Source organism: Pinus tabuliformis, chromosome 9 (genome assembly GCF_031772625.1).
Source record: "Pinus tabuliformis cultivar Carrire ecotype Pingquan chromosome 9, CPIR1, whole genome shotgun sequence".
In the NCBI taxonomy this organism is placed as follows: domain Eukaryota; kingdom Viridiplantae; phylum Streptophyta; class Pinopsida; order Pinales; family Pinaceae; genus Pinus; species Pinus tabuliformis.
In genome coordinates, this window is record NC_142307.1 from 156,969,291 (window position 1) to 157,041,379 (window position 72,089).

At 36.9% G+C, this 72,089-nt stretch overlaps 1 protein-coding gene across 1 annotated transcript; it reads right to left on the bottom strand.

Annotated features, from left to right (window-relative positions):
- Window positions 1–29,128: 29,128 nt before the first annotated feature.
- On the bottom strand, window positions 29,129–30,267 carry LOC149147599 (ABC transporter G family member 37-like). Its single transcript, XM_089441887.1, has 3 exons — window positions 29,995–30,267; window positions 29,637–29,770; window positions 29,129–29,291 (listed from the first exon to the last, which is right to left on the bottom strand). Exons 1-3 carry the CDS (start codon window positions 30,265–30,267, stop codon window positions 29,129–29,131), a joined length of 570 nt encoding a protein of 189 aa, XP_089298013.1.
- Between the last annotated feature and the right edge of the window lie 41,822 nt (window positions 30,268–72,089).

Consider the following 72,089-nt stretch of genomic DNA (forward strand, 5'->3'; position numbering starts at 1 on the left):
TTGATATTGATGTGCAGTTAAAGGAAGCACCTTTGAAATGGATTGGTAAGAAATGGTTAGAATTCTTATCCAATTAAAGTTGCATGTCTTTGATTGAATGCATTTCTTTGTTAAGGGAATGCAAGCTGCAGGATGGAAAAGCTGAGTATGAGACTCACTCTATTGCAGCGAAAGTTATATTCCTATTAGCTTTGAAAGTACATGTACATGTGATCGAGGATCTTGTACTTATGATTGTACTTAAGAGAAAGTTGAAGGATAAACTGCATGCATTAGAATGATATGCATGAGCACAGGGATCATGATGATTTCCTTGTTTTTTTAAAACATGTTTGTGTGATTAACTTGAAGGGTTGATTACTTTGTTTTTAACCATGCATGTAATGTAATATTGACTTGGAAAAAGTTAATTTTATCTCCAAGATTGTAAAGGGGAGAGATGATGAAGTATTTCTTCTTTGTAAGAGCCTTCTCATTTGGGAGGCAGCTCTTCTTCTGGAGCGGAGGTGCCATGGATGGGCATCGTGACAGTGGCAAACCCACATATGCAGGAGAATATTTCAGCTCCTATATCAACAAGTTTCATTGCTGGTTTCTGTAAACTTTCAGCTTGTCTGGCGAACAAGCTTGGTCGGGATTCGACAAGAGTTTGGCTTATGCAGCGAAAAGTTGCCATGACGACAGTTGATAAGGCAGGACATTTTGGCATCAGTATGCTCTTTTGGCTGAAAGGGAAGAGGATATTTCTGTTCCTCAAGTGCTGTATAGTTCAGTTCAAAGATTCAGTGAGCTTTTGGGGACCAAAAGCCTTCTCATTTGGGAGATGTGATCAGGAGCTCAGGACCAAGTGTCGTAAAATGGTCAAAAATGAAAGTGCTCAGACCTGATTGGAACCTGAACGACTGGAAAGTGCTTGTCCTCCCGATTCCGGCGCCGCAAACGGTTCGAAAAACGGTCGCCGTATGAGGAAGATATGGCCAAAACAAAATTTGCCCAATAACCCTTAGTTTTTGGGATTTTTTTAAAAAATTAAAAAAAGAATATTCCACGGAATATTCCTTTTGGCCAGCGAATCAGAGACTGCCACGTGGCAGGCCCAGAGGGTGCCACGTGGCCCTGGGTGATGTCAGCAGAGGCATGGTTGGAGCGCATGTTTAAAAAGTCTTGCAAGTTCCGTGGTTTGAACTCAAGACCTCTTCCCTACAAATGCAACACCTTACCAAGGAACCAAATGGGTTGGACTTGTTACATTGGCCTGGGCAAGTTCATTTGAATGGTAAAATTAGTTTGGCGAGACAACAAAGGGGGCCAGCCCCATACCCATATGACTAGAGCGCGTGAACCAGGAGCTTAAGCTAACCGCCAGCCCAAACGGTTAGCACGCAATCCGAGGAAGACATTTAATTTGACTGCAGTTACAGTTGGCAGATCAGTTTGCGGTGGCGCCAAATTTGGCGGCCGCTCCACATTTGGCGGGCTTATCTGGCCGTAACTAAAGTTAACTAGAGTTTTTTTAGGGAAAACTGGCAGTTGGGAGTAAATGGCCATAACTTTGGCTAGGAAAGTCCGTTTTGGACGAATTTTTTTTTGATTTTGGGTCTCTTCGACCTTCTGAAGCCATTGGCACAGGTTTCACAACCATCTGAGGTCACTTTCAGGTGTTTTTTCTTCATGGAAGTTCCAGGAGCCACTAGGGCCAAATCAGTTTGGGAGCTGCATTGGGAATTGTGTAGCCATTGGAAGTGGAACGAAGGTCATTCCTGAAGTTTTCCATCCTTTTGAATCCATTTCTACAGCTCGTTTTGCCTTATGAGGCATTCTTCTCACTGTTTAGCTTCAGGGAAGCTTTCAGGGCCACCAGGGTCATTTCAGTGTTGGAGCTGTTTGGGGGCTATGTTCATCAGTTTTTGGTGATTCAAAAGCCTATGTCTGCTATTTTCGACCTTCTGAGTCTAATGGCAGAGGTTTCAGAACCAATTTAGGTCATCTTCACCTCGAAATTCTCCATTCAAGTGTAAATAGCCATCAGGGCCAATTGGGGAAAGTACTGTATGAAGGTACAATTTTCACTGTTTAGTGTTGGGAAAGAGCATGTTTAGCTAATTCCTATCTTCTGATTCTGTATTTACAGTCAGATCTGTCCTTTGAGACACCCATATTCTTGTATTATCCTTTGTAGCAATTTTAATACAAGAGGACAAGCCTAGTTGGAGAGGCTTGGTCCAGCAGATGTAGCCCAGGAGGGGGTGAACTGCTTTATCATTTTGATGTCTTTATTTGCTGAAGATGATATGGTAAAAAAATCTGATATAAAGTTTTAAACAGCAAATATACATAACTTGCATACACACATAATCACCTATTCAGCTACAGAAAGTTATTTGTCTTTTTCCGCAAGATATAAAACTTCAAGTATGTGTATGTCAAAGAATTCTAAGTGTTTACTTTTTTATTTCTTTAGGCAGAGCCTGTAAAGGGCCAGGTAGCCTCTGGAACTCATCCTCTTTTTAGAGGTGACATGTCCGGTGAATGCCCCTACAGTTTATCTCTGTATAAGAAATAATAAGTCTATACATTTTTAGAGGTCATTTGGAGTGTATAGCTCATAGTTGAAATTATTGGAAATGGATACCTTGCACCCTTAAACAAGTACATTCCATTTTCAGATCATTGTGGAAGTGTAATTTACACCGTATTTCAATCATACGATTTTCTCCTAACATTCATACATGTGGGAAAAATCCGTTATCACCAGAAAATGATCACCTAACCACTTCTAATTAGGTGGATCAAAATACACTATGTAGATTTAATTTTACCATAATAAAATCACTTTCACTATGGAAAATAATTTCATAAACCACTTTTATTAAAATTATTTTCTAATTTAAATAAATAAATAAAAAGCCATGAGAATAATTAGATAAATCATTATTTATTTAATTTTCTCTAGAAATGATTATTAAATCATTATTTAATAATTATTCCTTGTCACATTTGACTAAATCCCTTAGGAATATTTAAATAAATCATTATTTATTTGAATTTCCTTATTAGAATAATTATTAAATCACTATTTAATAATTATTTTGATTTCACAACTTTCTTGTTTCTCGCGAAATAATTAATAAATTATTTTATTTGTTAATTATTTCTAAATAAAGGTATTTAACCATTTTAAATTCCTTTTCCCTCTCCAATAAATATAATAGAGTATTTCAAGTAGTTAGATCTAGATTTGGTTAATAATATTTTATTTTCTCCATTTTCGAGATTAACTCCATACTTTGTTATATAAAGGAGGGTCTTTTCATTCATTCTTCAACATTATCATCATTTTTCTTGAGTTCCCATTTTTTAGTTCTTCAATTTCGTTTGGGCTTTTCACATTGAGAGAGAAGATCAATTTTCTGAAGCGTCAAGGATATCAAAGGACCAATCCCATAGAGGGGGACTTATAGACCAATCTGTAAATCTCCTTCACCAGGTGTTATCAATAAAAGATTAATTCATTTAAAATTGTCTTTCTAATTGGGTTATTATACTAGATTCTTTATATTGTTGCTTTATATTTTGGGTTATATCTTCTTTTACTGTAGGTTTTCTAATTTTTTTTCAGATCTAAGACGACAAAAACCATCAACTTGTTCTTAGGGTCATGTTGTGTTAAAACACAACCCCCCATTTTTTACTTGTTCACTTCAAATAATGGGGACCCTTTCTATAAAAAATTTGGCTAAACACCTTTTAGGATTTTCATTAAGTTGATTATCCTATGATTTTATTATTTTTCATTTTCTTTAGATTCTTGTTTTTTGATTGCTTTGTCAAAATCGATTTTTTATAAGCTTTCCATTGATGCTTGTTTTACCTCATTTGGTCAACTGGTTTGTAAATGGCACTCCTTTGAAGTCTAATCATTTATGTCGCCTGGGTTAAAAATGCATAAAATGTACAATATTCCATTTTTGTAATTAAATTAGTTCAATAATGCATTTATTTTAAATATTAACCCCTAGTTAGTTATCACTAACATTTTTCATTTTTTACTTATACAGCCAAATCATGAAGCATTGGGATTTTAGTAATTTACTCCAATTTTCAAATAAATTACTAATCTCGAAAACCCAGAATGTCAAAGTGGTTGTAGTTTAATTTTTATTTTTATCAAAGTGGTTGTAGTTTAGATAAGCAAAATACGCTTTAGATAATTTTATAACTAAACTAATCTTCATTAAAATAAAACCAAAATAAAACAATATATAAAATAAAACAAAAAAATAAATAATAAAAAATATATAACATGATCGCGTCCATCGCAAAATCGCACTTCGCAAATTCATAAAGAATCAAGTTTTCAAAACCCCGACGGAGTCCCTTCATGCGATGCGATGTAAGCTCATTACCAAACAAGACCAAAGTCCTTCCCCCCATGTATGTTTTGGAATTTAAGTCACAACACCCTCCACCTCACCTCATCCTACCTCATGCTCACCTCACCCTCCACTCACTTCCCTCCTCCATCATAAACTCACGTGGATGAATAAATAAGGAAGGATTGATTCTAATGGTTTGTATGGTATGAACTTAAGATTGATTCTAATGATTTGTTAAAATATTATATTTACATTATTATATTATTATATTATAATTTTGATATAATTTAAATTATAATATAAATATAATATGAGAATATTTTTAATTAGTTTGTTTTTTTTTTATAATTAATCTGTAAATAATTTAGATTAATATCAGATTAGCATTAATTAAACTTAATTGTAATTTAATTAATTTTTAATTAAATGAGCATTAATTAAAATTAATTATTAGTTAGTTAATAATTAATTTAGAGTTAATTATTAAATAATCAAAATCTAATTTAGGACTAGAATTTAATTAACAAATTCTGATTTTTTGGCCTAGGCAACAGAATTTCCAGAATTCTGACAGTTTTGACTCATCAACTTTGGAGACTCATAGATTGAGTTTTACTTGGCCAAATGAGGCCCAAGATGGCTCATTGGAAAGATAAAATCAAGGAGAATTTTTGAGGAGGTTTCACTAACATATTTGGTCAATTATTGGGTTGAAAATCAGGCAAAAGATCAAACTCCGAATTTTTAAAACAAAATCAATTTTCTGAGTTTTATTTTCTTCATTTTTATTTGTGCAAGCTTCTTCTAACTACAGATTCATTCGTCAATAATATCCTCGGCCGATGAAAATCATCATATCCATCAAGAGAAAGCTCAGATTTCCTTTTCAAATTAATTAATTGCATTTAATTGGATTTGTTTTAATGCCAGAAATGGCATTTCGATTTTATTGTTGCATCTTAATTTATTTTGATTTCTTTTTGCATGAAAACAGTAGAAGAGATATGAAGAAAAGGATCTCAATCAATGAGAATACTCCAAAGATTAAAGATGAGAATTTTGAATAAATAAAATTGATTGGACAGATTTTTCTTCAACAAACTTTCCTCTCAAAAATACCTTTGGAAATATTATAAATGGCAGATTGCAAAATGTAATTAGGGGTTTCTCTCCTCTGCAATTTTGGAATTCTAAAAGAACTTTTGTAATAAGAATTTAGAGTTGTAGGTGGGAGGAGTGGAATCTCAGATCTATAGATTATTGAGGTTTTTCTTTTACATTCTGAGTTATGTATAATGAACAAAGTTTGCACTATTGTAGCTTTGGTTTTAAAAGTAGAAGCTCAAGCATTATAAAGGACTATTAGAGACCGGAGTTGGAGAAATGGATTCAATAAATAGGTATTTCGAATACTATTGTTTTAAATGCTGATTTCATTTTATGATGATAGAATTGTGTCAATTTACTTACATATTTGTGCACTTTTGTTGGTATGGGTAATTTGTCCCTATTTTATTTTATTATTTATCTCTGCTCTTATGGGCTGAATTCTGATTTCTGAGTAACTATTTACTCATAAATCTGTTTTTTAATATTGGTTTAATAACTAGTGATATGTTGTAAACTTCTTCCGCATATTATTGTTTAATAATTCAAGTTACTAATTAAATGATCAAAATCATTATGAGAACTTCTTCCTGAGTGTTGTTGATTGATTATTTCAGTTAAGAGGTCTCAATAGAATGTGTGCGGAATTCATAATGTCAGTTAATTGAACTACTTAATTAGCTTGATATTCATTATAAGCTAGACATATTTAAACCCCAATACTTTAAATATCTTACTCTTGGTTGGGTTAGATCTATATCTGCCTAATTGAGATAGGATTAAGATAGTTCTGTTTTCTTGCATCTTAGAATAAGTTTGCATTTAGATTAATTTCTACATTCGTTTAGTCCTCTTCCCAAAGAGGTAAACTTTAGTAGTGGATTGGCTGAGCCCTAAGTCATCTTAAGGATCACTTTCTTCCCTGATCAGCAAGAGGGTTGATCTGATGTCTCTTCTGCATTGGCGAATGAAAGTCATATTTTAAAGTCATTAGAGATTGAGAGAAAGTAACTGGACCTAGTTGAACCAGTTGAAACCACCACTCCAAACGGAAAAGAAGTTGCTTTAAGGTTCAGACTGGGTGGTCATCGCTTATGTTGTTGCAGTGATTTTCAAGGCTTCAGCAGGTCACTTGTAACCTAGTGACTTAAGTGAAGTATTCTTTGTACACCTTCTAGGAATTTTCATACTAAAAATATCATAGTGAAGCAAGGGTGCTCCTTATCCCCCATATTTTTTAACATATACATTAGTAAGTTAGAAGCATGTCTAGGAAAGGCAAGTTGTGTTGGCTCCACACTTATTGGTATAGTCATATCTCTTCTCCCATATTTATTGGTATATTCATATCTCTTCTCCCACATTTAGTGGTATAGTAATATATTTTCTACTTTATGCTAGCACTATTATTATTTTGGAAACAATTCATTATAAGATGGGTGTGACTATTAATACTAAGAAAAAAAAATCCATGATGATTAAATTTAGAAATATTACTTATGACACTTTAAGATATGGTAACAACAACTTGGAGGAAGTTTCCTTATACAAATATCTTGGAATCGATGCCCATCACAAGCTCAATGGAATTATAACATTGAGAAAAGGATGATTGGAGGATGGAAAGCTTATTATGTTCTTGAAAACAATTGTAAGTCAATAATCTTTTAGATATCGAATAAAAAAAAAAAACTCTTTAGTCTCTTGTCATTCCTATTATTTTATATGGATGTGAGGTTTGTGGTTGTATTAGCTATGCTTAGGTTTCTGTTGTACAAGCACAAAATCAGTAACGTAGACGATCATAGACTTCCTAAGCTAGCTTTAAATTCTAGCCAAAACCACCTAAGGCTCAATCGAGGGTGGCATAAAGACACAAGGGCCTGGTTAAACTATTGGGAGATCAACGAAAATGATGCATTCCAAAACATAAATAACATTAAAGATATTGTTACTTCTAAGTTCAAAGAAAACATGTGGTGTGAGAAAGCTTTAGCGGCTAAAAGAAAATTAAGTTATTATAAGAAGGTCATCAACCCCACCCTAGAAGATCAAAAGTATCTCTCTATTTTAACTAGCTCAAAGAAGAAAATTAATATAGCAAAGATTAGAACGAATTCTCATGAGCTCCATAGTGAAACAGGTCGTTGGGCAGTTCCTAAAATTCCATGGATGGAAAGGATCTGCCATATATGTGAGAATAGGAACATCGAGGATGAAAACCACTTACTCTTAGAGTGCCCCACGTATAACCACATTAGATCTCAGTTTCACAATCTTTGTTACAATACTGACCTTCCTAGCCTTTTACAATGTCAAAATTATAGTGAGCTCGGGAGGCTTCTCTCCAAGCTTTTTGATCTTAGGAATAAATTCTTAAATCAAAATAAATAATTTGTTTCTTTAGGTCCGATAGACCATTGTTTGGTCTCAGCGGACGTTAACCATCATCATCATCATTATCTCTAGAGAGCCATAGAGGAAGATAGAAAAAACCAAAAGCAATATATAACTTACAATCTCAATATTAAAGGAAATACCCCCTATCTTATCCACTTAATTGAAGCAAGCCTTTCCTCCATTGCAAGCATTGTTATGACTAGATACATCTTATGTATAAGAAGAATTTAAACACCATGGAAGACACGAGCTTTACTAGAATTGCTTCTAACTCTAGCCAAAATCACTACCTTTGGCTCAAGTAGGGATGGTATAAAGATACTCAATATTGGCTAGACTTTCAGGAGATAAAAGAAGAGATCAATTTTGTAGAGTAAGGATAATATTAAAAATGTGAAATTACATCAAAATTAAAGGAAAATTTGTGGTGTGATAAAGAGTTAGAACAAAAATGAAGCTAAATATTATAAGGAGGTGATTAACGAAAAATTTGAAAAAAAAATCTTTGTATCTTAACTAGTTAAATAAGAACAACTTCTCAGGAGCTTCCTAATGAAATTAGACATTCATCAATTCCCAAAACACCATGGATTGAAAGAGTATTTCACCTTTGCAATAGTAAGAGAGTTGAAATTGAAAAACACTTTCTCTTAGAGTGTTTAGTTCATACTCACAATAAATCTAATTTTTAAATCATTTTTTATACTACCAACCTTTTGGACACCTTAAGTCAACAAAACTAATATGATCTTGGAGGAATTATATTAATGCTTTTAAAAAATAGAAATAAAATGCTAAAAAAATGGGGTATCATCATCATCATGATATTAATTCCCCTAAAGTTGCTTCTATCTTCAACCCTTGAGGTTTAAACCTGAGACCTAGTGAGGACTAAACTTATGCTAATCAACTATTATACACTTCATGGGTTTGAGGGAGGTGTATAATTGTTTCACTACTCAATATAGAGTTGGTAGGTAGCATTTAAAAATATATTGATATTAGAACTCATTATGAAGGGGATGCCTAATTTGTTTAGTGTTCAGCATAAAGTTGACATATGGTACTAAAAAAAATACTAATAACAAAAAATATCTCACTTATAAATAAAATATTTTAAATTCCATATTAACATGATTTTATATCAACTTTATATATAGAGAAATAAGATAATTGAACATAAAAAAGTTTTAAGTATGAAAGAGGTATAATTTCTTCACTATTTAAAAACATGTTAATTCCATTCTTGAATGAAATATTTAAATAATAATAACATCATGTGTGTGTCTGTAGAGAAGAGAGCGAGCAAAAACATTTTAATGTTGATTATAAATAAATATTAATGTTCACTATATAAATTGTTATATAGAAAGAGTAAAAGATATTCAATATCAAATTTCGATAATTTTATATCAACTTGTTATATATAGAAAGAGTAAAATATATTTGAAAGTAAAAAATTACAATTCTTAATATAGAATTGATTCCTAACATTTAAAATATATTAATAACAAAAAAAAATTCAGTATAAACTATAAATAACATATTCCAATATGCATGTTAAATAATTTTTGAAATGTGTACATTGTGTATTTAAAAATATATTAACTAGCATTTGCACCAGATGTTGCTAAGGAAACGTCGTAAGGCATAAATGAGGAATAATCTTGACATGTAAATGATCATTTAAAGTAAGAATTACTAAAGAAAATTGCATGCAGAAGTGGAAGATAAAGCTAAATTATGTACATTATCGGAAGTTTATAGATAATATAATGCTTGTAATAAAGATTGGCTCTTGATATTCTAAGATGTGGAAAACATGATGGTGGTCTTTCTACATTTGAGATTGCATCACAACTTTATGAATGATTCTTTATACATAGATTGGACACTTCATCTATATCCCATGAGTTCATTCTGTATATGGTGAGTTCTAGGAAGAGTAGTCCATTAAAATTGACCAATATAGTCCAATCAATACTCATAATACATAAGTCCCGGATGCGGGTGCATAGGGGATATGGTAATGGCACGCGCCATCACGTGGGCAGGTGGCATGCCTACGGTGTCCGATGGTACCACGAGCAGCAGGGTATTAACCCGCTTGAATGCAGACGGCCGACGGCATTAATGCCTGTCTACTCGGCTCGAGGAAGAAAGATGGTTTTCGATGTAGAGAAAAGTTTAAAACAGAGGAAGCTGGATCGGCAGAAGAATATGTGTGCACATTGCAGTAAGACCCTGCTCCACTCAGACAGAAATGGGAGTGAGAATCTAAGGGGTATTCCGCCGGTTTATGAGCTTGGTAAGCACACCACCTGCAACGGTGTGGAGCTGAGGGCGCTGGTGTTGGTTCTTGCAGCTGTAGGAGCTCAGAGTGCTTGTGTTGGTTTCCAGAGAGGAAGGAGTGTTGTAATGCCGAGGGAAAGGCCGCGAATGGGTAGCCAAAGAGGGGGAATTAGAGGCAGGGCCCTCCCGCAGCAGAACGATTATAATTCACCCTCTTCCTCCATTGAAGTAACGTCGCTGCCTCAGAGATTTCAGGGCAGCGATGAGGAGGAGGGAGGGCATAATGGCAAAAGCCCAAATTCTGAAGAAGGGCAGATGGAGCTCCCAATGCTCAGGTATCAGCTCCCCTGCCCTCAAGTTAATTCCACTTTGGTTGTTTCTATAATGATAGAGCCTGGCGTCACTCAGAACATGGAGGCCGAGCCTCGGCCGGATGGGCAGCGCTCCAGCAGAGAAGAATCTCCAATTGCGTGCCTTCCGGTTGGAGCTGGAACAGGTTGGTTGGCACCTGGACGTGAACATGGGCCGGATCTTGAGCACCCAGCAACCAATTTCGACCCGGACGCTGGCCCTTCTACGCATGATGGTTATTCACTTGCTGGTCCGAGCAGGCCAGCCCAAGAGGGAAGCCCAGACGCGGTCATCCAGCTTTCTGACTCCGAGGACACGCTCCGTTTCGGGTGCCGAATTGAAGAGGTGCCCCAGACTACTGAAGATGATTGAACTCGCCCCGGTAATCTCTGCTATTTTTGTTGGGATTTCGTTGTATAACTCGGCTAAGTGGCGGCATTATCTCTGTCAATGTGTCGGCTGTAATGTTCAGGTGTCAATTGTAATTGTTCAGGTGTCGATTGTCTTTGTCCAGCTGTTTGTTTGTCTCTGTCCGGGTCAGTCCAAGGCCCTAGTGTCTGTTCAGTTAATACATGTTATGTAATTGTGTCGGCAATGGTCAAGCAACAACTCCAATTTTGGACTTTTCAATTTTGGAACTGATAGCAGGGCAAGGCAAGGGCTGACAGGCAAAATTTCTTAGCCTTGCCCAGTGTACTCTATTTTGTATCTTTCTTTTGTACGATAATAGAATTAGTCATATTCAGAAAAAAAAAAAAAAAAAAAAATACTCATAATACATAATACTCATAAAAAAAGAAGAAGAGTAGTCCATTAAAATTAACCAATATAGGCCAATCAATACTCATAATACATAATACTCATGAAAAAACATATATTCCTCTTTGAATAACGTCGTTGAAAAATATAATCATTAAATTAAAGGATATATTCATCTATTATGTATATTTATTTACGATGTGGCTTTTGGAAAATATAATTTTATTTAGATTAAGTTAAATCCAACATCAATGTTATATGGAAAAACCATGTATTCACTCAAAAATGTTGCGGCCATAACTAAAAGGTGATTAACATTTATGATTATTTACTATTTCCATTTCTTTCTTTAAAAATGCAAGCAACATAATAAATCCAAACTTGTTAGTGCAATGAGTGCACTTAATAAATCTAGTTCCACAACATTTAAATTTTAAGAGAAACCATTGTAAACAATTTTGGTTGTTGAACACTCTTTTCCATTAATCATTCATATAACCAGAAAATCATAAGTTGGCAACAACGTACATTATGGTGATACAAAATAATTGGGGAGAACAACAGAGGGTGAATAAGAATAACAGGCCCTGCATAGCAGTGGCAGTAAGCTTAAGTAGTTTGTCAGTCTCCATTAACAAGATAAATGGAGTACTATTGTTGCTATCTCCATTCCTTTGAATCCAAAGCCACAACCCAGTACAGTACAGTAGACAAAAATAACCCTAAGGTAGACACACAGAGGCATAAATTACAATTACAATGCAGTTCCCTTAATAAACTCGTTTGTTTCCTGTAAATAATTGTACGCATGTAAGCTTTCAAGCAGTTTCAGGTATGGTATATGTGCAAAGTACAAATTTTGTGAGCCTCCCTCAGGCTTGAAAACTCCATCCTCCATTGTTACTCATTTCCTTCTATGTCAGAGAATAAACCCCATGCTCAAAACATATTCTATACAATCTCAGATTGTTCCCCTCTTAAATTCAAAGAATTTATATTGTTCCCCTCTTAAATTTAGAGAATTTCCATTCAAATTTTAAGTTTTTGTGAGGAGGAGGAGGAAGATGTGATTTTGGAGCAGTTGGTGCATGGGGAGGACATTGATAACACTTTGCAAACGCTACCCTACTATCAACACCCAAATCACCACAAATATGTTCATAGGGTGGTTTTTCCACAACATTCTAAAAATCAGCCATCAAGATCCAAAAAAATTTATTAGTTTAAAACCCTCTCAAGGTACAATCAATAATTTATTGAGTTATGTTAATGTGAAAATAAAGGAAGGATAGTGAGTGAGTAAGATGTCTACTTTAAAACATTTTTATTATAGATTTTGAGAATATTCTAAAATTTGATAGATAATTGGTCTAATTAAGCGAAGTCTTTCAGTAGATAGTGAGTGATTAAGATGTCTACTTTAAAAAAAAATTATTATAGATTTTGAGAATATTCTAAAATCCGATAGATAATTGATCTAATTAAGCAAGTCGAAATCACATAAGAGAAACAGAGAAATTTTTGGATGACGCGTTTTGAACCAACAAATGTCGTCAAGTGTGGTGGACTAAAAATACCAATTTGCTTGCTCTGCCATTGAAGATTAAGTTCCCTTGATCCACCAAAAGCCCTCCTTGAGAATATCCTTAAAGCATTCAGTGGTGTCATAAGCCAACAAAATCTAGGTTCGACCACAGCAAGCTATTTCAGAGTTCTACCGAGGGCAGGCATGGCTTTCGCATTGTAGAGCAGGTCGACATCAAAAAACGCCTTCATTGTGGCTCATTCTTGTATCTAGCTTCATCAGTATTTCTTGCAGCACCTATTTGCCATCAGGGTGCAGTGGTTGTTAATCCTGTTAATCTCAAAATAAGTGGTGCGTCGGGCCCGAGAACAAGGGCCTGAATCAAAGTTGACCATGCAAGTGATGCATAAGATTCAAGTTTATCAGATAGATGCTACAGTGCCCTTCAAAGGCTTCAACAATGGTCTGCTTTGTGGTAAAATGAGGGCGATAAGGGAAAATCTAGTAGAAAATCTTGTTAGGAATCGTAACCGAACTAATAACTAATCATTTTCAATCTGATGGCAACACTCCTTTAATCGTCTAACACTAAAATCAATGGCTTAACACTAAAATCAATTGCTCATGATGGTACAGTGGCCAGTGAGGTGCCCATAGGAAACGCCTTACGACGTAACTAGTAATTGAACCAAATGTTGCAAAGGAACACGGTAAGGCTTCTAATACTAAAACCCCTTAAAAAGCTTCTGACTAAAACACTAAAACCCTTTAGACTTCTAATATTAAAACCCCTTAATTCTCACTAAAATATTAAAACCCCTTATTAGGTGAGGTTTCAAAGAATACCCTTAAAAAGCTTCTGACTAAAACAATAAAACCCTTTAGACTTCTAATATTAAAACCCCTTAATTCTCACTAAAATATTAAAACCCCTTATTAGGTGAGGTTTTAAAGAATATTGAGTGTGCTAGAATTAAGTAGGGCTTTAAGGTTTAGTTGGAGTGAGCTTTCAAAGAATATTTTATGTTTCTCCTTTAAAATTATTGAGCATTTTTTTCTCCTCCAATGCTAATTGTTTTCTAATAAAGCATTTTTTTCTAAAGCATAATGAATCTCACTATTTCACTAGTAATTTTAATTTCATATATATATAATAGTACAAATATAACTACAAATAAGAAAATAGATGATTTAATGTTAATAATCTTAGTTTAAATTATTTGAAAATCGATTTAATGTTAGTTTAAATTATTGATTTTAAGAGACGATTTAATGTTACTTTAAATTTAACATTTAAATAATGAGAGTATTTAAAGTTAGTTTAAATTTAACATTTAAAAATAAAGAAAAATGCAATTAGATTCTAGAGCATAATGAATCTGAATATTTAGAACATAATAAATCTGAATATTTTACTAATAAATTTAATTTCATACAAAATATATATAAATCATTAAAATAGTAAAAATATAACTAAAAATAAGAAATTCTTTTTATTTTTTAGAAACAAAATAAGAAAATTTGTTTTAATAACTTTAATTTCATTAAAAATATATATAAATCTTTAAAATAGTGCAAATATAACTAAAAATAAAATAAAAATTGTTTTTTAGAAATTAAATAAGAAATTCTTAAATATATATAAAACATTAAAATAGTGCCAATATAATTAAAAATAAGAAATTCTTTTTTTTTATTTTTTAGAAACAAAATAAGAAATTCTTTTGTTTTAGTAATTTTAATTTCATAAAAAATATATAAATCATTAAAATAGTGAAAATATAACTAAAAATAATATTTTTATTTTTTAGAAACTAAATAAGAAATTCTTTTGTTTTTTGGAAAAGATTTAATGTTAGTTTAAATTTAACATTTAAAAAAAAAAAAAAGCAATTTGATTTTTGTATTTTTAAATTTATTATTATTCCAGAAAACTATTTTGGGATACATCTTCACAATCTGCCCAGATACACCCTGTAAAATAAAATTGCCCGATAGCATACTAAACTTCACTGAATTATATGTCTCGAAAATATTCCAAAATTGAAATAACCTCTTGAAAAATTAATTAAAACCAAATTCTAAGTCTGAGTTCATACTTCAACAAATACACATTATACCAGTGGCTGATGCCTATAATACGCCTTTCATCTTTATTTGTGTAGCCGAGATTCAATCTCACAACCTCCTATTGAGGCAGCAGCTGATGACTGTAATACGCCTTTCATCTTTATTTGTGTAGCCGAGATTCGATCTCACGACCTCCTATCGAGGCATGGCCGCAGCATCAGCATACGAATTTGAATAGTAGTCAGCCAATGCATGCATAACTTGAACCTGCATTTTAAGTGTGACGATGTACTCCGAAGCTTCTTTTAGAAAAACAGTCGTTTGCGAATTCATGGCACGAGCCTCCTGAGAATCTACATACGAGAAGCGATAGTGCCTCCTACTTCTTCATCACAATTACCAGGTGATCCTATGCCTGTGATCACCCAAAGGTCGAGGTTTTGTCTAGTCATCTGTCTGCCAGAATTATTGGAAGCAACGTTCAGCTTGTAGAGTCTGGCTTTGGCAGACAACGATCTCTTTTTTCCCAGGGAATTCCATCTGGGCTTAACCAGTTGCAATCGGTGGTGCACTTTGTTATGCCTGAAAATATATTTACAAATGATTTTCCTGCTACATGCACTTCGACCCCTTTGACGTCATGGCCAATGACAGATCCCCCAAAGATTTCATGGTTCGACTTCAAGCGGTGAGGTTCATCCGGCATTCGACTTTCCGATGGCGTAGCAAATGTTTCCATTGGAAAGCGACTCTCCATGCCCCTTCTTACCCACGTCCAGAAGGCTGTTCCATATTATGAGTAGCTCGGAAACTACGAAACTTTAACAACAAAACATTACGGAATCAAACTTTCTATGAAACATCGAATTGAAATCCCTCATGTATTCTTTGGTCCTTTCCCATCCACGATGCAGTGCTAGAAGACCAACCCAGTGCAGTGAGCAAGGTCTGTCCCACCCTACGCTGTTATGGGATCTGTCTAGCCGGATTTTGATTTAAGCTAACAGGGGCGCGCACCCTAGAATTAATCAGTTGTGGAATACATTTGAGCCCATAACAAATGAAGTTCGGATATGTTGTAACCTTGCCAATAAGGTTTTGCAATTCAAATCAACGGTAAAATCAATCGTTTAACAAAAGATCCAAGGGCACAGACAGAAGACACGTAAGCAGCAAAGGAGTTGGTTTCATATACTTGCCAAAATGGTTTGCAATTCAAATCAATGGCCGAGTATAAGCTAATCGTCTAAAAAAAGATCCAAAGGCGCAGACAAAGAACACGTAAGCAATGAAGGAGTTGGTTTCATAGAGAAACGCCTTACGTCATGATAACCAACACACATTATATTAAATAGTTTAGACTTCTGTGATCCATACTTTGATTGTGAGAATAATTTCGGCAAAATCACATAGAGAATCATTTGTCGATGTGTTTTGAACCAACTAGTGTGGTTCATCATCAGGACAAGTTGAGGAACAAATCCGAGTGATCAGTTAAATAGTGCATGCAGGTCCTCCAACGACTATATTTGACCGGGCAACGATTAAAAAGACTCTTAAAGGCTAGATTAGATCAGGGCCTAGGGGAAAGGGTCAAGGTTAGTTAAAATAATCAAATAATATTACAATTTTTCATCTTATATTGTGAAAAATATAGATAATAAACAAAAATATTTCAACAACTATGTCAAATAAAATATTTTGATGTTAATTTTTTAGAAAATATATATATATATATATATATATATATTGAAAATGAAAAACTTCTTATGGTTAAACATTTATTGATATGTAATTATTGTAATTTATATAATTATTTACATATTTAATAAACTGGTGGATCCTAAATACAAGTTTGGTCACTTACTCTTTATATATATATATATATATATATAGATATGATATTGTAACACAACTTATTTATAAATTTATAATCTACATGATAAAACTGGGTCAATATCCATTATTAAGAATCTTGTTACATAATTTTTTTTAATGTATATATATTTAACTCATCTATTAATTCTTTTTGTAATAATTAATAACTAGCATTTGCACCACATGTTGCAAAGGAAACGCCATAAGGCAATGGCATAAGAAACAATAGCATAGAAGAAAGAAGTCAAAATTTTATGCAATTTTGTTTCTTTATTGGTGTTTCTTTTTAATCATATGTTATGTTTGAGGGTCAAAGTGAAGGATTTATGAAAATGCTCTTCATTAAGATTTTGGAACCTTTATAAGTAAATGATTTAAATCAAATATTTCATAACAAAGTAATCTCATATCACCTTAATTCACAATGCAATGGATAATAGTTTTTGTTCATTAGAAATTGGTCTAATTTTATGAGGAAAACTTAATAGAAAGACTTTAGTAGTAAGGGGAACATTAATGAACTCCCTCATCATTTGTTATATGATGTTGTTAATTTAGTTAGTTGTTGCTTGTTATCCTTACTTCACTCATGTAAAATGTCCAAACTATAAAAGAATGGTATTATTTGTTGTCTCTTTGGACCATATTATTTTATCTAACTCAATCATTTCCAAAGCCTCAACTAGGTGCCCATCATTCTCTTTCCATAGTGACTCAAATGCATTTCATAAATTTGGTTTAATAAATGTTAGTGGAAAACCAATATATTTCACTTTGTAGAAAGGAGTGTACATTGGTTGGGGTAAAATTGTATTTCTCTTACCATGTGATGATGGCATATAAATCTTGAAAATTTATCCCCACTTATGAAATTCTCCATTCTAATTGTTGTTTGACCATGATGATATTTGCATCATAATCCTTTTCGTGAGAATATCATTTAGGAATTCAATGATAAGTGGAACAATTAGTTCCTCACAATTGTGAAATCCCTATTCTAATTTTTATTTGACCATGATGATATTGGCATCATAATTCTTGTTCATGAAAATATCATTTAAGAATTCAATGATAAGTGGCACAATTGGTTCCTCAAACAAAACACTAAAATAAGAAAACATCATTGTTTGATTGAACTCTAAAGATAAACATTATAAATAACTTGTCATTAACTTTCCAAATGAGTAGAAACATCTTTGAACAAAACACTAATCATTCTTATAAAATTTCTTCAAATCTTATATTTTAGATTCAATAAAGCCTATCCTTAAAGTAAATATGATCACCCTAAAACTTTCTCCAATTAAGTATATTGTATCCTAGCATTGTTAAAAAACAACTTTATTTAATCTTATCAAAATGTTATTCAAAATCTATCAAAATTCTTGACGAAATCTATCAATACTAAAGCAACATTGTAATCAAAATCCTTCACCTAATACATTTCCCCTTAACTAGGAATCAGAGTTCCTAAAAGAATAATCTCATAAAAACAAAGCCACTTTGACAAAAAATAATTACCGAGGGTTACACACTTGAAATTTGTAAACATTAACTAACCCATCATATGGCTTGGGAATATATTTATTAAAACCTTTAGTCAAAATGCCACCAAATGTAGCATCTTCCTAGAATTTCAATATATCCTCTTTGATAGAATATTAAAATGTTATAAGACGACATGAAGCAACGTAATGGCTATGCAATTCACAGTAATTTATGAGCTGTCTTTTGAACAAATTTATAAGATTTGTAATAGGGGTTGCATTGACTATAGTGCTGCTAACAATTTGCATAATGCAGTGTTGTTAGATGGTATGCCAATGGTGACACATCATGTGATCATATCACACTGACATAGACAATATTTCGAGCTTAGTTATTTAAGGTTGTGTGTAGAAGATTTCAAGAGAAGCTATGAATGACAAGTTCTACATGCCCTAACATAATTCACCCAAAAGATACAAAATTTATCTGAGGTTGATTATCTTAGGCAATGTGATTGTTATATGATAAGGCATGCATTGGGCTTAAGATTTTAAAATATCTCATAATCTTTTCCAATATACTATAAATCAAGGCCTTGGAACACTAGCATAGGGAATAATAAACATGTGTGGAAGCCAGGACATTCATATAAATTTGATGTCTAACTACCGGGAACATATGCTTCATAACCTATTTTGTCACATTTTGTTCCTTTCATTGAAATAGAACTTGCCACAACTCTTTTGTTGGGGCCTAAAAAGAAAGGGATACCTAGAAATTTAAAGATACACCTAAATTGAATCTACAACCAACTTACATTAATTAATTTATAATCTCATTAACATTGTTTATATGACATAGTTTTGGTCCATGGAATCTTCAGACCCTAGGGATATATGAAAGATATCTAGGAATTTCATCACATTTTTTAAACACTCAGTGTCCTTTTTCTTGTGAGGAAGTCTCCTCTTTCTTGCGAGGAAGGGGGATCATCTGCAAAGTGACCATGACTTAGGTATTCGACATTTGACCCAAGAAATAGATATTTGTTCACCTCACCTAGTGATATTTCCAATCTAACAAGTATCCAAAAGCCTTTCTCGAGAAAGGTTGAGACCTAGAAAATTGGAACAAAACAACCCAATTTTAAATAAAATAGTTCATTAGGTAAGAATAAACTTTGGGAGTCATTAACTTCCAAATGAGTAGAAACATCTTTGAACAAAACACTAATCATTCTTATAAACTTTATTGAAATCTTAAATCTTATAATGTAGATTCAATAAAATCTATCGTTAAAGTAAATATGATCACCCTAAAATTTTCTCCAATTAAGTATATTGTATCCTAGAATTGTTAAAAAAAAAACTTTATTTAATCTTATCAAAACGTTATTCAAATTTATCAAAATTCTTGACCAAATCTATCAATACTAAAGAAACATTGTAATCAAAATTCTTCACCTAATACATGTGCTCTTAACTAGGAATCAGAGTTCCTAAAAGAATAATCTCATAAAAACAAAGCCACTTTGACAAAAAATAATCACCGATGGTTACACACTTGAAATTTGTGAGAAACATTAACTAATCCATCAAATATAGTCTCTTCATAAAATTCTAGTAGACATTTATAATTAGAACAATTTTTTTTTGATAAACCCCCTAAGTTTCCTGTACGATGCTGGAAGTGGACACTTCTGTAGATATAACTGGAATTCTCATTCGGAAGAGTTGTAGATGCATACTTCTATAGGATCTTGTAGCAATTAAGAATATGGCTTGGGATGAAATGGATGATAGGTAGAAGCATTGGTATGGATAAAATGTAGATGGTAATTTATGAATATGGTGAATGGAGATTTAGGGAGTGAGTGTAAAAGTGGAAGAATGTATGTGGAAGAAGGATGTAAGAATGATAAAGTCAACCTTGAGCACTCGATTTGCTTCAATATTTTTTTTGGACCAAAGCATTGAGTACATATTATAGGAATGACCTAATTGCATTTCACTTTGACAAATTCCTCAATGCAGCATATTGTATCGTAGCCTCCCCATTGATACCTTACCCTTACATCATATTGATGAATGCTCCTAACCAACAAGTTCAGTACAGGAAATTGCCTTTCTTTGAAACCAAAATTTCCCTGCTAACCTATTCCCTCTTCCAGAGAAAGAGAGTCAAACAAGGTCTTCAAATGAAAAGGCTATCATTTGGAAGAATTTGAATCTACAGAAGTGCCAGAAATCGAAATGTTTGCATCAGTTGACCAAATTGACAATGGGTAAATTGTTTTTTTGTAGTACACATCTAAGCTCACATGATCGAATAAAAAATGTGAATGCAAATACCATATTTACACAACATCTTCTTTCATTGTGAGTGTCTCTTTGAAGTATTTTTAACGTGTTGTTAGATCTGAAAAGGAAAATGTGATAAATTAGAAAGTTTTACCAATGGTGAACATTTGACAATGCAAAATTTTGGAAAGGAAAGCTGCAATTATTAGTGAGGCACTCAATGATGACATCTACACCTCATTGCATAGGAAATTGTTGCTTCATTTACTTCTTTCATAATGATATAGAATACAGGGCTCTCTCTGGAACCAACCATTAACACCAATAGAAAGTTTCAGGGTTGAAGGCTAGGTTCAATTCATGGTTTGACCCTATTTAACGTTCAACATTTCTTGTATAAATTCACATGTTGTTTTACCAAAATCATCGAAAGTGGGAACTATTGAACACGATAAGGCCTCATCAAAGAAAAATGAAAAATATTTCCCATGGTATGTCAGATTTTCTTATTTTATCATTATATATTTTTGCATTTTGCTAGAATATATCATTTAAACAATGCTTTATGGGTTATCCTGGATTATTTCATTGTAATTCTTAGTGCTTTTTCTTGAACTTATTTGAAATATCCTATCATTAACACCTTTATTTATTAATATGATCGAAAATTTGAACCAGAGTATTGGAGACAATATAGAGTTCTGGTTAAGTTATGTTTCATTTCTATAAAAGATCTTGTTGTCATTTGCAGGTTTTTATGTTTTATTTCCAATGGCTATTGTGAAGATAAGATATAGGGTTTCTACGGTTAGTAGCTAATCCCAATCTTAGGCACTATGCAATTCTACCGTTTATGAAGATGGCTTTAGGGGGAAGTATTTTCAATCCTATCATAATGATGATGTAGATTTCAGGGAAACATCAGAGTTGTTGGATGGTTACAACATTGGAGAGAAAGGCACAAAATTGTGTTATGTTAGGGAGTAGAATTTTAATATTCCTTATGATTTTTCTCTTTCAGCAGCATTCTTTTCTTGTCTTTCAGACTCAAGCTCTAGAATACGCTCCTTAATTATGGTCTTCCATTTTATAATTGCAAGTTCCCCTAAGTTTAATGCTTCATATAATTGTTCAGCAAATTTTGTTTCTACTCTCCATGTTTGTCTGTTGGGATGGAACATGTCATTCATTTTGCTTGGAGATTCCCCACTTCTATTGATTTTTTCATATGCAATCATCTTCAAGCATTTAAATGAAGTCCCTAAATTCACCTTTTCCATTTCACCTACCATCCTTTCTTGACATCCAGGTTTAGGTTCCAAAATATCCACCTTAAAGTTTTCTGTAGAGGCTACAGTGGAAATGTTTGGCAATGTGACTGTTAACTCCCCCACATAAAGAATGTCTGGACTGCTTCTAAATATTGTCCTTGAATATGCCTTTGGCATTTTACCTACCACCATCGCATGACTTACAAATTCAGGTTCAAAATTTTCTAGAGAGGCTTCAGGAGAAGCATTTGGCAACACAGATTGTATTGTCATTAATTCCTACTTGTAAATAATGTCTAGCATGGCCATTAATTTATTTGATGTTATCTCCAAACTTGTGTTTTCTGCTTCAGCAGACTTTCTTGCTTGTATTTGAGATTCAAGCATAGAAGTAGCCCTCTTATGACATGCCCTTTTTCTCTTGATTGCATCACCGTTCATGTTTATAGCTTCATTTCATTGTTCAGGAATCTTCCTTGGTTGTATTTGTGATTCAAACTTCGAAATAGCCCACTTACAACATGCCCTTCTCTCTTGATTGAATCACCTTTCATGTTTATAGCTTCATCTGATTGCTCAGGAATCTTTGTTCACTTTTAATCTCCTGTTACGAAACTAAACATTATATCCAGATATTCCATTGAAGAGAACCTAGGTATGTCAAACTACTCGCAGATTACCAATTCAATTGAACAATTTATAGATACACATGTCAGTGGCATGTTAACATAATAGTTTATGTTCTCAAAAGCCATCGACAATGGCCTGAAAGGAAGGATCATTCCTTTCTTCTATTGTGTCGAGACATGAGTGACACTGAATTCTCTACTAGGTGTAGAATTGTCTTCAGAGGTTAGATTATCTCTCCTCTTTAACAAGTAAACATGACTGAAAAAATTATTAAATCTATGAATGAATAGTGCCTCTTTTTATCATATACTTTCAAAGATTTGGATGTGAATAGGTTATATACTTTTATAGATTGCAATCTTTATAGTTCAATCTTTTCATATTTTCTTTCAAGAAAAACTAAAAACAGTGCTTTTGAGCCTAATTCGAGATCAGCACAAAGGTTTTCTAATGTCTCTCACTCAGTTGTCTGAGAGAATGTGTTACAGAGAAGTTATGTAGTTCATTCAAGTTTCTCACTTCATTGTCTATTGAAGGAACGACCTAATTGCATTTCACTTTGACAAATTCCTCAATGTGGCATATTGTATTGTAACCTCCCCATTCATACCTTACCCTTACATATTGATGAACACTCCTAAACAACTTGTTCGGTACAGGAAATTGCCTTTCTTTGAAACCAAAATTGCCCTGCTAACCTGCTCGCTCTTCCAGAGAAAGAGAATCAAACAAGGTCTTCAAATGAAAAGGCTATCATTTAGAAGAATGTGAATCTGCAGAAGTGCCAGAAATCAAAATGTTTGAATCAGTTGACCAAATTGACAATGGGTAAATTGTTTTTTTGTATTACAGATCTAAGCTATGCGATCAAATAAAAAATGTGAATGCAAATACCATATAATGCTTTGATATATTACCCATATAATGCTTTGATTTCTCAATATGCTAAGTCACTATGTTGACTCAAATATATAATAGACAATAAACTAATCAATGATAGAGAAAATAAAATGTCAAAGTGAGGCAGGACCAGTTTTGCAAATAAGTCTGCTATGCCTATCAAGAGAGTGTCCAACGTCTTTGTTCCAAGGTCCCAAAAGACGGTCCCAAACAGTAGGGCAATGACTGTAGTGAAGAAAAATCGCACAACATTATAGTGTGGATTCCTCCAATATGACCAATGTTGCTTCCAAAGGAATGCCACGCACTGAACCTTGAAGGACCATGCATATTGTGTTGGAAAACTCAGATCCTGCGAGCCAGGAGCAGGGGTGTTTAGCTCTTGAATAAGGGCTTGATTCCATCTGAAAACAGAACAACATAATTGTCAAATAGGGCTTTAAAAAAATTACAATTTCTTGGGAGAAATTATTGCTTCCAAAGGCATGCCACGCACTAAACCTTGAAGGATCGTGCATATTGTGTTGGAAAACTCGGATTCTACGAGCCAAGAGCAGGGGTGCTTAGCTCTTGAATAAGGGCTTGATTCCATCTAAAACAAAACAACATAACTGTCAAATAGGGCTTTAAAAAAATTACAGTTTCTTGGGAGAAAATATGTAACTAAATATAGGGTAACAAAATTAGAGATGCACAATAAAAAAAGCTCAAAGTTCTAAAACAAATTCCTACAATTATGTTAGACATACTCATAGAGTGCTGCTTTTCTGTAGATCTCAGCAAACTCTACACCAAGTTTTTCCTCAACAGCTATGGAACTCACTTCCGGCGCCCATGTCGTTGGATTGTATCCTTTGCTAATTTGTGGTATTTCTGGAACGGCCTAGACAAACAACCAAGAATCGGACAAAATTGAACAAAATAAGTTTTATGATTATAAAAAGAGCTGTAGTTTAGAAAACCAATAAAACTGAAAATTTAGCAATTATTCCCTGACTTGTTCGAGCCCTTTGCAACCCTTCATTTGTTGTTAAGCCAAGCACAGAAACATAAAGTAGGCCTTTTGTCATTCATTTCCCCTGGAGATTCCCCACTTCTATTGATTTTTTCATATGCAATCATCTTCAAGCATTTAAATGAAGTCCCTAAATCCACCTTTTCCATTTCACCTACCATCCTTTCTTGACATCCAGGTTTAGTTTCCAAAATATCCACCTTAAAGTTTTCTGTAGAGGCTACAGTGGAAATGTTTGGCAATGTGACCGTTAACTCCCCCACATAAAGAATGTCTGGACTGCTTCTACATATTGTCCTTGAATCTGCCTTTGGCATTTTACCTACCACCATCGCATGACTTCCAAATTCAGGTTCAAAATTTTCTAGAGAGGCTTCAGAAGAAGCATTTGGCAACACAGATTGTATTGTCATTAATTCCTGCTTGTAAATAATGTCTATAATGGCCATTAATTTATTCGATGTCATCTCCAAACTTTTGTTTTCTGCTTCAGCAGACTTGCTTGCTTGTATTTGAGATTCAAGCTTAGAAGTAGCCCTCTTATGACACGCCCTTTTTCTCTTGATTGCATCATCGTTCATGTTTATAGCTTCATTTCATTGTTCATGAATCTTCCTTGGTTGTATTTGTGATTCAAACTTCGAAATAGCCCTCTTACGGCGTGCCCCTTCTCTCTTGATTGCATCACCTTTCATGTTTATAGCTTCATCTGATTTCTCAGGAATCTTTGTTTCTACTCTCCATGTTTGTGCGTTGTAATTTGGGGTCGCATTCCTTTCCCTTGCAAATTGATCATTGTAGATGATTTCATCATTTGCAAGCATCTTGATGTAGTTAAACGAAGTTCTTGAATTTAGCTTTTTGATTTCAACTGGTGTCCTTGATTTCCTTTCAGATTCAAGTTCCAAAATATCCTCATCAAAGGTAAGGCAAGGTATGGGTTGACACCAAGACATGGAAGGATATAAGAAAATATATTTTCATTATGGGATATACCTTACCCTAACGTGACCTTCCACAACGGGGAAGCAATATTGATGAACGATCCTAACCAACCTGTTATGTACAGGAAATTGCCTTTCTTTGAAACCAACATTTCCCTACTAACTTTCTCCCTCTTCAAGAGAAAGAGAGTCAAACAAGGTCTTCAAATGAAAAGGCTATCATTTGGAAGAATTTGAATCTGCGAAAGTGCTAAGACATCCATTAGGGTAGTTTTTCCAGCACCACTAACTCCCATCAAGGCTCTAAGTACCCCTGGTCTAAAGGATCCACTTACATTGGAAAGGAGTTGTAGCCTGTCTTGACCCAACCCTTCACTTTTCATCTCCTGTTACGAAACTAAACATTATTTCCAGATATTCCATTGAAGAGAACCTAGGTATGTCAAACTACTCGCAGATTACCAATTCAATTGAATGATTTATAGATACACATATCGGTGGCATGTTAACATAATAGTTTATGTTCTCAAAAGCCATCGACAATGACCTGAAAGGAAGGATCATTCCTTTCTTCTATTGTGTCGAGACATGAGTGACACTGAATTCTCTACCAGGTGTAGAATTTTCTTCAGAGGTTATATTTTCTCTCCCATATAATGCTTTGATATATTACCCATATAATGCTTTGATTTCTAAATATGCTAAGTCACTCTGTTGACTCAAATATGTAATAGACAATAAACTAATCAATGATAGAGAAAATAAAATGTCAAAGTGAGGCGGGACCAGTTTTGCAAATAAGTCTGCTATGCCTGTCAAGAGAGTGTCCAACCTCTTTGTTCCAAGGTCCCAAAAGATGGTCCCAAACAGTAGGGCAACGACTGTAGTGAAGAAAAATCGCACAACATTATAGTGTGGATTCCTCCAATATGACCAATGTTGCTTCCAAAGGCATGCCACGCACTGAACCTTGAAGGACCGTGCATGCTGTATTAGAAAACTCAGATCCTGCGAGCTAGGAGTAGAGGTGCTTAGCTCTTGAATAAGGGCTTGATTCCATCTGAAAACAGAACAAAATAATTGTCAAATAGGGCTTTAAAAAAATTATAGTTTCTTGGGAGAAATTATTGCTTCCAAAGGCATGCCACGCACTGAACCTTGAAGGACCGTGCATATTGTGTTGGAAAACTCAGATTCTACGAGCCAAGAGCAGGGGTGCTTAGCTCTTGAATAAGGGCTTGATTCCATCTAAAAACAGAACAACATAACTGTCAAATAGGGCTTTAAAAAAATTATAGTTTCTTGAGAGAAAATATGTAACTAAAGATAGGGTAACAAAATTAGAGATGCACAATAAAAAAAGCTCAAAGTTGTGACACAAATTCCTACAATTATGTTATACATACTCATAGAGTGCTACTTTTCTGTAGATCTCAGCAAAATCTACACCAAGTTTTTCCTCAACAGCTATGGAACTCACTTCTGGCGCCCATGTCGCTGGATTGTATCCTTCGCTAATCTATGGTATTTTTGGAATGACCTGGCCAAACAACCAAGAATCAAAAAAATTGAGCGAAATAAGTTTTATGATTATAAAAAGAGCTGTAGTTTAGCAAACCAATAAAACTGAAAATTTAGCAATTATTCCCTGACTTGTTCCAGCCCTTTGCAACCCTTCATTCGTTGTTAAGCCAAGCAAAGAAACATAGAGTAGGCCTTTTGTCATTCATTTCCCCTGGAGATTCCCCACTTCTATTGATTTTTTCATAAGCAATCATCTTCAAGAATTTAAATGAAGTCCCTAAATCCACCTTTTCCATTTCACCTACCATCCTTTCTTGACATCCAGGTTTAGTTTCCAAAATATCCACCTTAAAGTTTTCTGTAGAGGCTACAGTGGAAATGTTTGGCAATGTGACCGTTAATTCCCCCACATAAAGAATGTCTGGACTGCTTCTACATATTGTCCTTGAATCTTCCTTTGGCATTTTACCTACCACCATCGCATGAATTCCAAATTCAAGTTCAAAATTTTCTAGAGAGGCTTCAGAAGAAGCATTTGGCAACACAGATTGTATTGTCATTAATTCCTGCTTGTAAATAATGTCTAAAATGGCCATTAATTTATACGATGTCATCTCCAAACTTGTGTTTTCTGCTTCAGCAGACTTGCTTGCTTGTATTTGAGATTCAAGCTTAGAATTAGACCTCTTATGACATGCCCTTTTTCTCTTGATTGCATAACCGTTCATGTTTATAGGTTCATTTCATTGTTCAGGAATCTTCCTTGGATGTATTTGTGATTCAAACTTCGAAATAGCCCTCTTACGGTGTGCCCTTTCTCTCTTGATTGCATCACCTTTCATGTTTATAGCTTCATCTGATTTCTCAGGAATCTTTGTTTCTACTCTCCATGTTTGTGCGTTTTAATTTGGGGTCGCATTCCTTCCCCTTGCAAATTGATCACTGCAGATGATTTCATCATTTGCAAGCATCTTGATGAAGTTAAACAAAGTTCTTGAATTTAGCTTTGTGATTTCAACTGGTGTCCTTGATTTCCTTTCAGATTCAAGTTACAAAATATCCTCATTAAAGGTAAGGCAAGGTATGGGTTGACACCAAGACATGGAAGGATATAAGAACATATATTTTCATTATGGGATATACCTTATCCTTACCTTACCGTGACGTGACATTCCACAACGGGGAAGCAATATTGATGAACGATCCTAACCAACCTGTTCAGTACAGGAAATTGCCTTTCTTTGAAACCAACGTTTCCCTACTATCTTGCTCCCTCTTCAAGAGAAAGAGAGTCAAATAAGGTCTTCAAATGAAAAGGCTATCATTTGGAAGAATTTGAATCTGCGAAAGTGCTAAGACATCCATTAGGGTAGTTTTTCCAGCACCACTAACTCCCATCAAGGCTCTAAGTGCCCCTGGTCTAAAGGATCCACTTACATTGGAAAGGAGTTGTAGCCTGTCTTGACCCAACCCTTCACTTTTCATCTCCTGTTACAAAACTAAACATTATTTCCAGATATTCCATTGAAGAGAACCTAGGTATGTCAAACTACTCGCAGATTACCAATTCAATTGAATGATTTATAGATACACATATCGGTGGCATGTTAACATAATAGTTTATGTTCTCAGAAGCCATCGACAATGACCTGAAAGGAAGGATCATTCCTTTCTTCTATTGTGTCGAGACATAAGTGACACTGAATTCTCTACTGGGTGTAGAATTGTCTTCAGAGGTTAGATTATCTCTCCTCTCTAACAATTAAACATGACTGAAAAAACTATTAAATCTATGAAAGAATAGTGCCTGTTTTTCTCATATACTTTCAAAGATTTGGATGTGAATAGGTTATATACTTTTATAGATTGCAATCTTTGTATTTCAATCTTTTCATCTTTTCTTTCAAGAAAAACCAAAAACAATGCTTTTGAGCCTAATTCGAGATCAGCACAAAGGTTTTCTAATGTCTCTCACTCAGTTGTCTGAGGGAATGTGTTACAAAGAAGTTATGTAGTTCATTCAAGTTTCTCACTTCGTTGTCTATTGAAGGAACGACCTAATTGCATTTCACTTTGACAAATTACTCAATGTGGCATATTGTATTGTAACCTCCCCATTCATACCTTACCCTTACATATTGATGAACACTTCTAAACAACCTATTCGGTACAGGAAATTGCCTCTCTTTGAAACCAAAATTGCCCTGCTATGCCTGTCAAGAGAGTGTCCAACCTCTTTGTTCCAAGGTCCCAAAAGATGGTCCCAAACAGTAGGGCAATGACTGTAGTGAAGAAAAATCACACAACATTATAGTGTGGATTCCTCCAATATGACCAATGTTGCTTCCAAAGGCATGCCATGCACTGAACCTTGAAAGACTGTGCATACTGTGTTGGAAAACTCAGATCCTGCGAGCTAGGAGCAGGGGTGCTTAGCTCTTGAATAAGGGCTTGATTCCATCTGAAAACAGAACAACATAATTGTCAAATAGGGCTTTAAAAAAATTACAGTTTCTTGGGAGAAATTATTGCTTCCAAAGGCATGCCCGCACTGAACATTGAAGGACTATGCATATTGTGTTGGAAAACTCAGATTCTACGAGCCAAGAGCAGGGATGCTTAGCTCTTGAATAAGGGCTTGATTCCATTTGAAAACAGAACAAAATAACTGTCAAATAGGGCTTTAAAAAAATTACAGTTTCCTGGGAGAAATTATGTAACTAAAGATAGGGTAACAAAATTAGAGATGCACAATAAAAAAAGCTCAAAGTTCTGAAACAAATTCCTACAATTATGTTAGATATACTCATAGAGTGCTAATTTTCTATAGATCTCAACAAACTCAACACCAAGTTTTTCCTCAACAGCTATGGAACTCACTTCCGGCGCCCATGTTGCTTGATTGTATCCTTCGCTAATCTGTGGTATTTCTGGAACGGCCTGGCCAAACAACCAAGAATCGGACAAAATTGAAGGAAATAAGTTTTATTATTATAAAAGAGTTGTAGTTTAGCAAACCAATAAAAATGAAAATTTAGCAATTATTCCCTGACTTGTTTGAGCCCTTTGCAGCCCTTCATTTGTTGTTAACCCAAGCAAAGAAACATATATTAGGCCTTTTGTTTCACTTTGCATAGATTGATCATGAAAGTGTTTGAATTCACCTCATCAAAAGCTTCAAAGATATCAATGTTGGGCTGAAGGATGGTACAAACAACAGTTCGACCTGTATTGACTATGTTGCGAACAATACGCATAACAATTGCTGCAGCATGGGCATCTAGTCCTGAAGTTGGCTCATCCATGAAGATTATAGAAGGGTTGTAAATTAGTTCAACTGCTATGGAAAGTCTCTTCCTTTGCTCTGTAAAAAGACCTGTCACTCCAAGAAGCCCTACAAGGGCATCTCTCATAGGAGTGAGCTCTACGAGCTCCATGAATTCTATCACAAACATTTGCACTTATTGTAACATCAAAAATATGTGAGTAAAAGCTGCTTGCAAAGTCTCATTAATAAGAAAGATATTCAGTCTAAAGAACTGCATGCAAGGGGGAGAAATTTAGAACAACCATTCTAGTTTTCTCGTCAACCTCACAAGGAAGACGAAGCCATGCATAATACACGAGTGGTTCAAAGACTATGACATTTGGAGAGTGGATATCATTTTATTCGCAATACCCTAAGATGCTAGCAAATGTTTCTTGCTTCTTGGGGAATCCAGAGATCATTGTCGGCCTACGTACACTTGAAGCCCCAGCAGAACCAAGAAACCTCCATGAGCTGTGGAATAGTGATCCTCCCCAGAGAGGGTTTGGGTCTAGCAGCTGGATAACCAGACGCCGAACTTCAGAGGAAAACTAGGGCATGCATTTGAAATCCCTTGTAGATCTTCTTATACATCACTGTCAGATTCAAATCCTAGAACGACAGGTAGCCCACCAGGAGCACAACAGTATGCCTCTACACGACTAGATGTCGGCCTTGGCTCCATTGGTGACTTTCATATCGCCATTTTTGTCTAATAACAGGTTATCTGACTTCAAATATTGGTGACACACACCCCTACTCCGGCTGTGGAAGAAATCGACCGCGCAAATCAGCTGTTGAAAATACTTTCTTGCTTCCTCTTCCTTTAGTATCCCCTTTTCGACAACCAAATTGAAGAGCTTGCTGCTGGAGTTCACAGGGTTTTTACCTATGTGAATCGAATACTAGGTTCCAACGAATTTGTAACTATTTTCTAGTCATCGAACGATTTAGCTTTTCTCAATCGTCTAACATATAATCTTAGGGTGCATATAGATGACACGTGAGCAAGAAGGGAAGTTCATTTCAGAGGGAAATGCCTTACGACGTAATAATAATAATTTAAAATAAAATTATAATGTAGTTAATTTTTATAATTTGTAAAGATGTATCATGAAGTGTGTTGTTGTTTATCATAGATTGACGTCTATTGGTATTCACTAGTCATTTAATTTATATGGATGTGTTGGTTAATATTTTACTATTCACACCCAGATGCGGGTGAAATCGAGCTCATTAATGGTGTTTAATAGGATGGACGGCGCTTGGCCCTGCCAACTGCTAGCCAGCGCGACGATCCATGCCCAGACTTGGCACATGAAGGTTCACCTAAGGTGAGAGCAGGTCCGCCTACAGAATGTCTTAATTGCTCACTCTGGCCGAGGCAAGGTAGCTGATAGTTTAAACATGGCGCATTCGGCATTCAACCTCATTGTTTGCCCCCTTCCTTAAGCATCTGCTTGCTCCAAGTAGGAAACCCTTGCAGCAGAACTGCTACAGGCAATAGTTGTTGGCTCTTTGGCTATCTAGATTTTGGAAATGGGTTGCATTTCTCCCATTACCAGCTCTTCTCTTTGAACCTTGCTCAGGAACCCACTGTGCATTCTTTGCTTCCCATCCATGAGCCCAATTCTTCTGAGCTTCCCCTTCGCCGCTTAACCATGGTCCGTCACCGCATGAGAAGCCGCCGTGGAGGTAGCCGTGGTGGATGCGTGCACTCTCAGGCAGCTCAGTCTGTCGATCAGCCTCCACGCCCTACCTCTCCAACTTCATCTCAAGCCAATTCTCCCCCTCCCAGCCCGCCCCGCAGACCCTTTCCGCAAAACGCCTTCCAGTCGACCCATTTCAAATTTCAGAGCAGCCTGAACAGACCCATTATCACAGCTAATATCACCATCATCTTCTCTGAAGAAGAAGCTCAGCCTCATGCTCCAGCATGTACCTCGGCAGAGCAGGACATTCACAGAATTGCTGGCAATCATGGCTCTAAGCAGAACCCGGCAGAAGAAGGCAAGGCAGTAAGGCGTGGCAGAAAGCATGAGGATGGTGATCCTGCAAGTGACAATCAGCAACCTGGTGGCAGTCCTCATGGTGCCACAGTTTCCATGGCTATTATTGGCAGCTCTAGTGGCACTCGTCAAGTGTTGGATCCTCCAGGTGGCAGTGCAGCTAGGGACGTGGCGAAGGATAGTGACATTTGGTATGGCAATGCTTGCCCCGTCATTGAGGAATCATCGGACCAAGACGCCCCCATGTGATGCCACTTGGAGTCCCTCGTGTCATTTCAGAGTTATGTTGCTAAATGGTTAAGTTCGGTTGTTTATGGTTTGATGGTTATGTTTATGTTTCTGTATCTCGGTAGTCTGTGGTTATATTGCTGACATGTACAACAATTCTGTGTTTTGGTGTCTGTCTCGACTGCTTCAAAGGGGGTTATCTCAAGTCCTCATTTTGGTTATGTTGTTGTATTCCCGTTCCTATGCATGGTTTTTTGCAAACTGTAACTAGTTTTCCCAATTATGGGACAGTTTTGATGACCTGAAGGCACTCAGATGCTCTCGGTTGAGGCTTCTACTTCATTGCAATTATATTTTTCTTTCCTTTTAATAGAATTAGTCTTTACAGAGAAAAAAAAAAATTACTATTCACAATTAATATTTTTATTAGATAACCATTTAATTATGTCGTGCCTAATTTGGAATAGGGATTGCCATTTAATTTATATCGATGTGTTGGTTAATATTTTATTATTCACAATTAATATTTTTATTAGATAACCATTTAATTATGACGTGTTTAATTTGGAATAGGGATTTCAAAATTTTAATTTCAATGATTATTAGGTGGATGGTAGGCTTTTAACTTCCATTCTAGAATATTCTTGGTAGTAGTTAGAAATCAAAAGTTTAGATTTATCCCAAAAATATTTATGCTCTTAGGCCTTTTTAATTAAATTGATAAATTGAAAAAATATAATATAAACAAGTGTCACATGAAATGAATGATGGGTTTTAGACATGTAATATTGAATAGCAATGATGTCATAACAAATCCTATTTACATATTAAGTGGTTAAAAATCTTGTTACATAATTTTTTAAATGTTTATATGTTTAACTCATATATTAATTTTTGTTATAAATAATAATAATAATAATAAAATACTAATTTAGTGATTTTTTATGATTTTTTAAATGATGTACTATTAAGTATTTATTTATATTTATTAGTCATTATATTTGTATCATGTCTAATTTATCACCCTGATCGTGCTGGAGATATAATGAGTGACTTCACATCAAATAGTACCTTAACAAAACTAACCATTTAATTTATATAATTATTGTTAATTAATACATCACTCTTCACCAATAATATTTCCATCTATAATAATTACTACATGAAAAAAAGGTTAATTGTTATTAAATAAATAATAATGATTGTTAATGTTTCCGTCAAATATTAGTTAATTGTTTTTACAGAAATAGCGAAATAATTAATATTTCTGTGCTGCTAACCGCCTTTTGAGAGATAAGGAAATAATAGGGACTCGACTTTCTTGACGAGACAATTAATATTTATGTAACATGGACGTGAAGCGGTCCAACAGAGAGCAATGTAAAGATGGAGGAGATAAAACAGGTTATAGGTGGGTTGTGCATTTAAACTTTGATGCATGTAGTTAGATGTTAGAGAAGACTAGTACGCAGATTGTGTACATGAACTTGACATTTGAATAAATGAGAGTTACAGGTGTTTCGTGCGGATAAACTCGCATTCATATGGATGGATGATAGATAAGACTCGGAGGTGGCGGGTTGTGTACATAGATGATTGATGTCACAGTAAATATTACTATTATTATTACTATATCATTTTCAATAACAATAGATTTCACTACCATGTGTATGGGTGGATTGTTAATTTTTATATATTTAATATTAATTATTAGGTTAAAAATCAGTGTAGATTATTCCAGTTTAAAATTATTGTTTTAATAAATTAGATTATTGTTGAAATTTAAAATTAAACAACGAAAATAATTATTCTATGTTGATCAGTTTTTGATTTTTTATATTTCAATGTTTATTTATTTAAATTTAAATGTAAAATTAAATTTTATATTTCAAAAAAAATCGTTAATAAAAAGAACGATCAAAATCTTCCTCTACCTTGATAATTACGAGTAAAATATAAATAAAATACAATAGAGCTTCAAGTCAAAGGTATAGATTGAAGGTTGATGACGTGAATCGAATCTCTCCTTTTAACGAGCCTTCGTTGTTTGGTAAGATATTAATAATCCCTTTACATAGGAATCAAGAGTAAGCGTTGTCTTTTTATAAGATAGATATCAATAACTGTACTCGTCAAGATGCATGAATATCTTTAGACTACAAGGTTTTAGACCATCAATGCTTATAGTTTAGATATTAGGTGAATATGGAGAATACTAACCATACTAGCAGATACACAAGACCATGTGATGGTCGGGCTGCAACTAGTACAGAAACTTACAAATTTAATCTATTAATGCAAAGACAGAATGACATCTCTCCTGCATTAGATAGAAAGAAACCTAAGTAACCTATTAAGTGATGCATTCAACATTCCAACACGAAGATAAGATGACAGTGATCTAGTGTTAAACATTAAGAGATCAAGAACACCGCACATCAGGCACAAGCTTAGAACAAAAGAAAATGGATAGTGAGCAATTAACAGCAAAAGAAGTTTGTATTGCTGAAAATGAAGATGAGATGCTGCAAGCGACAAAGTGTCTACAGTCTCCAGAAGTTGAACCTTACATCCAATGCCAACCCTGATTACATCTTTCTTCTGGATATTTATAAGTTTACATTACAATGGCCCTGGCCGTTTAGGTATGGAGGGGTCTTAATTGACCAACCACTGCATTTAACTGCCTGATGGGGTCTCTAAACAAGTTGCTTGCTTCACTGTGTAAATCTGATATGTACAACTGTTGTGCTGTCCTTTAGGCGGTTGGAATGCTCGCAGCAGTGAAGTCCATGACTGATAAGTTCTGTTACAGAGCTATGCCATGTCCTTTTCTCCTTTTGGCCATGCTTTCTGTTTAATGCGGTTGTTGGGGATCTGACTGTTATCAGTCAAGCAGAGCTGGTCATCTCCTTCCTTGGGCAACAGAATGGATGTAGGACGTAGGGTGCATGGGTAGGTGGACAGTTGGGATGAGCGAGAGAGATGACCGTCGGATCGGGGAGATGAATGGCAGAGATGGCTCGGTGAAGGCTATCGGCCGAAGTGGGAGTGGGGTGCGTCAGGGCCGTTGGATCTTCAGTGGACAGATCGGACGATCATCAGGTGATGGAGCTGCATGGGCGTTAACGGGTGAGGGTGGTTTACTTGGGCGGTAACGGTTTTCATTGCACCGCTTTCAGGCGCTAAGTGGTAATTGCTCGGGGCAGCGCGATTCCACACAACGAACGACACGTAGCAGCAGATGAGAGAGAAAAACCGCCCTCATCGTGCGCTATCGTTCGATCTAGTTGTCCACGCGATATGTGCGAAGGCCGTCAGATCTCGGTGGAGATGATCTGACGGTGGAAAGTGGTCGAGCGGGTTGCCTTTATCGGGCACGATGTGAGCCGTTGGATTGGCGGGGGTTAATCAATGGTGGGGATGCGGCGCGATGGGTTACGAGCGTGCAAGGCTAGATAAGGTTTATGGTTAGTTTAACTTTGCGCTTAGGGCTAAGGCCAAAAGGGAATTTTGTCGGATTTGGAAAGTTCGTTTAAGAAATGGGGAAGGTTAAAGGTAAGAGGGGTGAGGGAAAAAAAAGGAAAAGTGACCAATGTAAGCCCCTTTTGGGACACAACCAAGCAGGCCAAGCTTCTCTCTGTTATTAGAAAGTCAGTGCTGCATAACAGAGCTAACACTGGCTCCTTCTGAGGATGAAATCCTTCTTGTGAGGTTTCAAGAACCATAGACCACTGCCTTTCATATAGAAACAAGATCAACAAGATTTCTTAGTATTCTATTGGGCATGGAGTCTAATTAAGCCTACACCTAAAAACTATAAAAGACATATTTTACAATGTTGGGGCCTAAAGGTCTTAAACAACATAAACCTTCAAAAATCGCCCATTAACTGGGCCATCAAAAATTGTTTCTCCTTCCATACTTTGCAGCATGAAAGTGTAGCTCCCTTGGACCTGAGCAATGACAAAAGGTCCAGTCCACATAGCATCGAATTTTCCATGATTGCCTTTCTTTTCTTTCAATGCATCCCATTTAAGAACTAAGTCTCCAATTTGAAAATTGTCCATCTTTGCCTTTCTGTCAAAGGCTTCCTTGATTCTCTTTTGATGTGTTATAGACTTTTCAATCAATTGATCTCTGATTTGATGCACTTCAGCCAAGTCACTAATCTTCTTTGCCATGTCATTTTCCTCATTATGTTCTTCCTGCAAGAACTTAGCCACAGGGAGGGTCAACTAGATTGGGAATACAACCTCAGTGCCATATACCAACTTGAACGGAGAATTCCCTGTGGATTTCTTGGTGGTCACCCTATCAGCCCCTAATGCAAATTTTAGTGTGGAATCCTAGTTCCTTTTGTTGTCTTCTAGCAGCTTTTTGATTATCCTTATTGGTCTCTTATTGGATGATTCTGCTAGACCATTTCCTTGAGGGAATATGAGGTGGAATGCACTAGCTTAATGCCCATTGAGTCACACATGTCCACCAACTCTTTTGCCCTGAAGGATGATGCATTGTATGTAACCAATTTGTGTGGACAACCAAACCTGGTGAAAATGTTTTCTGTCAAGAACTTCATAACAACATGGTGATCAGCTTTCCTAGTAGGGATGACCTCAATCCATTTAGTGAAGTAATCAGTGGCTACTAAGATCCATCTGTGCTAGCCACTAGAATGTGGATTAATTTCCCCTATGAAATCCAAGCCCCACTGCTAGAAAGGGCCATCAACATGTATTGGCTTCAAGGGTAAGGATTTCAACTATTGTTTTCCTTCAAACCTCTGGCACCTGTCACAAGATTTTACAAATGAAAAGACATTAGAAAACATAGTGGGACAATAATACCCAGCTCTGAGGATCTTGTGGGTTGTGGTTTTTCAATAGTGATGTCCTCCACAGACGCTGGAATGAAACTGATGCTTGACCTCCCCAGATTGTTCTTTGTCTAGACATCTTAAGAGGATTCCTGATGGGTCCCTCCAATAAAGCAAGCTTTCATGAATACAATACTTGGTTGCCTTTAGCTTAACAGTCCTAGCTTGGCTCGAGCTAAGACCTAGAGGGACTTCTAGTTTCAACAAAAAGTGAGCTATTTTATCATACCATTCACAAGAGGCCAGATTTTCAACCAAAGATTGGTTTTGCCCTCGTTCAACTGTTTCTCCCCCTGTCTGTCTATCATCTGAGTTTGTGCTTATCCAATTCATGTCCAGCATCCTGCAATTTTCTTCAACCATCAGCTTAGCAAGGCCCTGACCCTTAATAAGCTTGGTGGGCTTCAGTTCTATGTTGAATTCAATAAGATTTGCAATCCATTTAGCCCTTCTTCCATCAACATCTGGCTACGTTAGGATGTCCTTTACTGAAGTAAAGGGCACATATGCAATTACCTTGGAGTGCAGAATGTAGATTCGGAAAGCTTTTAAAGATTTGATAAGAGCATAAGCTTGCTTTTCGATAATATCATACCTTAATTCAGCATCCCTTAAGGTTTTGCTGAAAAATGCCACTAGATGCTCTGAATCCTCATCATCTTTCTGCAATAAGACTGCTGCAAGGGTGTCACCAGAAGCAAAGGAGAAGATATGGAACTCCTTGCTATAGTCTGGGCTGATCAAAGTGGGAGCTTCCATAATAGCTCTTTTGATGGCTTCAAAAGATCTTCTTGCTGCATCAGTCCATTTGATCTCTGATCCCTTTTTCAGCATAGAGGTGATGTGTTTTACCAATTCTGCAAAATTAGGAATAAACCTCCTTACAAAATTTATTTTGCCCAGAAAGGATTGGATGTCCTTTTTTGATCTTGGGACAGACAAGGTCTGTATCGCTTTCACTCTCTCTGGGTCAATCTTGACACCTGCAGCAGAAACAATGTGTCCTAGAAGCTTGCCCTCTTCTAAAGAAAATTGTGACTTCTTAGGATTCACTGATATCCCAAACCTTCTGCACTTCAGAAACACTTTCTTCAAATGCTACAAATGATCTTGATGGCTGCTAGAGTATATTGTTATATCATCCAGGTAGACAAGGACAAACTTATCCTTCTCTCCTACAAACGCTATATCCATGGCTCTCTGAAAGGTGGCCCCAGCATTCATCAATCCAAAAGGCATCTTGGAGTACATAAAAGTGCCCCAAGGAGTGGTGAAAGAAGTCTTTTTTTGGTCATCTGGATGTACAACAACTTGGTTATACCCTGAAAATCCATCCAGGAACAACATAACTTTAGCTCCTGAGACTTTCTGTAGCAAATGTTCCATCTTGGGTAGGGGATAGTTGTCTTTCTTAGAGCATTTGTTCAAGTTCCTGAAATCAACACACAACCTGATTTCTCCACTTTTCTTCCTCACCACTACCAAGTTGGCTACCCACTTTGAATATCTTAGAGGAACTATGATTTTGGCAGCCAACAACTTCTTGATTTCTTTTTCAATCAGAGGGAGGAGCAAAGGATTTATGGGTCTTAGCTTCTACTTGAAAGGAATGGTGTCTTTCTCCAATGGGATCTTATGCTAAATGATATTTTTGTCATAAGTTTTAAGGTCACTGTATTCCCAGGCAAAGACATCAGCAAATTGCTTCATTAAGGTGTAGTACTCAGAACTTTGGGCAGCAGACAAATGGGTGGACAGATTTATATACTTTGGATGATCTGGACTCCCTATGTTATGCCTATGGCTAGCAGACTGATTTTATTTTTGGGCAATCTTATGAGGCACATCATTATGGTCAAACAGATTCTCTAGAGGCACTAGCCCTTTAGGTATATGATTGTTAGGCAATTGTACAATACTGTCTTGACCAATTCTATTCCTTAGCTGGGGCTAGGGACATTCCTCCAAGGTTTCATTCTCTTGATCAATTTGCATTTTAGAGAATTCATCAATGACTTGCAGAAAACCTATTGACTTCATCATCATCCTCAAAGACTTTCCAGTGCTGGACATTATCAGGCAAAGATGGTCTATATTTTATTTGGACTTCATAAGCCAATCTAGGGGGCATGGGAGGGATGAACATGCTAGCAGACACAACAAGGGAATCAACAAGCTGATTTTTTACTCTAGGAATATATGAGATACAAAAGCTATCAAAAGAGTCTTTGAGTCTCCATACCTCATCTCTGTACGCTTTCAGCCTTGGGTGCCTTGATTGGAACGCTTTGTTCACTTGTTGAGTGATGAGATCAGCATCTCCAAACACCTTTATGTCTCTGATTCCCATGTCTTTGGCAGTGTTTAAGCCCAATATCAGAGCCTCATACTCTGTTGTATTGTTGGTGACCTGAAAAGTCAGCTTAAAAGACAGATGTGTGCTTTCTTGTTCTAGAGACAGCAACACCACTCCTGCTCCTGCAGTTTTCTTTGAACAGGCTCCATCAAAGAACATATCCCAAGCCAATGTCCCTTCCTCTTCCATGGTCTGGCATATTGGTTTCTTGAGCTGCACCAAGGCCCTCTGGGATTCTTCAATTTGAAGAATACATGCTCCAAAATCAGTGTCCACAGTGTAAATGGGATGATTAATGGGATTCTTCTCATCACTGATGATATAGGCCAGATGTGCTTCCCTATATAGTCTTCTTCTTTCTCCTCCAAAAACTAGGACGGTGGCATAAGACAAGTCATTTTGCAATGTCCCACCCAACCTCTTAATCCACCCTCTAAAAAGTAGCATACCAAACTTAGGGGGAACATCTGCTACCACAATATCCATCATCATGCTTTTCATGGGCAACTGAGTTAGGGTGATGGCTAAGTCTTTGATTAACCCCAGACATTTCACCTTCCTCGAATCAAAGGAGAACAAGTCATGATAAGGTCTGGTAATATCAAGGCCTAACTTTTCCATGATAGCTTTGGGCATCAGATTATGGCTGGCACCTGTGTCCAGCAGATAGTTGTGGAGGATTTTGTCATGAATGGTCAAGGAGACATAAAATGATGGGGAGCTATTATCAGAGGGTTCAGTCATTGGGCTAAGCACAACTATAGGTTTGTCATCTTGTAAATTCACATAGTCATTGGAGGCTCGTGTGGCTTTCAGCTCAAGGGCATCAAGGATGGGCTTCTTAAAGACCTCACTCTTTACAAGTTCTATCAGAGGCACATATATTTTTAACTTCTGGACTTCTGATTCAAAACTGAAAGGGGAAGGGGACTTGTCAGGGCCTCTTACCTCTTGAGCCGGTGTTTTGAGGATGATGGGATCAGTTGCTGGTCGCTTCTGCTTGTTGATCTACTGCTCTGTGGGGAAAACAGCTCTTTGGGCAGGATTCTCTTTGACATTACTCGTTCTTGACCTCAAGTTATATCTCTGTTGGTCTTCAGTTTGCAGAACAAATTCTCTGTCCCACTCTTGACTGGTCTGGTCCTTGAGTAATGATTCCTCGTAGGTAGCTAATGTCAAAAAGGCAGCACTGCCCTTGTCTTCCATGCAATGAATCTCATCCTCTTCATCAAACTACTCCTCCTCCATGACTACATTCTGGAAAGGAGTCTTAACCCTTTGTTCTTCATTGGCCTCTTTTCCCCTCTAAATGATTTGCAATTGTTCATTTGCTCTTTTGTATGGATTTGGATTTCTAGGAGCAAATGTATTAGGAAGCCTTGCTTTCCTAGAACTCTGCTCAACCTTCAGCTTGGAGATTTCAGCAGCCAGTGACTCTATCATTTTAGTCATTTTGTCTATTTTGGGTTCTAAAGATGAAGAAGAAGAGGAAGACTCACCTCTCTGCCTCCTTCTATCAACATGTCCTTTGAGTTTCTCTGCAGCCATGATATTGGATTCCACCTCCAAGGCTGCATCTTGCATTTCAGCTAGAGAAGCACATCTTCTCTCTCTTAATAGCAAGCAAAAATCAGAATCAAAGGCATTAGCATAGGTGAGTTTGGCAGAGGTGGGGTAGGCTTCACTTCAGCTGGTATCTTGCTATACATACGATTGAATCTTTTATTAAAATCAGACAATGACTCCCCATTTTCCCTTTTCAGGTTGCCAAACTCAGTATGGTAGTATAGCAGGTCTTTCTTATCTCCCCAATGCTTTAAAAACACGTCATCTAGTGCTTTAATGTCTGCTATAGACCTAGGGGTCAGCTCTCTGAACCACTTTCTAGCCTCTCCATCAAGGCTTTGGACAAATACTCTCATCCACACATCATCTTCACTGATATCTAGGTTATCAGCATAGCTATAAAAAGACTCAAGGTGTTCTTCAGCTGTTACTCCCTCTATCCCAGTGAACTTAGGCATGTATTTCTGATATTCTCCTATAGGCATGGCATTCAAAGGAATAGGCAGGACCAGGGGTCCATACCTAGCAGCTATGATTCTTTCCATTTTGGTGGGTGCTTGTGGACCTGCCATGGCTGGGGTAGATGGAAGGGTGCTAGCAGTTTGAATGATAGAAAGTTGAGAAATGAATGACAGGGTTGAAGGAAACTGATGGACTGGAAGGGAGGTTTCCTTTGGGCTGAGATCCAAAGGAGGACCTAAAGAAATGGGAGCTTTATGATTCTCTGAAAATATTTCTTCACTGCTAGTACTAGAGGCTATATTTTCAACATGTAGATGCTTTGTTACAAGCCTTTCTAGCAGAGATACATAAGATTGTTTAGGCTTACCTAATCCTAATGTTCCCTTATGTGATGTCTTTCTCTACTTGACAATCTTCTCAGGGTCAAGTATTGGATCAGCTGGTGATTTCTGAGGATTTCTCCGAGTATGCCTCACAAACAGAGCCAAAACTGTGATGTGGAGTTCCCAAGAGGTTCGACCTCCAGTAGAGTTGCCAAATAGATGATTACAACCAAAAATGTGTCCATACTTTGTCTATCATCGAAGCTGGATCTGTGTCGTTCTCCCAAGGAAGTTGAGCTTCAATCTCCTCTCCCTGGTAATAGTGTTAATTATGTTAGGATTCCAAGAAAATATCTTAGGTTGTAGCTCGAAGATGCCTGGTAACATATAAATTCAACTATTGTTGCGAGGTTTAATGGAAGGAATAAGGATTTGGTTCAAGCCAGATAACCACTTCTACCCTGTTTCATTCTAGACATGCATGAACACCCTCAAACTACAAGGCTTTAGACCACCAATGCTCACAGTTTAGATATTAGGTGAATATGGAGAATACTAACCACACCAGCAGATACACAAGACCATGTGATGGCCGGCTGCAACTAGTACAGAAACCTGCAAATCTAATCTATTAATGCAAAGATAGGATGACAACTCTCCTGCATTAGATAGAAAGAAACCTGAGTAACCTATTCAGTGATGCATTCAACATTCTAACACAGAGATAAGATGACAATTATCTAGTGTTAAACATTAAGAGATCAAGAACACCGCACATCAGGCACAAGCTTAGAATAGAAGAAAATGGACAGTGAGCAATTAACAACAAAAGAAGCTTGTATTGCTGAAAATGAAGATGAGACGCTGCAAGCGACAAAGTGTCTACAGTCTCCAGAAGTTGAACCTTACATCCAATGCCAACCTTGATTACATCTTTCTTCTAGATATTTATAAGTTTACATTACAATGGCACTTGGCTGTTTAGGTATGGAGGGGTCTTAATTGACCACCAACTGCATTTAACTGCTTGATGGAGTCTCTTAACGAGGTTGCTTGCTTCACTGTGTAAATATGATCTGTACAACTGTTGTGTTGTCCTTTAGGCGGTTATAATGCTCGCAACAGTGAAGTGAATGACTGCTAAGTTCTGTTACAGAGCCATGCCATGTCCTTTTCTCCTTTTGGCCATGCTTTTTGTTTAATGCGGTTGTTGGGGATCTAACTGTTATCAGTCAAGCAGAGCTGGTCATCTCCTTACTTGGGCAACAGAATGGACGTATGACATAGGGTGCATGGGTAGGTGGACAGTTGGGATGAGCGAGAGAGATGACCGTCAGATCAGGGAGATGAATGGCGGAGATGGCTCGATGAAGGCTATCGGCCGAAGTGGGAGCGGGGTGTGTCAGGGCCGTTGGATCTTCAGCGGACAAATTGGATGATCATCGAGTGATGGAGCTGCACGGGCGTTAACGGGTGAAGGTGGTTTACTTGGGCAGTAATGGTTTTCATTGCACCGCTTTCGAGCGCTAAGTGGTAATTTCTAGGGGCAGCGCAATTCCACACAACGAACAACACATAACAACAGATGAGAGAGAAAAACCGCCCTCATCGCGCATTATTGTTCGATCTAGTTATCCGCACGATATGTGCGAAGGCCGTCAGATCTCGGTGGAGATGATTTGATGGTGGAAAGTGGTCGAGCAGGTCGCCTTTATCAGGTGCGATGTGAGCCATTGGATTGGCAGGGGTTGATCAACGGTGGGGATGCAGCGCGATGGGTTATGAGTGCACAAGGCATATGGATAAGGTTTTATGGTTAGTTTAGCTTTGCGCTTAGGGCTAAGGCCAAAGGGAATTTTGTCGGATTTGGAAGGTTCGTTTAGGAAATGGGGAAGGTTAAAGGTAAGAGGGGTGAGGGAAAAAAGGGAAAAGTAACCAATGTAAGCCCCTTTTGGGACACAACCAAGCAGACCAAGCTTCTCTCTATCATTAGAAAGTCAACGTTGCATAGCAGAGCTAACATTCACATATGTGACATATCATTTCCATCCATGGTGTTTTAGGAACTACACAACGACCTCTTTCACTATGGAGCTCATGAGAATTTGTTCTAATCTTTGCTATATTAATTTTCTTCTTTGAGCTAGTTAAAATAGAGAGATACTTTTGATCTTCTAGGGTGGGGTTGATGACCTTCTTATAATAACTTAATTTTCTTTTAGCCGCTAAATCTTTCTCACACCACATTTTTTCTTTGAACTTAGAAGTAACAATGTCTTTAATGTTATTAATGTTATATGAAATAGGTAATGGTTTTTGGGCATGTGGTATTGGTAAGCTATAATTTTGATTGATATTGTAACAAATCCTATTTATAAATTAAAAATTCCCATGATACTTATTTATGAAAAGACCAAAAATGTAGTAATTTCCATCATCAAAATATTACGAAAATAGAGGCATATTTATGTTTCGCATTCTAAAAATATGAGAATGCGAGCATATTTATGTTTGGAATTCTAAAAATAGGAGAATGCAGGCATATTTATGTGTGGCATTTTTGCAAAGGAGATGAAATGACAAAAACTGCAACCTTTAAAACATATTAGAAGGCTAAGGCAAGATAATGTTAGGACAAGATTGTCTATGTAAAGGTACTTGTTAATGGGGTTGCATTACCGAAGGAATATATTGGTATGAACTACAAGATGGGTACGTTGATGGAAAGTGTTTAGATATGGGATAAATAGTTTACAAATGAGCTCATGAAAGAAAATCAAGAAAGGAAAACTAAGAAGTGATGTGTAATGCATATAAGAAAGCTTTAATCCATGTGTACAAGTATGCACAATAAAAGTAGATGCTTCGTGCATATAGATGTGTATTGGTGCTTCAAATTCCCTTAGATATATATCATGTTTCTGGATTAAGATTAGTTTCTTATTATATATAAAATTATGATGTTCTAATAGTTGAATATGATAAATGATGGATTGCAATTTTTTTAAGTGATTTTTTGAAAAGGTTTTTGGTTTATTTTCTTATTAATTTGTCTAAAATTTAGTAGGGATTTATTGAACTTTTTACAATCTAACTGTCTTAGGAGTTTTTGAGAGTGTTGAATCTATATATGCAATAAAAAATTCAAAAAATGCCTTGGGAGTTTTTGAGGGTGTTGAATCTATATATACAATTAAAAAACCAATGTAAACAACACAATTCAAGATTTGACCACAATATTTTTAGGATTCTGACCAAAAATTCTTGTGTAACTCTAAAAAATCACACTTAAAAAACTACTCATTTTATATACATGTAAATATAAATGAAATATATTATAAAATAAATATGTTAATATTTATCATATCACCCACTATTTAATTTATATAAATAAAGTGATTAATATTTCACACTCTAGAATTAATATATCTATCCCATAGCCATTTAATTTTTAATTTACAGAGCTAGGTCAGTTAATATTTCACCCTTCACACTTAATACTTCCATCATATGGTCGTTAATGGTTAATAAAGAGATAACAATAGTTGTTAACATTTCCGTCGGATAGTCGTTAACAGAGATCACGAAATAATTAATATTTCTGTCCTAAGATTGCTAAATTGCTTTTAGAGAGATCACCAAATAAAATTGACTCGGCTTGCTTGAAACATAATTAATATTGCTGTAGTATGGACGTTAATTGGTTTTACACGAACATTACCAATATAAGTTGCAGTATTGATGCAACGAGCAAGATGCAGTATTGACTTTCACGTCGGCTCTTCCGCCTCAATATTTGTCACCACTCGTTGGTTCTGTCAACGGAAGTGGTCCAGCAGAGAGCGATGTATAGATGGAGTAGATAAAACAGGTTACAAGTAGTTTTGCTTAAAATTGTATTTATATTTCCTTTATTTTTAAAATTTTAATTTAATAATTATTAGTGGATGGTATAATTTATAATTTAATAATTATTAATTATTGGGTGGATGGTACTATGTAGAATAAGCTTAGTAGTATATATTAGTAATCATATTTTAGTTATGTATTTTCTCGGTTTTTAATTAAATTGATTAATTAAAAAACATGTATGAACAAGTGTTATATGAAGCAAGTTATGGTTTTTTGGGTAAGTGGTATTGATAAACCATGATATTGAAACAAAACCTATTGATATATTAAGAATCTTCATAGTAAAATGAGATTAAATCTCTATAATTAAGAATCTTGTTCATGTTTTTAAAATATGTTTATGTTTAACTTATATATTAATTGTTTTTATAATTAATAATTATAATTTAAAACAAAATTATAATTTAATTAGTTCTTATGCTTTTTAGTTTTAGTGATATGAAATATATTATAAAATAAGTGTTTAGATGTTTATTACAAATTGATCTCTATCAACCTTGACTAACAATTTAAAAGCCCTAAGGGATAAATCAGTTCGTTGAGTTTTTGTTGCTAAGTCAAATCTCCTCCACACCCTTGGGATTATGCCTTGCTAGTTTGGTTCATGATATGTGCGTAAGTCAATTGTCCACATAAACTTGATATGGATGGATGATAGATACATTATGATTGATAAGACTATGAGGTGGGTTGTGCATTTATATATATGAATCAACCATAAGATCAGAAAGTGTGGGTTGTTTATATAAAATTGCATTTATATAATTTTGGTAAAATATTTCTGTTGGGCGCGGGATCCCCCAAGGGCAGTTTTGGGGCTAAGAGTCCATATTTTGGTTCAATTTTGTAATTGCAATATAAAGACTCCGCATTTTGTGGGCGCGGAGCGCATAGTTGTTAAAGAGTCATAAAGTTGTTTGCCCTTATTTTGATAATGTAATGTCGGCTGTAGAAAATCTACCCATGGTTCGCGGACCATGGGATTGTATAAACAGAGCCAAGCTCTAAGTAGTTAAGAGGAGACAAAATCAGATAAACAATGAAAATATGATGTATGAGAGATAGCTCTGAAGTAGAAGTCTAGTTTTGAGTCGTAGCATAGATAGAGGCTCTACCGTTGAGTGCGCAGAGGCCTAGAAGTTTGCAGCTGAGTACGCGGACTCCTACAGCTGAGTGCACAGGGCGGGTCGAGTATATAATCATCTGGAAGTATTAATAAAGAGACGTTTTCTATCAATTCTGCGTCTTTATTTCCTGCTTATGCATCTGTTATATTGGGTATGAATTTCACTTCTAATGCTTATATGATACACGAATGTGTATAATTGTATTGGTTAAGTGAACGCAAGTAAGAACATTTGTTTTCGTGAAGCTAAATAAGATTTGTTAATAAGACAAGTAAGATACTTAGCGTAGTTTAGGAGATATCGCAGTTCACTGCCTTAGCAGCGTGAAAGGACTTCAGCCCCTGGTTAAGGCTGCACAAAATCCGATTATAACACTTTGCTAAGGTACTGACGGGTGAAACAGAGAGAGAAGCAACCTGTGCGAAGCCAAGTATAGTTGGAATAAACCGACATCACAACCATTTGAAGGGTGTGGAAACTTGGTTCCAGCATCTCCCCATATTGCTTCGGGTGAGACTATAGTCCGCGCTCTGTGGGCTGATGTCGAAAGGGCCAGTGGTGTAGTGATTTGTTTGGCTAACTAACGTTGAACCTGGGTTAGGCACCCTCAAGCCAACAAATGGTTTCGTTGCCGGGACCGGAATTTGCATGAGAGATGTGTGATGTCGTATCATTAGAATCCAACTAAGAAAGAAATCGAATGCTAGTTGGACAGAAGGATTCACGAGTTCGCGGCACAAGAAAATAGAACCCTGTGACTATCAAAAGAATAGTGGCTAGATAGTTACTTGTACACAGAGATCCACGAAATCATTTTTTCGTCCTTCCCTACTGAGCTATACGAGTGGATCATGAAGCTAGCAAATAGCCAAGGAAGGTGGAAACTTGATGGTTCTATTGTGTGGACCCCAGAGCTAGTGCGAAAAATGGAAGCATCGAAGGATAAGATCGCACCACCGTTGATCATTGGCTCGATCACATTATAAGAGGATTTGTTACTAAGTTTGCAATTGAAACCTCAGTCAGCTATAGCGAGGCAGAGCGATGCTTTTTTAAAGGACCGCGAGGTAAGTACGTAAAATCTTTGAATACTTGGATTAAAATGTTGTTGTTGAAAATGGGTTATGCAATTACCTTGATGTTCAGGTCTACGCGAAGTGGAAGAATTTACAGAAACAAAGGAAATAAGGGTCCAGAGCATAGCCCCTTGATTTCACCTCCATGAGGGGCCGAGAAAGGGATCGTGAAGGTATCTCTGCAAAGTGTTATTCATCTGATAAGACAAGGATTTCTGTGAATACCACCTCTGCCTACACCACCACTGGCTTCACCTCCATCACCTCCAACTTCACCCGTACCACCTCCACCACAACCCTGATTCAGTATGGCGAACACAGTGAAGTTGCCTTTGTTTAAAGGCTTGGGAAATGAGGATCCGGACCAATTCTAGTTCAATTGAAGGCTGTATGGGAAGCTCAAGGTGTTATAGATGACCATATAAAGAAAGAAACACTGGTTAGCGCCCTGCACGATTGTGCGCTGGCTTGGTATATTAAGTACTCCAACGATAACCTGAATGGGAGAGTAGCGGACACCGAAGCAACACTGAATAGGGAATTTAGCACGCCTAAATCTGAGGCGCAGTTGATTATTGGATTCAAAGAGATCACGATGTTACTAGGCAAGATGCCTTGGGAGTTAAATCAGAGGATGAAATGTACAATCCGCGAAGTCAACATGAATTTGACAGATGGACAACATCGCGAGTAGTTTGCGGCTTCGCTACTACCACACTTAAGAAGTGCGTTGTCACAACAGACGATAACAACTCAGGCAGAGGCCTTGGAGATTGCCATGAGACTACATGAGATCCCTAATGCAATATCCTAATTTGGGATTCTAGCAGATCAACGCACAGTTGAAGAATCTGTGCCTTGAGATGCAAAGCTTGAAGCAGGATAGGACAGTTCAACTAGAAGTGTGCGAAGAAGTATGGTGCGTGAAATGCAAGAGTCAAGGTAATGACAAGGACCACTACCCGGTCTTTACAAATTACATTCCAGGAGGAGGACCGATGCCTTTAAGGTCGGAAGCTCAAGCAGGACCTAGTGCGGCCCCTACTTTATGGTCCGTTATCTGTCAAGTAGTTGGAAAACATGCCACGGATAACTGCCACTTGTTACAGAAGTATACGCAAGCTCTGCAATAGTTGTTTAGCAACTTTTGTAGATCTGTGGGACATGATGAGCGTACTTGGAGGAGCTATGAATTGATGATGGATAAAACGCTCGCCTACAGAGTTCAAGCTAAAACGCGGCCCCTTGACCAGAATGCAGGGTGGGCGCAGACGAGGCCGAGGCGGAGGAGGATCTGGTAGAGGTCGCGGATAGTTAATTTGCTACAATTGTGGAGGACCAGGACACTATACTCGTGATTGCACTAATCCAACGCACCCATCGTGCAAGTATTGCACACTGTTTGATCATGAGACAAAAGATTGTCCTATGTTGATAGCTAGGATACGTAACAAAAGGGTGCTACCACCTCCCCCGACTCAGAACCTACAGATGATGAGGTCTGAGCCACGCGAGGAAGTTCCAAATGTAAATATAGTGCTCCGAAGTCGAATCGCGATGGGAGATTACAAGGGGAAACAGCTAGAAGACAACACCTGGGTTCACAAAGCCCCGGCAAAAGAAGCTAAGTTTGATTTGGAGCACGCTTGGGGAACCTTCATGGAAGCTAATAAGAGCTTCATTAAGGCCTCCACTTCAGAGAGCAAAGATAAGCCTGAACCGGAGATGTACCCCTCTATGCTCATAACTTCTTGGAAACCTTTATGAAATTACTACGCGTCAGTAAGGCTATGAAAGGGTTACAGGAACTCATCAAAAGATGTGTTGGACCACGCCAGGAGAACCGCACGTAGTCCAGAAGATCGGAAAACATAAAACAAGGATGGGGCGTGAAATGAGACTCATCGCGCAGATCGAGAATACGAGATGGATCAAGTCATTCTGGATTTGGGATCAGATGCGAATGTTCTACCAAAACAGACATGGGAGAGAATGGGGAGACCTATGCTGCAATGGTCTCTGAATCAACTGAGAATGGAGAATCAACAAAAAATCATACCCATGGGGCAATTGCAGGGAGTAACCATGGATATTGAGGGAGCGAGCACATTGGCAGATTTTGAAGTAATAGAGATTGTTGATGACAACAATCCCTACCCTGTGCTCCTGGGAATTGACTAGGTTATTGATATGAATGGGGTAATCAATCTGAAGAAGCAGAAGATGATCTTTGAGAAGAAATCACTGCGCGTAATAATACCCCTGGATCCTGTTGAAGGATCGCACTATACGGAACCAGTCCACAACTATGAGAGTGAGGATTATTTGGACTGCATCTACAAGATAACAGCACGAGACCAAGACTGGGTGAATCTCACTGCGGATGGTTGGATTACATGGGAGTGCGAGAGTTCCTGCACTTCGGATTTCGACGAAGAAGTAGAACGATGGTAGAACCGGTTACACGAGGTAACTACATTGAATTGCAATATGATGACCCGGTCGCTGCGCTCTATGTCATCAAAAGAAAGAAATCTGCCTACTTATGATGGCCTAAATGAGTAGATACCTTCTTGGATGCATTTGAAAGGAAGGTGGCAGAAAAGAAATGCTTCCAGGCCTTGGACTGGGTACTGCGCGCTACGCCCACAAGATGGTGGGGTATGCACAAAGGAAGATTTGATGATTGGCGCGAATGTAGGAGAATGATGTGAGTACGATTTGGGAAGCCTAAGATGCAACTGATAGATAAGTATGATGGGCAGGATGATCCGTGTGTGCATTTGGCCAAGTGGATGCAACCCTATGGAGAAAAGCCCCAACCTAAGCAGGTGCACCTGCACTCCACGCTAAGGTACCTGGTCAATAAGCCTATGTTGGGGGGCAAATTTTCAGGTGGATTTTATTGTTCCAAGAGTACGATTTTGATGTTGTTGTAAATCCTGGAGAGTTGAACGCAGGACCAAATCACCTGTCATGCATTGAGACAGGGGAGGAACCTACTAATTTGGAGGAAGGATTACTTGACAGCTTTTTGTTGCGTGCGTCGCGGATGGAAATTTCGAGGATATAATACACTTACTAACGACTGGAACTGCGCCAGAAGGATACTTTGTCCAGCAAAAGAAGGAATTAGTGGTACACACGACAGACTTCTCTGTCATTGCTAGGCATCTATGCAAGATGGGCAATGATGAAAAACTGCGAAGGTATGTACTTGAGTTTGAACGAAGCAGCATCCTTGCAGACACTCATGGGGGCGCCGTGGGAGGACATTATGCAAGAAGAGCAACCGCGCAGAAGATTCTACACAAAGGTTTGCGGTGGCCAACCCTTCATCAGGATTCAAAAGCATATTGCAAGGCATGTGATGTATGTCAAAGAATAGGCAGGCCATCGCGGAGGGATGAAATGCCTTTGAATCTGCAAATGGTGTTGCAACCTTTCGAAAAATGGGCAATAGATTTTGTAAGACCCATTAAACATCAAGGAAAGACAAGCACGAGGTATATTATCACTGCGACAGAAGCGTAGTCGGTGAAGGATTGCATTGGCGCGACTGCCACGAAGCTTCTATTTGAACATGTACTGATGCGATTTGGATGTCTGAACATCTTGATGAAGATTGTGGTACGCACTTCCTGAATGAGACGATCAACGCACTGACGGAGGAATTTCAAGTGTATCACAAGAAGAGCACACCTTATCACCCACAGGCTAACGAGACAGTGGAGGCATTCAACAAAGTGATTGAAAACCCACTAACCAATGTATGAAATGCGCAGCGAAGTGATTGGGACCTACACATACGTGGAGTGTTATGGGCTTATCGGATGGCATGCAAGACATTGACGGGACAAACACATTTTGGGCTTGTCTATGGAGTGGTCACCGTAAAGCATATGGAATACATCATGCCTAGTCTGCGCATAGCAGCGCTCACAAGTATGACAAACCGCGAAGCCTTGAAGGAGAGGCTCGTGCAGTTGGATGAGCTCGAAGAAGAACGATTTTTGGCTGGATTTCACCAGCAGGTCCAAAAGCAGCCTGAAAAGGCATGGCACGACCGACACATGAAGTTGCGCACATTCAAGGTAAACAATCTGGTGTTGTTGTATGATAGTAAGTTTGATAAATTATCAAGGAGGTTCAGGATGCACTGATTAGAGCCATATATTATTAAGGAGATTACCGACGAAGGCATTGTACAGCTGGTCAAGTTAAATGGAGAACCCTTCCCAGGAAAGGTCAATGGCAGTTGCTTGAAGCCATACATCGGCAATCTGGCGATGTGACTATATGAAAGTGGCACAGTATTAGTGCTCCAGGCAGCTGAAAGGAGGCGCGGGACTATAAACTACACTACCCGGGAGCTGCACGATGTCAAGATTGTGCGCAGTAGCAAAGTGTCACACGATAGTGCGAAGATAGTTGCGCTAGCGCGCAAGTCTGCCAGAAATTGACTGTTAAAGTCACTATTCATGATTTGATGGTTGGTTTCAGGCCAAATGGAGCAGGCAGTAGGCAATTAAGGCGAACTTTATGGGTTAGATTCTTGGAAACTTGCCACCAATCTAGCATTAATGGACCAAATGTGAGGGGAACGGTCGAATTCAAATTCAAAAGGCCCTATAAATTACAAGTGGTTGTAGAGTGAAAACACTTGGCAATTTGAGAATTGAGTTGTTGCATTATCAAGTGTTTATGGACCTGTCGAACTTTGAGGCTTTGAGAGCGAGTTCAGTTTTTGAAACATTTCCAAAGGAGACACAGGACCTTCTAACTAGACTGATGTCGACACCCACGGAAGCCGCGCAGGAAATTACGAAAGTAGAAGCCCCAGAGAGCATCAGAGCGATAGTTGAGGTCCCTAAATCACCGAGAACACTGAGACCTAAGAAGGATAAGCAGGATATGATCCCGGTGCACATCTCACCCAGAAACCCATAGAGGACCAAGCTCACCTTGCAGGAAAAGGGGAAGGCCATTAACCTGGAGGCCGAAGAAGAGGAGGAATTTGAAGAAATCTTGGTGGAAGAGGAGGATGTAGAGATGGAAGTTGAAACCCAGGGTGTGGACCCTATTACCTGGTTACCTGAATATGTTCCTCCACGCAAGGGTAAAGCCAAGGTGCCAAAGGATATAAATGAGAGCAAGAGCTCTCTGCAAACTCTGCTACTCCCAGACGATATTATTTTTTAGGGACCGCATCTGGGGTGAGTTTCTATGTTGAAATTTGAAGATTGGGACCTCGTAGACCACCGGAAGTTCCCGCATTTAGCAACTGCGAAGTTAATGCACTAGAGAATCACTGAGACTGTTGGGACAATTCAATTGGAGTCACGCACATGGCTCAGACGTGTAGAGAAAGCAGGTTTACTAAACCTGCTCTCGGTGTTGCATTACCACCACGCCCCAATGACCGTCTTCGTCATCAGGTAGCTCCTCTGCTTGATGCATGATGGGTGCTTGTGGTTGGAGGAGCCCATCCCCATCACAGACCATTTGATTCACCAAAACGTGGCGAGTTGGCCCTCATGGAAGCAATGAAGAAGAGGTTCAAGTTGGAGAAGAAAAAGCGAGGCTACGCCATCTCCAGCATTAACAACCCTGTCGTCAAGGTCGCAACACAGATATTGGCAAGGAAGGTGATGCAGAAGTGTCATGTGGATGAGGTGCCCGTGCCAGTGGTTGCACTAGCAGCCCAATGCTTAGAAGGAGTCTAGTTCAATTGGGCGAATGATCTATACAGTGAGTTCCTTGCGAACTGTTGTGAGGCACACAAGCAGGGTAAAACATTTCATTATGCATGGCTCCTATTGTCAATCGTACTAGTGGCATGGGAGCTACCTGAAGATAGCCAGTTCCCTTCGGTCGTGCTGGACCTTCCAGAGGCAATGAAGTTCGCTTCGCTGTGGGAAACCAAGGACGTGCAACGTATTAGAGAAAGCAAGATATTTTGGGTACTAATAGAGATGAATATCCAGATGGGGATCAATCGCAAGCCAAGGTTATCGCCCACAGTCTACAACAGTTTGCAGAGCTTTACAGAATTCAATGCAAACTTCCACCATGTCTTCATCAGGGCGTGGAAGGACCCTATGAAGACGTGGCATGACTTACCATACTTGGCGATTAATGATGTAATATTCGTAGTCCTTGAGTCTTTGCCGCTGGTGTGGCATGCTCTAGCTAGCTACTTGGTGGAAACAGACAAGTTTGCTGCACAAAGCAAGAAGGAAGAGACAAAACTTCGGACGACATAGCTGGCAGAGAAGCGCACAAAGGAAGAAGTAGCAACTAAGGCCTAGTCATCGCGTGATGCTACGAAGTTGGTGAAACAACAGAAAAAGGGAGAAGAAGAGCACGAAGGACAACAGTCACCTTTGCCTAAACTAGAGACAGACACAGAACAAGGTGGCGCAGACCCGCAGAAAATATCCACCCAACTCAAGCATCCACAACCATGAGAGAAGATAGTGTCGTGAAAGAAAACAAAGGCATCAAAGACGTCTTTCGACCCAATCACCCTCACTGAGGGGTATTTGTATGATATCGGTGAAATGGTGAGGGATGTCACCGCGGAGGCCCTCCAGGAGTTTGAGGAACAACAACAGTTGGTATTGGGGGCTCTTCAGACAGAGTTGTAGGAGTTACAGGTTCACACTCCACAGGCTAGCATAATGTCCACCAGCCTCGCAGTCGGCACTTCAGCTGTTGAGGAGATGTTGTGCACAAGGGTGACCAACACAATAGTGCTACCAGATGGAGCACTCACTACATAGAATGAGGTCAACAGGCCTATGGTCAGCAGTTTGAAAGGAGTAGGGTTGAACATGGTTGCGCTCCCTCGGGAGACACTCTACCTCTTACAAGATGGAGTCACCACAGAACTCAGGGCCAGGGAGAATCGCGCTCTACAGGTAATGAGCGAGCAACGCGTGAACATTGAGCAGTTGGGAATGCAGCACAATGAGCCAATGGAGAAGAAAAAACAAATAATGCAAGTTCTAGAGGAAGCTTGCCAAATGGTCCTGGAGTTGGCCATTCAAGCAGAAGAACCAGTGGAGGCGCGCGTCCGTAAGTTAGCCACCGAGGTGGGTGACGCAAGAGCGGAAATGGCCAGGGTTCAGTTGGAGGTGAACCTTCAGATAGTAGAATTGCAATTCAGGGCTCAACCTTCAACTCCACCGGAGGTCATAGACCAGCACACCACCGCGGTTATGACAACAATTGCGGAAATTGACAGTGAAGTGATAGACTGCATGCAGCGCTTTGAACAATCAATCGAGGTCCTAACCACTCTGCAGGAGGACACGAATGTAGAGCGCCTAGAGACAGAGGCGCGCGAGTTGCAGTAAAGGTACGACGAGGTAAAAGGGACCGCGTAGATGGTTCCCCTTAGACAAAGGCTTGCACGGATGTAGTAGGAAAAGGTGCTCAAGGAACAGGTGGATGTCGCTCGGCACAAAGAAGTGGTCTTAAAATCATGCCTACAACCATTGATCGACGAGGCTTATACCATTACAACCTCCATTGAAGAAAAGAAACAAAGCTGGGAGGTCTTCACGCTAAGATCTCCACACCTATAGAGTGACTCGAGGGAGAGTCATGATGTTTGTTTTGGGGGCCTGTTGGCCGTGGGATCCCCCAAGGGCAATTTTGGGGCTAAGAGCCCATATTTTGGTCCAATTTTGTAATTCCAATGTAAAGACTCCGCATTTTGTGGGCGCAGAGCACGTAGTTGTTAAAGAGTCATAGGGTTGTCTGCCCTTATTTTGATAATGTAATGTTAGCTGTAAAAGATCTACATATGGTCCGCGGACCATGGGATTGTATAAATAGAGCCAAGTTCTAAGTAGTTAAGAGGAGATAAAATCAGATAAATAATGAAGATATTATGTATGAGAGATAGCTCTAAAGTAGAAGTCTAGTTTTGGGTCATATCATAGGTAGAGGCTCTGCAGTTGAGTGTGTAGAGGCCTAGAAGTCCGTAACTGAGTGCGCGGATCCCTGCAGCTGAGCGTGCATGGCGGGTCAAGTCTGTAATCATCTGGAAGTATTAATAAAGAGAAGTTTTCTATCATTTATGCGTCTTTATTTCATGTTTATGCATCTGTTATATTTGGTATGAATTTCACTTCTAATGCTTATATGATGCGCGAATGTGTAAAACTGTATTGGTTAAGTGAACGCAAGTAAGAAGATTTGTTTTCGTGAAGCTAACTAAGATCTGTTAATAAGTAAGATACTTAACGTAGTTTAGGAGATATCACAGTTCGCTACCTTAGCAGTGCGAAAGGACTTCAGCCCCTGGTTAGGGTTGCGCGAAAGCCGATTGTAACACTTTGCGACTGACTGGTTAAATAGAGAGTGAAGCAACCTGCGCAAAGGTAGGCATAGTTGGAATAAACCAACATCACAACCATCTCAAGGGTGCAGAAACTTGGTTCCAAAATCCCCCCATACTGCTTCGGGTGAGACTTTAGTCCGCGCTCCGCGGGTTGATGCCGAAAGGGCCAATAATTTAGGGATTTGTTTGGCTAACTAACATTGAACCTGGGCCAGGTCCCCTCAAGCCAACAATTTCTTTGTTAGATAGATTAGTTTTTTTTTTGTAAGCTTGGAAGCACTATATCTTTATCATGTCCAATATATCACCCCAATCGGGGTGGGGAATCAAACCGGTGACTTCACATCAAGGAGTGTCTTAATAGAGCACTCGATCACCATCTATCCAAGACCCCATGGACTAAATAGATTAGTTTTTCATTTAATATACATTTTTATTTTTGCTTAAATATAAATTTAATAAATAAAATAAAATAAAGTAAAAAAACTAATACTTGGTGTAAATAAATTTTCATTTAATTATATATACATATGGATGATTAAGATTAAGAGGTGGGTTGTGTACATAAACTTGTGGGTTGTGTAGGTATACTTACAATTTTATTGATGGATAATTGATAAGGCTAATAATGTGTGCATAAACTTGTTGGTTGCATAGATAATGTAACAACCCTTTTTCTATATCTCTTGTGAATGTCATTGTGTAAATTAATTCATGTAAATTATGTGGAAATACAAATTATGACTGAGATTCGGGAGAATAGGTTGCTTGGGAACTAACCTAACCACTTCACTCATTTCATTCTACCTAAATGTTGACTGAATCACATTGTTTGCACAATAGACAAGGAGGTGGAGTATGGCTCACATGAGAAAATTTTGAACCCATATTGCCTCTATTCTCATGGGGTGGGTTGGTTAAGTTAACACACAAGGGAAGGGAATGAGAGAGGACAAAAGAGGGGGAGCTTGCAGAGGAGTAGGTGATCGAGCATGAGCATGTGACCATAGTGTAGTATGAGGAATACAAAGAAGACCGATGCAGAGAGTAGCCAATCCAAGAGCTCGCAGAACAAGAAGAGAAGAGAAAAGAGGACGAGACGATTATCCCTATATTTTTCTAGTGGATGGCCAGTGTTGTTTATTAGTTCTTGATGGGCTAGTGAAGACTTTGTGGAGAAAGTGACTCACTAGTGCTTGTTGTCTTAGCTGATAAACCTCTAAGTTATTTCCTTGGGGTTAATAAACCATTTAGAGCTTATTGAATGGGTTGATAGAACACTAGGGTGCTTGTTGGAAGGATGATAAACCACTTGGTAGTTGGAGACACTATGGTGCTTATCGTTGGAGGTAGTTGATAACCCACCTGGATAGTGTGCTATGGATTCCTGCAGTAATTTCCTTGAAAATCAAGTTGATAAAACACTTTTAGAATGAGATCAAACTCCTAGACTGGGCAGATGTTCATTTAGATTAAAGTGAATCCTTGTGATTTATTTCTGAAAGATATAGAAGAGTAACTATGGTGCTTACTATTGGAGGCAGTTGATAAACCACCAAGACAATGCACTCTCTCTCTCATCTTGTAATCTTGATATCGGTGTGAAATTTTCTTGAGCATTTAAACTCCTAAGACTTTGAATCTAGCTCAGGGGTGGTCAACTGTAAGAAATATTGTATTGTAGTAGGCCTATGGTTGGGTGGATAGTTTCAATCCCTCCCTTGTTTCCTATCATTCAAGTTAATAAAATAAGTGTATTTACTTGTATATAAGTTGCACCACAAATTATGAATATAGTTTTGATGTGCTATGACAATGTATGTATTAGCACTATAAATGGATGAATATGATATTCCTATTTGTTCATGATAAGATACTTTATATGTATGTTCTCATGGTTGTGAGGCACTGGTAGGTCTCTATGTTTGGTGATGTGTACGTGAGTTGCAAAGTTATTTACATGGTTTTCTATTTGCCTAATGTGATCAATTAATCTATTACATTGTGTGATATCTATTAGCTAATATTTTATGAGTATCATAGATCTCTATTTGTTGAGGACTATTGAATTCCTTTCCTGGAGAAGGGATATGGTTGGTGTTGTCTAATATATGTTAAATGATTTACACTTAATAGTATTTGTTTGAGATCAATGAGATCAACTATATGGTTATGTATGATACTATTGTGTTTGAATTACAATTTGGTATCAAATATAACTTAGCTTGTTTTAGTGTACGATATTAAGCAAGTTGATGGATTTATTAAATATGTTTTGGCAGAGTGTAATGCTTGATTTTTTAGTGTGTAAATGTGCGTTTCATCCTTGTGTAGTTGGTGTTCTAGAAAATTTCTTGCTTCAAGGAAACTCTCGTCAAGTCCCTTGAAGGTTCATATTTTATCAGCCTAAGTAATGGGAAAGAGTCGACACTTGTATCTGAGGTCGGATGGATCTTGGATGGGCCAAGTATCTGGGCTAGATGCATTTTCATGTATTTGTCATTTAGTGCATACGAATGTGCCAAAGGGGCAGATGCATTTGGACCTAATGTATTTATCCAGAAATATGAGCATCTTGCTAATAAATGCTTGTGAACTTTCAAAGTGCATTGGATTTTACATAATCTAATTGTTCCATAGTTGAGTGAATTGAGTGGTGATATTTGGTGAGGTTCTCACTTAGGTAGAGCTAGATGTTAATTCATTGGACAGAGACTATGGGATCTAGGCGATCTGGGTGATAGTGCATATTCTAAAGATGAGAAATGTCGTATATCAATGTTGGTGGAAGAGTTATCTTATTTTCCTCTATGGACCAGATATAACATAGAAGGGCAATGATAGCTAAAGTTCATGGGTGTTATGGGACCCACGAGTCGAGATGAGGCAATGGATGTCGCAAGGGCTATTGTGGCCATGTGGACACCATCTGGGTTATACAACATACATCATGAAGGGAGAAGATCTAGATATTTGGAAGATCCGGGGCTCTAGGAGATGTTGCACTTTGGCTTATAATGTGCACCATATATTTCCTTCAAAACTAGATGCAAAGGAAAACAACATAAATCTCAATGGGGTCAGGTCTAGTGGGACCTATGGTCCTGACTCCACATGGATATCCCTCTTGGTGGTGTCTTGCTGATGTGGCTCCACTTAATTAGTAGAACTTTAGAAGGGCGTAACTCTAAATTTGGGAGTCATATCAAGGTAAATTTTATATCACCAGAAATATCTTGATGAGTTATGTGTGATGGTGGTGTCATAAATTAATTTCACGAAGTTTGAAGGAGGATTTTTGTGCCCCATTTTCATAACAAACCATTTAGATCAGGTTAATTAAAAAGTAATAGTTCTCCCGCATCCTGAGGAGGTACAAGAGGGTGGGAGGGAGCATTATAGTGTGGTATTAGAGGAAAGGTTCAATATTAGACCCCTGGGGAATAAATTTGGAACCTTTTTACAAGGTGATCTTGGCGCAAATGTTCAATACTAGATCTTCTGTGGTAAATTTGGAAGCTCCATTACATTTTGGCATCAAAGAATCTAGGTTCAACACTTAGATTGAATGGGCCTAGGAGGATAATGTTAGAATATTTGGTTAGGATTACATATTACATTATTTAAAATGATAATTGTTTGTTGTGTGCATATGTATGCTGATTGTAGAATTTAAATTGATGGTTGTGTGTTGTATGCATATATGTGTTGATGTTAGAATTGTAAAATTATAATATGGTTGGCATGGCAGATTCTGATGTGTTATCTTATTTTCTAACTAACATACTGACCTGATATGTGATGTTACAACTAGCCTCACTTCAGTATGCTTAATATGCCAAGGTAATGGGTAAATATATTTATCTTTATATTTGGTTGGCTAATAATTATGTGTGTAATAACACATAAGGAGAATATAAGGAATAATAGGGAAATCAAGAAAAGACCAATAGGTTGTTGCGGTAAAACACTGGTAAATCCCAATATTGTTAGGAAGAAGACTCAGTTGGGAAAAGGAGAGAGGAATACTCCCTTGACTGGATAGAGACCCTTAGAAGTTTAAGGGTTGAAGTGAGAAGTTGTAAGGATGAAAATGAAAGTATTATTAGAGCTTAGGAAAAATAAGTAGAAATAAATGCAATAATATTGTAGATATTATCAAACATGTAAATTCAAAAGCATCATGAGCTAGGTTATAGCTACCTAAGAAGGCATAAATCCAAGCATAACCAATCAAGACTGTGGAGGCATGATTTGGAAGTTAATGGTGCATAAAGTAGAAAATATAAGAATAGGAAAGCATGCCAGTGAAGATACAATGAGAGGAGGAATTCCACTCAATACTCTAGAGAGAAGAACATGAATTCATGAGAAACTATCTAGAAATACAACTAAGAGACATCACCAACAAAAAAATAATTATAAATATTTAATGCCAGAAGAATTTAAGAAGGAAAAACCACTTACATTTAATAAAGAGGTTAAGAAGGCTGAAGAGGTAGAAGCATAGTTATTGGGAATGAAGAAATATTTCAAGTGCATGATTACTTTAAGAATATGCAAGTAGTATAGCCTTTACATTTATGCAATTAGGGTTAGAATTTACATTTGAGAAAGCAACATTTCCATTTTTACAAATAGAGTAACATTTCCACTTCCGCAAAGTAGGTTAAAGAAATTTCCTTTCATGCAATTTATTTCCTTTCAAATTTAGAATCAATTGATAGAATGGTCTCTATATTCCTTGGTCTAGCTTATTGATTCAAAGTAACTTGAGAAGAGTTAGCATATTATGCATATATCACTGCCACCTCTTAATACAAACCCCAAGTTGATAATTAAAGCCGATAGCCTTGGGAGTTGCAACACTCTTGTTGTGATAATGAGGCTCATCAGGATGTTTGATGGGTAATTATCACATGTATTCACCACAAAGATATGTATTCATTGCACCAGGGCTATAGAGATTAATTTGCCACAAAGGATGTTTGGTAGGATACATATATGTATTCACAGGGGACACAAATATGTAGATCCATATTAACTTTGAATTTACCAAGTGTCCAAAGGAATAAAATCTCTCGAGGTGGAAACCTTTCCTCAAGTATTACATTCAAAAAGAGGTTTGCATCTTCATATATTTTATCCCTTTAAATACTTTCTAAACCGGAATTAAAAATGGATCTATACTGGTATGTAAATCAACTGTCTTGTAAATAGATGAATTATTAATAAAAAAATTAGGTGGATTGTACAGATAAACATGCATTTATATAGATGGATCCTCCATACTTAACTTTTATAGAAACGTGTACGATTTTGATGAGAGTATTTTTTGTTAAATAAATTATTTTTTAATTCAACATATATGTTAATTTTGAAGGAAATATAAAATGGATTAGCCATATAAATTAAATCATCACTAAACATCTATAGGAAGCAAGAGATAATAACCATCAAAATACTTCATTATACATCTCATTTGCTAAAATTAAAAATATCATAAAAACTAACTGAATTATAAATTTATTTTAAAAAGAATGGAACAATATTCTTGACCATCTAGATTTACTTCCACTTCAGAATGGAAATTCTTAATATGTAAATAGGATTTTTTAGGATACCCTGGGCCAATACCATGACTCATCAATACCAAATGCTCAAAAAATCATAATTCACTTCAACATCATAATTAAAAGAGAATAAAAAACATAACTACCTTTATTATTTGTATATTACTATAAATATGCTAGAATATTCTTTGATAATTAATTCCCTATCAACCACCGAGTAATTAAGTGATCATACATGATACTTGATAGTGGGAGAGTTATTACTTTTATATGAGACTCGGTCATGATCTTAAAACTCCAATAGAGACAATAGAATTACTTTGATAGAATGTTCATTTTTTCTTGATACGTGTGTGGTGGGCGATGGGACCAAGAGTGACCAGAGATAATGATATAATAAGGACTCAGCCTACTTATAACATAAAATAGAAATTTTAATTTAATTAATTTTTTTGTAATTATTTAACTATATATTTTATTGAGTATTGTGTAAAAGAATAAGCTAGACATGTGAAGGAATGGATGATTTGATATCCCCTCCGGTGAGTTTCTCCAACCCTCCCGACAATTTTCTCTGACCCTCCCATCACCCTCTACCTCCCGTTAGGCCCCACCGTCCATGTCCTCCCCTCCTCCTCGTTCCGCCCCATCATCTCCTCCTCCCCTTCCCACACCCTCCACCACCCTACATTAATTATTTCATTAACTTATAATTCTTATTCAAATTGCTCCCTCTAAATCACCAATTCAAACGGAGTGTGCCTTCTTCATTATCCCCTGCAACCCCAATGCCAAAAAACTGAATTCAAATTACTCCCCTGCGACCTGATGCCACAAAAACGAGCTCACATTCAAACCACTCCCCTAGGACACATGTTCTCCCGACACGACACCAATTATCTTGTTCCCTTTCACTGTGACCAAAGAATTCACTAGTAAGTGTCGCACCAATTCCAGAGGTATCATTATATCTTGGTATCATGAATTGACTTGGTCTAGATAATATATAAATATGTAGATATTTGGAACACCCTTAAAATTTTACAATGTATTACAGTTAAGAAAATCCCTGATGCCTGGTTATTTGAGTATCCAGATAATGAGAACATTTGTTCTTTATTCAGCTTCCACCATTTAGCCCCTTTTCTATGTTATCCCTCTATCACAGCCACTACCAATCCATGTGACTAGGAGATAAGGTCAAGACATCAAATCAAAAACTAATAGAGTTTTAGGCTTTTTGTTCTCTCCACTAACACATTAGTTTGCAATGTAAATGAGTTGGTTGAATTATCTAAGGGAAAACTCCATGTCCAAAGAAACACATGAATAATAAAATATCACAAGAATGACAGAAGCAAGACATGAAATGAAGCAATTTTATAGAATGAGAACCTAATATACTTTCAAATAGCATTATCATCAAACTATATAAGGAAAGAAAATAAAAACTCTATATCTTTGGAAAATACCAAGAATGAGATAGTCCAGATTTTAAAAGATGCATCATACTAGAAAAGAGAAGAACAAGTATCTGATTCTCATTGGTATGAGAAGTGCAGAGTATATTAGAATAGTGAAGGGTGTGTTGGTTCTGTCCTCTAGTTCATACTTTATAGAGAGATAGATAAAAGGGTGAAATAAGTGTTCCATTGTAGATTCTTCGAGCAATCCATAGTAGGAGACTCTTGGTCATACTACATTTCTATTCTCATTTCTAGATTCTCCCATTTGAAGGCACAAGAGGAGGACAAACACAAACACAAACTCTTGTCTTTTCCTTCACTATCCCAACACATGCAACACTCGATTGATTTTTAGTTTTCACCAGCAAGATTGAATTTAAGCGCACCATTAATTGTGCATTTCATCTTTATTTTTGAACTCAACTCCTTAAGTTATTGTGATACCAAACCCTTGTGGATGTGATATGTAAACCCCCAAAATGAAATTTGTCTCCCATTCACTACACAATGCTATATTCATTTTTGCTATCCCTAGCTCATCATTTGTTTTTCCTTCTTTGGTCTATTTCCATGCATATGATATGATGTGGAAATTGTTTTTTTTTAGAACTTAGCATTGATACCACTGTCAATGGCATGACTTTATATCATTTTTATTATGCATTTTGACATGCTCCATTCAAGGGTGAGAGAAGTTGTATACATTGACTTGTTCGGAAGTTGTATCTCTTCTTGAGTAAATTTTCTTATCTATTTGTTGTAACTGTTAGTAGAGGGTTTACATTATTCTACATTACCTAGTCTAAGGACCAATATTAGCAGAAATCTAGTTTAGAATATGTTAATAGCAGGCATTTATAGTAATTCTACTTGTTAATCCTTAAATGGTAGTTCTTCCTATAATTATGGAGCAAAATTTCATGAATCTGTATGATTTCCTGAGTTTTCTAGTGTCATACATTATTCTGCATTACTTGGGTGGAGACTCGATTCTCCAGAATCTAGTTTAGCAGAATCTTGTCAAGAATATGTTTGGTTTGTACTAGAAAGCATGCATAGTAATGCATCATGTTGATCCTTTACTGGCCATTTTATATAGTTATGTAGTAGAATCTGCTGAATTTGTATGCTTTCCTGAGTGATTTCCTTCTATTATTACCCTAACCTTAGTGCCACTTCTGAATGACCGATAATTTGATTATATGTTTTTCTCTTCTGTTCTCCATGTAACCTTACAAATTATTCATATTTTATTATTCTATTCCAATGTTTCAACATTCATTTTGGCTTTCTGCTTATGAATATTTGGATAAATGTCCTTTTGAATGGCTAAAGGAGTTATGTTTTTGTAATGTTCTCATGATTTTTTTTGGCAATATGCATTTCTTCTTTTTTGCTAGGGAATATACTTTAAGGAATTGTATCCTCACTTATTATTGGCACTACAAGTTGTTTATTGTTAAAATTTAAATGCCTAATTTCTAATATGATTATGTTTTTAATCTTATTTTCCATCTCTTGTAAGCATAAATAATGGTGCAATAGTGGACCATGTGCATTGAAGTCTCTTGTTATCCTAATCCAGGATGAGCTATCGTTCAATTTGTCCTTCATAATAGTGCAACAAAACATGTGTTGCATAGAAAGAAAAAGTGCATGGAAGGACTACAAATAACGAGACATACTATATTACCCTTATCGAAGGCTAAAAGAGGCAAACATGATTGGTGTCAATGATATTACCATATTCACAAATTCAAAGTTAATTTACAATCGGATGAAAGACACGTAACAATTTTGAAAGGACAATCTCAAACTCCTTTACAAAGAAGCCAAAATCTGTAGTTATGAATTTCAATATTTTAACATAGGTTACCATGGATATATACAAAGAATTTCCACTCATCTATTGTGTGGAGCTATCAATGATGACATTGGATCATCGTCTATTACACTAGAAGTCATTGATCAGTAGCAAGATAGGTCCCCATTATGGGAATGCGTGTTTGTTGTCATTTTTGTGGGGGCTCTCATGGCATGGTTCTTTCACTAAAGAAGAACCCATTAGTGTACTATTTTCCCCCAACTTGTAATGATTGGGTTCTCTTGCATGGATGACAAGTATATGGAAAAATGTGATATATTCCATGTATATGGAGAAATGTAATATTTGCATGGTTTGTGGATAAATAATTGAATTTTTTTGACGTTATAAATATTTTCTTTTGTGTTATTTTACCATGTTAGTGACTTTAATTTTCTAATGCATTGAGGCAATTATGTCCATATTTAAAGTTTAAATCAGTTAGGGGGCCTAAAAATGTTAACAATTTCAATGTGAAAATGTCATATTTTTGTGAGTTAAAACACAACACCTGGCAACCTCCATTTCCCTCTTTCATGTTTTTTATTGGAATTAGAAAATTACGCTTAAACGATAAGCAAGAAAACAATATTAAAACATTAAATCCAATGAATTTCATATCCATAAAATTAAACAAAATGTGTGGATTACGTTATACATTTAAACCTTGTATTTAAATTGTGCACAACTTTTGCATTATGAAAACCATAATTTTATCTATCAAATACATGCTTATGCTCATCTTCAAGTTGACAACCCAAAATTGTATCCATAGAGTATAGAGGTAGTCATACCTTTAAGTCTTCAATCTAGAAATTTTATCTATGAAGTACAATTTAAGCCTCACAATCCAGCTTTAGTCTCAATTTTCACATTGCAATGTGTTATGTTTCCTTGGCATTTGCAAATCGTAGGAAAGATGGCTTAAAATGTTTTTATCTCTTCTTTTAGTGGGTTTGTTTCAGAATTTGATTTATCTCTTTTTCCAGAAAACACTAAAACATGTGAAATGTAAGAAAGTGACCCTGAAAATATATAATTCACACTGTCTCAATCACAAACATGATTAATTTGTCAATGTAAGTACTATTATGATGAAGTTATCCAAATGCTATGTATTATTCAAAACATCTATATTAGTCTTTGGATAGTTGCTTACAGATTTCAATGAATCACAAATTGCAGTTCAAATTAACCAATAAAGATGTTGTCTGGATGCCCATATCATTACATGAGGAATTGAATGGCTCATTATGACCCCTATAAAATTTCAACTTGACAACTTGATAACTACTTGGCCTAACTATCATGGTCCCTCTTCAGCCAAGGATTATATTTTACATGTAAAAAATACAGACTGTAACAAAATGAATACTTTTTAAAATAGAATCCTCATTAAACTTACTTTACTACGAAATTTTTGTAGACAATGATAAATTCAAACACAAGAAATGTATTTCCTAAAATTCCAAAAGTATAAGATGGTTTTCTAATAATCAGAAGATCAGAAGCAACAAACCAAGTATTAAAATCTGGAAGAATCACAACAATACCTTCTTTACATCACCTATCAGTGGTGAGCAATAGAAAACTACCTAAGCATTATTTGTTACAAGAATTACCTACCATCAATATGAATGCCAAAAAAATGGCATGTAAAATATTCTCAAAAAGAGACAGAATATTGTAGGAAAAGTAGAGCAATGCGAAATACAAATTGCACAATAAATAAAGAAAAAAATTAACCACCATGGGAACTGATACAGAGATAGCACATAATGCATAAAAGAAAAGGAACTAGCATTTTTCAAAAGGCCCTTGTTAGAAGAAAACTATTGTAAAGGGGGTGCATAAGTTACCATCCATCTCCAAAAAGCAATTAGTGTAAATATTTTTCAAAAAAGCAGTCTTAGAAAATAAATAAATCAGTTGATAATATAAAACCCACCATGTGTAGCATTCAAGGTAATAGTATCAATTTTTCTTCACTCACTTTATTATTGAAATTCCCTTTGTTGACTTGATGTATGTGACTCTTTCATTGGACATAACTATATATTTCTATGCCTAAGGGTTAAACTCGACTTTTATGGGTGAATGTTTGTACGTCACTATTTGCAGACTCTAGGCCATCTCTTGAGAATAGGAAGACCTTTGTAAAAGTACTTATGTAACAATGATCGTTTTGTTCCATATCAAGGATATTCCTTTCCTTTCCTTGGCTAACTTGAATAAAGTTAATCAATTGTAATACATACCAATTCTTAACATGATGATTGTTGATAAAAAAAATCTTAACTATATCCTCTCTTTTGTGTTTCTTGAATGCATCCATTCCCTTCTGAGTTAAATTGGTTTTATATTTACATTTCACATTCTGGGGTTCCATTTTAACAACTTATACATCCAAAATTTTGACATGCAATTTCCATGTCCAGTAGCCTTTGCTAAAACAAAAGTACAAATTCAAAGGCCATTGGCACATCCCTTAACAGACTCAACCTGATATAGACAATTCTTGAGAGGTTGAATGGGAAAACACCCTCTTAGAGACCTGGACACTCCTTTAAGAGGCAAAAATATGAGGCCATCTAACATGATCCTACGGAACATTCTTGTACAGGGAATGGCTTGAACTCAAGCACGTTATCTTCAAACAACATGTAGTTAAGAAAGATAAATACAATTTCCTACAGGGGTTGGTTGGAAGAAACTAGGCCTTTTGGCAATAATTGCTTGCAAATGACATTGCTAACAGACACACAGTGAATATCTTCAGCACCATGCTTATGTAAAAACACCCAAAAGTCATTTCATGTGTTTCCTCTACATGTCTTACTTCCTTTTTTCTTGTTTGACCAACTTTCGTCTTCAGCATGTTCATTGCTATGTCATGCTTGCGACATTCTTCTAGTGATGTTTAAGATTTGTGTATGAGTTGTGTTCGCTATGTAAACATTTATCACACTCACACACGATGTTGTAAGAATTGCCATGCAAGTGTCATCACGGTCGTTTGAAGGTTTATCCGAAGTGTCTCACTTGTCGCTTTCACCATTAGACAATTCCGCAGTTAGTCACACTGAGCATATGTTGTCTTGTTGGTTCGAGATGTCTTGTCGTCAAGTCATGTTGACTGTGTGTTCGTAAGGTCATGTATACATGAGTTCACTCGCTCACACACTTAACCATTTTTTCGAAGATCTATCGATTGGAACACCCTCCATCAGCTGGACCTTCGTTGAGCTGCACTACCTAGTCTTAGCCCTCAGTGACCAAGTATTGCTGCCCAGAATTGTGCAAAGCTTGAGGTTTCCTCCGAGGAAGTCTGCACTACGTGATCCTGGAATCAATCTAGCTGACTATCACTTAGAACAATGCAGAAGTTTCCCAAGAAGCCATCTTAGTCTGTGCTTCCCACAAGCCGATCCATCAAGCCACCCATTGGTCAACCAGAGAATTTGACAGGGTAATGACCATGGGCTTCACTCCTCCCAAAAATTGTGCAGAAGTTGTCAGCATGCCTCCCTGCACTAAGTGAATAATTGCGCATACAAGAGGGACTGGCACCTGCTGCCTGTCACTTCTCTGTCTCTGGAAATTGTGTAGTTCTGTCAGTTAGTCCCCCTACCAACCATCTTGCTACTCGTCGTAAAAATTGTGTAGTTTTCCTGGACTATCCACCAACTGCCTGACACCCCACTTAGCCCGAAAACTATGCACACATGTTCAGCATGACTGCCTCCTAGATCTGTGCAGTTTTGGCTAGCAAGCTCTCGCATCCTGCTCCCAGCCTCCCCTGAAAATCTACACAGTTTTCACTGCCAATGTCCTTTGCTGCCCGCATTGCCTTCTCGATAAAAATTGTGCATTTCTACCTCCCAACTAAGCGAGATCCCACAGAATGTCATTGTTGTTCTATATTGCTCATCCCAGCCTCCCAGTGACCTCTACGCAATTTTCTTGGCAGTCCCCAGAGCCTCGCATCCTGACCTGACATGTTCTTTGTGTTGTTTTAGAGCCTTGTCCTCTCTCCCGATCACCTGCACCCAGAAACGAAAGACAATACATCATGGTAAACTACAGGATTTTGGATTTGATGTCATCTCATCATGAGTGATTGCAGAAACAGGTACATGGATGAGACATGGCGCGATGATGAACGGGATGAACAAGGAGCACATGCTAGAAGACTTGCTCATGACTGGACAAACACACAAAGCATACCAATTAGCAAGCAAAGGAGACATGTGTGCATGCATGAACCATCAAGCAAACACCAAGACCATTGAAGACTCCGCGCCTTTTTCCATGCGGAGATGAAGCTATGGCACAGCACAAGCACACTCATCACTCAGTAGCACAGCAACTCGACACGAACAATGTAGCCAGCATGTGTATACTAGCAGTGGCATGGGTCTCCTCGGCCACATCACTACTTTGGGTCATAACTGTGTAATCAATGTAATGTAACCTGGAAGTCCAAGAGACCCACGGATGAAGTTGAAGAGTCATGTAAGTCGAACAATCATGAGGGAAGTCGAAAAATCACAAGGTTCAGTTTCACCCTTGGCTATATATACCCCTGATTTGTACATGAAAAGGACATTTCACCTTGGCTCCTCCCACATAGACTTGAGAATATGTAGTCTTTTCTTTGAGGAGCGAGTAGTGGCTCCAACGCACCGCTATAGGGGTTAGTGATGTAATGGTGTACGGATGTGTCGTGGAACTTTCTCTTAATTCATAAGCATGTTAACAGGCCAACATGTTTTTACACATGTATTTTATTCATTTGTAAGACTATTATTTGGACGCTTGTAATGCATGTTTATTTAACCTGTATTAAGACAGTTGAACTATTTCAGTTGTTTTAGTACATATGTTGTTGAAAATGTGTTATATCAGTTGTTAACGATGTCTCACCCATGTGGAATATTCCATCAGACAATCGAAAGATTCATTCTCATTAACTTGTTATAACAACCATTGCACTCGTGTGGACTATTCCACTAGGTGTTTTACGTGATATCTCCTCACTTTGTGTTTGTGATTTCTGCATTTTTGTGGACTACTCTGCCAAAAGTTGCACATGTCTTGTTGTGTTGTGTGTCTCTAACAGAGTTGGGACTATTCTCTTTTGACTTGAGACTCACTCTCACCCTCTCCCTCTGCAGTGAAAGAACTTAGACACAAGTTACACTAAGCATTCACTAGGAACATGAACCTCATTGTTTGAAGACTAAGTATATCACTTTCATGTGTTGACAAGCAAGAGCTAAGGCATATCTTTAAGAGAATGGCAATTGGGCCATCATACCGGGGAGATCCCCTGAATGTTGGCAGGTCCATCACGTCAACAGGACGATAGAATCTATCAGATTTGCAATACTAAGAGGGTTGAAGATGAAAAAAATTCCTTTTAGACTGCTTGACTCTTACTCACATCCGCTCTCAATTCTGTAACATCTCTCACAATTTCAATCTTCTTGACTTGTTAAGTCAACCGAACTATAGCGGTTTTGGAGCACTTCTTTCCCTTCTTTTAATCATAGAAATAAGATTTTGGAGCATCACAATTAGATTATTTTTCTTTTCTTAAGGTCCAATAGACCACATTGGTCTTAGTGGACGTTAATCATCATCATCATCAATTTAATATTTATTTTCATCATTAATTTTCTATTTAGAATGGTTCTAATTCTTATTCTTACAACATTATTCTATTAATTTTAATTTTCAAATAATTCTTATTTTTCTTATTTTAATTCTTATTCTTTTTTCATTCCTTAAGCTTAATTTATTTTCCTCCTTGATTTTCAATTTGGATTGGGTCTATTTAGCTAATTCTTATTCTTATATTATTATTTTCTTATTAGTTTATTAATTTTATTTTTGAACTAATTCTTGTTTTATTTTAATTCTTATTCTTATTTCATTCCTTAATTTGATTGTTACTCCTCTAATTAGTAAATCTCTTTGATTTTTATTTTCTATTAATATATATTATTTTAATATTATATGGTAATTCTTATTTTATTTTTAATTATCACTTATTTTATATTTTTGAATTGTGAATTTGGAAAATTAAAAATGATTTAACTTAATTTTGACAATGACGAGTTTCACTTATCAATTCATTTTAATAATTTTTATGAATTTTGTTAAAATTGGAAGACATGAAACATATTCATCAAACTGAGCAACTCAAAGGTGAGGAGCTTCACCTGGAGACTGCCTCTTGCAGAACGCTCTACCCATTCATCATTAATCATCATGAATAAATAGTTTACATGCAAGTAGGAGAGTTAGAAAAAACTCCTAAGATGTGGGAACTAAATCCTAATATAAGGCTCACACTTAACTAATGCATGAACTCTCTCAAATAATACATTTCTCCATTAATTTCAAAACCCCCCCTCAATGGAGATCACTAGCACTCCTAACATCTCCCTAAATAACTCAAATTTAATTCTTCCAAGAGGCTTAGTAAAAATGTCTGCAACATTATCACAAGTATTACAATATTCAATATGGATTTCCTTTGACTGAACCTTCTCCCTAACAAAGTGAAACTATGTATCAATATGCTTGTTGTTTTTATGAAACATTGGATTATTTGCAAGTTTGATTGAGCTCTAGTTATCACCACTGATAACTGTTGCATCTTTTTATTCTTCTCTGGCATCCTAGAAAAGTCTTCTCGACCAAACTGCTTCACATGTTGTTGCACACATTACTTGATACTCTGCTTCTGC

Coding starts and splice junctions, on each gene's coding strand:
- LOC149147599 (XM_089441887.1), bottom strand. CDS start 30,267: ATGGAGCTCGTAGAGCTCACTCCTATGAGAGATGCCCTTGTAGGGCTT. Junction 29,771..29,994: donor TCTTTGAAGCTTTTGATGAG/GTGAATTCAAAC, acceptor TTGTTTGGCCAG/GCCGTTCCAGAAATACCACA. Junction 29,292..29,636: donor AGAAAATTAGCACTCTATGA/GTATATCTAACA, acceptor TTCTGTTTTCAG/ATGGAATCAAGCCCTTATTC.